At 40.6% G+C, this 72,089-nt stretch overlaps 1 long non-coding RNA gene and 1 pseudogene across 1 annotated transcript; both read left to right on the top strand.

Moving 5' to 3' along the window:
* The first annotated feature begins 2,595 nt into the window (after positions 1-2,595).
* LOC105465637 (high affinity copper uptake protein 1 pseudogene) lies at positions 2,596-3,414 on the top strand (annotated as a pseudogene).
* A 9,462-nt stretch (positions 3,415-12,876) lies between these two features.
* On the top strand, positions 12,877-51,409 carry LOC112423868 (uncharacterized). Its single transcript, XR_003014433.2, has 4 exons — positions 12,877-14,184; positions 15,010-15,130; positions 38,209-38,279; positions 51,241-51,409. It is a non-coding gene; the product is annotated as an uncharacterized lncRNA (long non-coding RNA).
* The last annotated feature ends 20,680 nt before the right edge of the window (positions 51,410-72,089 follow it).

Here is a 72,089-nt window from a genome sequence, read left to right as displayed (position 1 = left end):
TCCCAAATTATTTTTCAAAGGCACAGGTTCTTTGGTTCGAAAATCCGAATTTATTTTTACACCTTTAGTTTACAGATTCAAGAAGCTCAAGACTTCTTAACGATAAGATATACTGCACAAACCACTTAGATTTATCTAAAACCACATAAAACCCATGTCTTAAGAAATGATGAAGAGCATTAAAACTTGAAATGCATATTTCTCCCAATTTCTAGAATCACATTTTGCATTACATAATATTACATCATCCACTATGCCATATGTAAGACAGCATTGTCAACCAGTCTGTCTAACCATACTGAGCGGTCTGTGAAACAAATCAGCTGAATATGATGTTGCCCTGGGCAGGAACACCCTGACTCACCAGGAAAAGATTGGCTGCGTATCTGTCAACAATGGGCTCCAGCCCTCACTCTCTGATCTGTTTGGTATTCAGAAAATTCTCTCTGAGTGCCTCATCTCTGTGGTCTGTAGGAGTTAATGTGCCAGAAAAGGAGAGCAAATTCATTTTCAGTATATTAATGAGATCAGACTCAAGGACAATTGAACAAGACTTCCCCCCGCCTTTTTTTGTTTGTTTGTTTTTTTCAGACAGAGTCTTGCTCTGTCACCCAGGCTGGAGTGCAGTGGTGTGATCTCGGCTTACTGCAACCTCTGCCTTCCAGGTTCAGGCGATTCTCCTGCCTCAGTCTCCCGAGCAGCTGGGACTACAGGCCCGCATGCCACCATGCCCAGTTAATTTTTGTATTTTTAGTAGAGACAGGGTTTTACCATATTGGCCAGGCTGGTCTCAAACTCCTGACCTCGTGATTCACATACCTTGGCCTCCCAAAGTGCTGGAATTACGGGCATGAGCCATCGTGCCCAGACCAAGATTCCTATTTTTAAAACCTGAAAAAATTGTCATGAATGAAATGCAGATAGAATCTGTAAGTCACTTGCTACATTAAGATACTCAGGCAAAGGGAGTTATTCCTATACATTATGATGTGTGCCTCCAAGCTTGTTTCATAAATAAATATCTTAAAAATGTACTTATTTACCTGCTGCATCATTAACTCATTCATTCATTCAAAACATGTCCATTAGGCATCTCCCATTTTAAGTCATTTTTATGCTGGGTAGTTTAAGGGGTTTTAAGATAAATAGCAGAAGTGTTGAGAGAAGACAAATACCCAAATAACTGAAATGCAAAATGGAGCAGTGTAAGTGCTGAGTAAGGGGAAAAACAAAGAATTATCAGGATTTAAAACAGGGTAAAATTAAACAGAGCACCAAATGAAGTAAATTAGGAAATATTTTATGAAAGATGAAGAAGGTGATTTTAGCCTTGAAGGATGGTAGTCATTTCTGGCAAAGCACCAATATAAGCATAAGTCTGTTGGTGGGAAAGTTCACGGTACAGCACAGCTTTGTTGATGGGAAGAGTGTGGGAGATTGGGATAGAATAATGGACGCAGCACAGATCAGAGGAGAAACCAGAGAGGCCATATTGAAATTAAACGTTAAACTCAACTGGAAAGCAATTGCCTGTGCACACTGCGGCCAGTGTGGTCTGCAAGTCAGAAGCTCTCTGCTCTATTCTGGCATCCTCTGTGTTTTCTGAGGCTTCTTTCACCTCTCTGGGCCTCAGTGTCCATACATGTACAATGAAAATACTACTCTGCCGACTTCATGAAGTTATTATAATGATTAGATAATGTAGATTATTACTGATTTTCAATGTTGGGTGGCAGAGGAGTTGGTTAGAGCTATGCTATTTAACTTTTCAGAGCTCAGAACATAAGTAATTTTTAATGTAAAACAGCCTTCAAAATTCTCTTTAAATAATATTGCTAGACCCACAGAGACATAAATCAAAAACAAGTTAATCATATATAATGGCAATGATGATAAAATTGCTTTTTTATGAGCTTTTTAATATAGATGCTATTAAGATTCCAATTCAAAGGAAACTAAAAATTAGAGAGGGGAAGTCGTTTTCTACAGTTACGGGCTGGGAAGTAGCAGAGCTAAGTCTATAAACTCAAGCAGCCAGACTTAAGCTGAAATGCTTAACACAGGCTAAACTGCTCTAAAATAAAGCAAGAATGCTATGATCTTGCATATGGTTTTAATAAAAGAAAAAATACATACTTTTGTGAATATTACCCAAGTATTATTAATCCGAAAAGATAATTTTTAATTCTCTTTTATTTAAAAAGGTACACAAAAGAAAAAATATTTAATATTAACATTATGAATCAGTGAATTGAATTTAAAATGGGATACTATTTTTAGTTAATATTTTAGCAGATGCCTTAAAACATTGTTCATGTATTTTTTTTTCAGTTTATAAATTAAGACATGTTCATCATAGAAAACTGAAAAAATATTGAACAGCATAAAGGCAATAAAACAACCCACAATGTCATCATTAGCATTTTATTAAATGTCTTTCCAATCTTTATAAATATGCTACACTATTAAGAATTACGAATGTTGGGGGTGGGAAATCCTCAGCCTCAGTGGCGGTCATGGACACGTTGAGCTGGGTAGAAGTGGAGGGGCCATTTGAGGAGTCGGGAGGGGGTGACAGGCTAAGATTTCGAGAGAGAGGCGCTAGTGGCTGGACTCAACCTGGGAAGAATCTTCTGCTGACTCTCAACTTTTCCTGGAAAAAATGAATCATTCCCATCATATGAGGATGAGCTATATGGGCTCCAATAGTACCATGCAGCCTTCTTACCATCACCCAACCACTTCAGCCTCACACTCCGATGATGGAGGAGACAGCAACATGAAGATGATGATGCCTATTACCTTCTACTTTGGCTTTAAGAATGTAGAATTACTGTTTTCTGGTTTGGTGATCAATACAGCTGGAGAAATGGCTGGAGTTTTTGTGGCAGTGTTTTTACTAGCAATGTTCTATGAAGGACTCAAGATAGCCCGAGACAGCCTGGCCTGCTGTGTAAGTCACAAGTCAGCATTCGCTACAATTCCATGCCTGTCCCAGGACCAAATGGAACCATCCTTATGGAGACACACAAAACTGTTAGGCAGCAGATGCTGAGCTTTCCTCACCTCCTACAAACAGTGCTGCACATCATCCAGGTGGTCATAAGCTACTTCCTCATGCTCATCTTCATGACCTACAACGGGTACCTCTGCCTTGCAGTAACAGTAGGGGCTGGTACAGGATACTTCCTCTTCAGCTGGAAGAAGGCAGTGGTAGTAGACATCACAGAGCATTGCCATTGATGTCAGACTCTATGGTGTGGCCTTATTGATTGCATTGGGAAGCTGTTCAACACTTGAAGACATGATTCCTGCTCCAATCATCCCTTCTTCCTCCTCTTTGTGCACATACACACACACACCACACACCTGCTCAATAGAGATTTAGTTTATAGTCTCTGAGCTAAAGTAGTAAGCTCCCAAATTGTTTTTGCTAGTAAGCTGAGATTCCCATTTCTCTGAAGGAGAAGCCCGCATGAGATGTCTTTTCCTTCTCCATCATCTTACAGCCAAGTTATATGTTCTTGTCTAATCCATGCAGCTTTTTGTTCATTGACTTGATCATCTGCTTCCTTTTTGAATGTTTAACAGATAGTAAGTAAATTTGGTATTTTTTCCCCCCTGGGTCAGTGATTGAAAGGGGTTAACTTCAGCCAGGATTGATGGCAGCTGAAGGAAATTCTTGCCCAACTAAACCCAGAACTCAAACTTAACATTAGAAAATAAGGTCCAGGGCCGGGCGCAGTGGCCCACGCCTGTAATCTCAGCACTCTGGGGGCCCAAGGCAGGCTCGATCACCTGAGGACAAGAGTTCGAGACTAGCCTGGCCAACATGGTGAAACCCCGTCTCTACTAAAAATACAAAAATTAGCTGGGCGTGGTGGTGGGCACCTGTAATCCCAGCCATTCAGAAGACTGAGGCAGGAGGATCACTTGAACCTAGGAGGCGGATGTTGCAGTGAGCCAAGATGGTGCCACTGCACTCCAGCCTGGGCGACAAGAGTGAAACTCCGTCTCAAAAAAAAAGAAAAAAAAATTAGAAGGTACAGCTTTTGGATTCAATGAGTGGTAAATACATTGTGCCTTTCTCTTGATGTGATGCATTATACCAAAATCTTCGTAGCGTGCAGAGGGGTGGTTTGAAACTAAACACAGGCTTAGAGCTTGCAGTGTATTCTTGGATGGCTGACTCATCGACTTGCATTCCCACTTAACACTTTGATTAGCATGAACTTGCCAATCAAAAAATGACAATCAATTTGAGAAAATAGAAATAGATATTATTAGGCCTAGTGCGGCGGCTCAGCCTGTAATCCCAGCACTTTGGGAGGCCGAGGTGGGCAGATCACGAGGTCACGAGACTGAGACCAGTCTGACTAACATGATGAAACCCTGCCTCTACTAAAAACACAAAAATTAGCCGGGCATGGTGGCGCATGCCTGTAATCCCAGCTACTCTCTTGAGGCAGGAGAATTGCTTGAACCCGGGAAGCGGAGATTGCAGTGAGCCGAGATCGCACCACTGCACTCCAGCCTGGTGACAGAGCGAGACTTCATCTCAAAAAAAAAAAGGAAAAAGAAATAGATATTTTTAAATAATACCATTCGCAGTTTACTTTGACTTGATACCTTGGTTTGTCCCAGCTGAAGTGAAGCAAAAGAATTTGAATTATTTTTCTCACTATTGTTTTCGCATGTCTGCCTCTGAAACAGTGATTTTCAAGCTTTAGCGTGCATCAACATCACCTGTAGGGCTTGTTAAAATACTAATTGCTGGGCCTCAATGCAAAAGCCCCCAAAGTGGCACTTCTGAGTTCCTGCTGATGCTACAAGGGACCACACTTTGAGAATCTCTGCTTTAAACTAAGAAAATATGAGCTGGTGGATTGGCTGCCTGGTATTGGGCATGGAAATTTGAATTGCTGATTGGTAGATGGTGTGTCTGGACTTAACTCATACAGTAAATACTGTTGATCAATACCTAATCATTCCACATTTATTGAGCTCCACCTGTGTGTATGTGTACCCAAGCACACATGCGTGAAGGGCTATAGCCAAAGTATTTTTACTAGCCTGTATGAAGTCACTAGTCCTTATTTTTAAAGGTCTATGACTTCTTGGAAGTAGTTTGATTGTTGAGAGAGACCTTTGATCTGCAGTGTAAATCTACCAGTCACGGGCCAGAAGGGCAAAAGCCCAGCTCTCTCTTTGGAAAGACTCAGGGTGTGGTTTGCTGATGGCCAGATTTTCCTCAGGCTCCAACAACTGTGTTCATACCAAGCAGATCCTCATCCTCCATGTAAGCATCTTTGTTATTAGTGAGGGTTTAATTACTTTACAAGTGGCCAAAACCCCTATTCTCAATGAAGAACCACATTGGATTTTTATTCTGTTCAGTTGTAGTCTACACTGAAGTCTTATTCCCAGTTCAAACTACTTCTTTAAATTGATTCGTCTTGTGCTGGTCTGTTAAACCCTGCCCTCCTTGGTGCTAGATCCAGTTGTGCCTCAGGGCAGAGGAAATAAAACACAGCTATCCTGTTGGCCTTTGTACTTTCTCCATGGGTGCCAGTTAAATATTGGAGAGCAAGGAATGTGTACTTGTATGACTTTGAACCAAGAGAGGGTTATGAGCCTACTGGATTGAGGTTAAAATCCAAGAACCAACATTTAGAGCTTTGTGCTTTTCTCTCATTCCATCACCTTGCAATGATGATACTTAACATGAGCAGAGTGAATGACAGGTACTGACAAAGTCCAACACAAAGATATAATACAGCCTGTTGTCTCAAGCCAAGGAATCATAAAACCATAAGAAATAAATAGAAATCAATAGTTAGTAGTGACACTGGTGCTCTCTAGAAATCTCAGCATGAACTGCTACAGAATACCCTCCCAGCAACAGAACCTTATCAGTAAGGCCAGCTAGACACAATGGCTCACGCCTGTAATCCCAACACTTTGGGAGGCCAAGGTGGGAGGATGGCTTGTGTCCAAAAGGGACCAGCCTGGGCAACATAGTGAGATCCCATCTCTATAAAAAATCAAAAATTAGCTGGGTGTGGTGCTGCACACCTGTAGTCCTGGCTACTTGGGAGGCTGAGGCAGGAGGATTGCTTTAGTCCAGGAGGTCGAGGCTGCAGTGAGCCATGATTGCGCCATTGCACTCAGCTCAGGTGATAGAGCAAGACCCTGTCTCAGAAAAAAAAAAAAAAAAAAGAAAAGAAAATTCAAGGCCAGTTAAGACTAAGTGCTATGACTTTGAAATTCACAGAAATAAATAAATAGCAGTTTAGGTTAGGTCTGCAGGTATTCAGGATAGAGATACAGGTATTCAGGATAGAGATAATCCCCTGAAAAATGGGAATTTCAGAGATTCTTAGACTGGCTGCCAAAAGATGAAGCCAGTGAAGGAGAAAAAGCTTAAATTCCATCTCGAGCCCTTGGACTGTGATAATACAATGATTTCATTAACTTTTCATTTCTGTATACCTGTTCACTTGGAATTTAATGCTTGACTTCTTTGTTCGTTTTGGATCTAAACTTCTCTTTTCCTCCTTCCCCATTCACATCTTTTAGAAGACTGCATCACCATTTCTTTAGCCTCCTTACTCTGCTGTCCTTTCCCTTTTCTTTCAGTGTTTTTGATCTTACGTCTACTGTTTTAAATCTCCGTAGGCCTCCTGATGCATTGGACAGTGGTATGCTGTGGATATAAATACCAACCAGAAATTGGCATTTATAAATCTGTTAGAGACTTTAAGCATGCTTCAAGAGGCAGTTGCGCCACTGGAATTTCTATAAGGCTGGTACCCTTCCCAAAGTTACAGAATCTTAGGTGCTGTCTCTAGTCTGTGATGGAGGAACTCCCAGCATCCCCATTGCCCATAAATGGAATCCTCACTGTATCCACTAGGAGATTAGAAATCAAAGTTTCTTCACTACTTCTATGGTAGGGTTGTCTGAAATTCCCTTTTAGGCTGTGGGTACTGGTCTTGGGTGCTAGTCATAAGGGGTTCTTTATAAGGAGCAGGTGGAGGGGAGTACACTTTCATGTCATTCAATTTTGATCCTGCCCTCTCCAGCTACTCCTTCAAAAGATACAAAGTCTGGGCCTGGCGCAGTGGCTCACACACTTTGGGATGCTGAGTGGGGGTGGATCACCTGAGGTTGGGAGTTTGAGACCAGCCTGGTAAAACCCCGCCTCTACTAAAAACACAATAATTAGCCGGGTGTGGTGGCACATGCCTGTAATCCCAGTTACTCTGGAGGCTGAGGCAGGAGAACCGCTTGAACCTGGCAGGTGGAGGTTGCAGGGAGCCAAGATGGCACCACTGCACTCCATCCTGGGCGACAAGAGCAAAACTCCATCTCAAAAAAAAAAAACCCCAAAAAAGTGCATTTGATATAATGCCTTAGTTACTGGGGTCTACAATTAATGTTGACTGTTTTAGATTGTAAGCTTCTGGAGAGCACTATTGCTGTAGCAGGAATGTTTTAACAGTATCATATGAAAAAGAACAAAATAAATATTTTGATTTTGTGATTAAAAAAGAATTTAAAATGTTTACATTTGAAGTTATTTTTCTCAGCAACAGAATTTTCACTCACTGCTAATTTTTCCCACTTTACTATATTTAAGAAGATATGATTTGTATTATATATTTATATATTACACAAATTTACATAGTCAGATACCATCTAACACTAGTCAGAATGGCTGTTACTAAAATGTCAAAAGATAGCAGATGCTGGCCAGGTGCGGTGGCTCACGCCTGTAATCCCAGCACCTGGGGAGGCTGAGGTGGGCAGATCACAAGGTCAGGAGATCGAGACCATCCTGGCTAACACGGTGAAACCCTGTCTCCACTAAAAAATACAAAAAATACAAAAAATTAGCCAGGCATGGTGGCGGGCGCCTGTAGTCCCAGCTACTCGGGAGGCTGAGGCAGGAGAATGGTGTGAACTTGGAAGGAGGAGCTTGCAGTGAGCCTAGATTGCACCACTGCACTCCAGCCTGGGCAACGGAGTGAGGTTCTGTTTCAAAAAAAAAAAAAAAAAAGATAGCAGATGCTGGCAAGGTTGTGGAGAAAAAGAAATGCTTGTACACTGTTGGTAGGAGTGTGAATTAGTTCAGCCATTATGGAAGACAGTGTGGCAATTCTTCAAAGACCTAAAAACAGAAATACCATTCAACTCAGCAACCCCATTACTGGGTATATACCCAAAGAAATAGAAATAATTCTATTAGAAAAACACATGCACATATATGTTCACTGAAGCACTATTCACAATACCAAAGAGATAGAATCAACCCAAATGCCCATCAGTGATAGAACGGATAAAGAAAAAGTGGTACATATACACCATGGAATACTATGCACCCATAAAAAAGAACAAGATCAGTCGGGTGTGGTGGCTTATGCCTGGGGACATGGATGGAGCTGGAGGTCATTATCTTAAACTAACACAGGAACAGAAAACCAAATATTACATGTTCTCACTCATAAGTGGGCATTGAACAATGAGAACACATGGACACAGGGAGGGGAATATCACAAACGGGGCTTGCTGGGGAGTGGGGGCAAGGGGAGGGATAGCATTAGGACAAACACCTAATGCATGTGGGGCTTAATACCTAATGCATGCAGGGCCCATAATCCTTAGCAAACTAATGCAGGAACAGAAAACCAAATACCATATGTTCTCACTTATAAGTGGGAGCTAAATGATGAGAATACATGGACACATAGAGGGGAACAATACACACTGGCACCTTTCGGAGGGTGGAGGATGGGAGGAGGGAGAGGATCAGGAAAAATAACTAACGCATACTAGGCTTAAAATCTGGGTGATGAATACTCTATACAACAGAGTTTACCTATGTAACAAACCTGCACTTGTACCCTTGAACTTGAAAGTTAAAAAATTATACAATCATATTTACATATGATTATATATAAAATAATGATATAGCAATTATATATATTTTACATTAAAAATGTACAAATCTTCAGAGTACAGCTCAATGAATGTTTATATACACCCATGTAACCACCATGCAGATCAAGAAATAAAATATTTCTAGCACCCCAGAAGGCTCACTTGTGTCCCTTTCCAGCCAATGCCATCCCCATCTAGGATGATTGTTGATTTTCTCTCTATCACCACTGACTAATTTTGTCTGCTTTGAACTTCTTATAAGGCATACATTATATATTTCTGGGTCTGTTTTTTTTTTAAAGCCACATTGGTACATATCTCAGTAGTTTGTTCATTTTCACTTCTATGTAGTTTTCCACTGTATGAAAATAATACAATGTATTCATCCATTCTAGGGTATTGAGTTGTTTCTAGTTTGGCTTTTGTTTAAAAAAAAGAAGCTATGAACATTCTTGTACCTGCCTTTTGGGTGTACATAAGCACTTATTTCTCTTGGGTATATACTGAAAAGTAGAATTGTTGGATGATAACGTATACATACATTTAGCTTTAGTATTAGGTTGGTGCAAAAGTAATTACAGGTTGTGCCGTTGAAAGTAATGGTGGCCGGGTGCGGTGGTTCATGTGGGTAATCTCAACAGTTTGGGAGGCTGAGGTGGGTGGATCACAAGGTCAGGAGATCAAGACCATCCTGGCTAACATGGTGAAACCCCGTCTCCCCTAAAAATACAAAAAATTAGCCGGTCGTGGTGTTGGGCACCTGTAGTCCCAGCTACTCGGGAGGCTGAGGCAGGAGAATGGCGTGAACCTGGGAGGCGGATCTTTCTGTGAGCTGAGGTCACACCACTGCACTCCAGCCTGGGCGACAGAGCGAGACTCCATCTCAAAAAATAAAAATAAAAAAGTAATGGCAATTACTTTTGCACCAACGTAATAGTTATTGTCAAGCAGTATTCCAAAGTGGGTTTACAATTTATAGTCTCACCAGCAATTTGTGAGAATTCCAGTTATTCAACATATTTACCAGCACGTGCATTGTCAGTCCTTTTAATTTTAGTTGTCTGCCACAGGTATAGCAGTATCTCACTGAGGTTGTAATTTGATTTCCTTTATGACTAATAATGATGGTAATATGTCTATTGGTCATTTGGATACCCTTTTTGGATACAGTAAAGTGCCTGTTAAAGTGTAGTTCTGTTTGTTTGTTTGTTTGTTTCAGAGTCTCATTCTGTTGCCCAGGATGGAGTGCAGTGAGCTGAGATCAGGTGACCTCCTGAGCTCAGTGATGTGCACTTACCTCCTGGGCTCAAGTGATCCTCCCACCCCGGCCTCCCAAGTGGCTGGGATTACAAGTGCGCACCACCATGCAAGGCTAATTTTTGTATTTTTGTAAAGACAGGGTTTCACTATTTTATGCAGGTAGGTCTCAAACTCCTGGGCTCAAGTGATCTTCCCACCTCAGCCTCCCAAAGTGCTGAGATTACAGTTGTGGGCCACCATGCCCAGCCTTTCTTATCAAAAATTAGGCAGAAATCTGGATACAAGCCTTTTATTGGATATATCTATTGTAAATATCTCTTCCCAGTCTTTCACTCTTTTTTTTTTTTTTTTTTGAGAAGCAGTCTCACTCTGTCACCCAGGCTGGAGTGCAGTGGCACAATCTCGGCTCACTGCAAGCTCCACCTCCCGGGTTCACGTTATTCCCCTGCCTCAGCCTCCTGAGTAGCTGGGACTACAGGCGCCTGCCACCACACCCAGCTAATTTTTTGTATTTTTTGGTAGAGACGGGGTTTCACCATATTAGCCAGGATGGTCTTAATCTCCTGACCTCGTGATCCGCCCGCCTCGGCCCCCAGAGTGCTGGGATTACAGGCGTGAGCCACCGAGCCCGGCCCCCAGTCTTTCACTCTTAGTGATGTCTTTTAATTAAACTACTGGCTTTTTACATAACAAAAAATTAACTGTTCTCTTTACTGGTAGAAATAATGAATTCAATGAATCATCACTTTTAATTTTGTTTGACATCAAACTACTAAAATATAGCTTTATTTTACATATGTTTGCAGAATATTAATAAAGAGAATAGCACAGACTGGAGTTTAAGAGACATTGATTTAGAACACCATGCTAATGAAATTGATCTTATTGGGCAAAGTTAGCACCCCTTCACCCAGGTTGGGAACTGACAAGTAAATGCAGGTCCTTTATGAGAGTGAATGTGGTTCAGCCTAAATCCACTACAACTTAACCGAAAATGCAAAAAGGAATTCTTGGATAAAAAAAGTCATTATCAGAGACTCCTTTTTAATTTTAATTTTTATTTTATTTTATTTTATTTATTTATTTTTTGAGATGGAGTCTCGCTCTGTCACCCAGGCTGGAGTGCAATGGCGTGATCTCCGCTCACTGCAAGCTCTGCCTCCCAGGTTCACACCATTCTTCTGCCTCAGCCTCCCGAGTAGCTGGGACTACAGGTGCCCACCACCATGACCGGCTAATTTTTTGTATTTTTAGTAGAGACAGGGTTTCACTACGTTAGCCAGGATGGTCTCCATCTCCTGACCTTGTGATCCGCCCGCCTCGGCCTCCCAAAGTGCTGGGATTACAGTCTCTGTGCCCAGCCCAGAGACTCCTTCTTATCTGAGTTTTCATTACTCAAATTCCTCTAGAATATGATTATACAGGAATATTTGCCATTAAATGAAAGTATTCGCTGATGAACTGAATACCCATAAAATTTTTCCCCTTTCAAACAACCTTCTCTGCTTAGCTTGAATGACTATCCCTGATCATAAGTCAAAACTTTTTCAGCCTAACTCTTACTACTTATAGAATATTGTAAACATCTGACAACACAAGTCAGATAGATGGTAAAGTGGAGTTGTAATTCTTGCAAAAGATGCAGAATTTCATGAAATTGATGAAAATAATGTTGGAGAACTGCTCCAATGTCAAGTATAGTCACGTGTCAATGACTAGGTGAAAACTGAAGAAGAAAAAATAGACAAGGAATCATATAAATTAACACTAAAGAAGAGTAATGGGTAAAGATGATGATACCAGAGATACTTCCAAAATGTACCAGCTTAAATGTCAAAGAATTGTTTAAATCCCTTTGGAAAACTGATAAAAACCGTTGACTAAAAAAAAGTTTTTGGTATAATGATCCCCTTCGGTGGTTTTACACAAAGGGTTGTATGAGCTGAACAAAGTCGCACTCTGCCATCCTATAATTTTGTCCAAGAAAATGTGTCCTCTTCATGCCAAATCAACTCCTCAACATTCTTCAGACTAAGAATTAATGCATAGTTGCAAATAACCGTATACATTTTGTTAACTTTAAGATAATTATTTTTATTATTTACCTTGAAATGTGCTCTTGATCGTAAGAGGATTAATTAACTTTTGCCCTTTCCTGGTATCGTTTATTCTTGGATAGTGAGTGCATCTTATAATTCTGTTTTCTATGAAGAACTTTAGAGATGGAAATTATTTGTTGTATTCACACTTGTATGAGGCATTTTGTAAAGAAGTTCTTTACTTTGCAGACAGATAGCATAGTAGAAGCACAGGGCAGACAAATGATCTGCAAAGGTCACACTAACGGTGTTTACATTTATGTTTGTCCCCAGAGCCTACTCTCTTTAGGTCTGAATGCCTCCTAGGTCCTCAAAAGCAGAGGCAGCCAGAAACTCAGCATTATTCTTTCTAATCCTCAGTCCTGTGAATGAGAAAATGACGTCTTACTTTTATAAAGTACTACCAATATTGCTTCATGTCTGCATAGGGTACACACCAGTGGCAAAGCACCTTCACAAACATATCATTTGGTCTTCTCTTATCCCCCCAGGAAGTGGTGAAGAAGCAGGCAAGTGGGAATCTGAGGCTCGGAAAGCTAAAATAGCTTGTCTGAGGACCCACAGCTCAAAAACAGCAGTGTTGTGCCTGAAACTAACACTTTTAGACTGTGGTGCAGAGTTCTGTTCTCTGCACCTCTCTGTTTTTTGGCATGAAAATAAAGCAGGGGAAGTTAGCAAAGAAATTCATTAACAGAGTTAACATTTAAATAAAGTCTCGATCAAATACCTGGCCTTCATACTGCAACATTTCCAGGTGAGTAGCTTTGGTGTTTCTCTTCTGACAGTGGCGTTCACAATACATACAAGAGGGAGCTTGGAGATCACAAATTTCTTTACCTTGGAGGCTGAAGAAGGTCCTGGCTTATGAACTCCCTGTTCGTAAGAAAACCAGCAAAAAGGCCTTTCAGATTCTCCGTCCTATATAGTGTGCTATTCAGGGAGCCGATAGAGGGCAGTTACTGAACACAGATCCCGTGAAAATTAACAGCTTCCAAACCGATTTCTTTCCATTGGCTTTGTCAGTTTTACTTTCTATTTCTTGGGAAATAGTTCTATTTCTATTAGATTTCTATTTCCTTTTGTTTCTATTTCTTGGGATTATGTCAGGGGAAGATTATAGCAGCAACATAGCCAGGATTTATAAAGTCTGTTTACCATTTCTCAGAGAACTCTAGATTCTCCAAGCTTACAAGATTCTTCAAGCCTACAAGATTCTTCAAGCCTACAAGATTCTCTAGATTCTTCAAGCCTACAAGATTTATTCTAATAAGCCCTGAAGTTAATCAGATTCATCTCATCCCTGCCCTCTCACCCCTCTTCTGTCACCAATACACATGTCCTCTTGCTCCTGATAATAACACAAAAATAACATGGCTAAATTTTGGACTGAACAATTGCCAGGCAAGAGAAAGCAAAAAATCCTTCGGTCTTGCACAGCTAATGAGGGTAAGCAGCAACTGGAAATAAAACAAATACACATTATGAGTTCAGCCAGATCTCAAGTTAGTTTTTTCACTTTTGCTTTTGTTTTCTTTTCCCTGCTCTATTAATGAGTTAATCAATTAAGATTTTCTTTCCTTGCATGGAAAGATTTTTGGCTTTGTTTTTAGATTAAGAAAGCTTTTCCCAGTTTCTTAGTTAATTATGAACATGCACTATCACATCATCTTGGACTCAATTCAAAAACTTATCTAAAACATGTAGTTACTGGGAAATTCCAGATTAATTTCCTGCTAGTTTTGTTTTGTTAACTATTGTGTTAAACACTTAACGGAGCAGCTCCTAGATGACTAAATCTGCTCAGCTGAATTCAAATGCCCTCATGCTTCCCTGAATGGACACACACACACACAGTCTCTTCACCTGAGGAATAAAGTGTAGGGTGAGGACCGGATTCTCACCTAAGAGAACAAAATAGTAAAGACACTTCCACAGCCTTAAGAATACAGACATGTTGGGCGGGGTGCAGTGGCTCACGCCTGTAATCCCAGCTCTTTGGGAGGCCGAGGCAGGTGGATCACCTGAGGTCAGAAGTTCAAGACCAGCCTGGTCAACATGGTGAAACCCCATCTCTACTAAATACACAAAAATTAGCCAGACATGGTGGCAGGTGCCTGTAATCCCAGCTACTCAGGAGGCTGAGGCAGCAGAATTGCTTGAACTCGGGAGGTGGAGGTTGCAGTGAGCCAAGATCATGCCATTGAGCTCCAGCCTGGGCAACAAGAGTGAAACTTTGTCTCAAAAAAAAAAGGGATACAGACATGTCTTCTTGAGTTCTGGATGAGAAAGAAAAAAGAGAATACAGATATGAAAGCTAGTATATATTGATGTATAGATGAATATATATGCATTATATATTGGTATTTATCTTGATAGCTTATTGTTTTAATAATAATAATTCTTTTCCTATGGAGAACTCAAAATGTATTGAGTTCCTGTCTGCATTGCCTCGGGAGGGAGGGAAGGTCGGAAAGAGAGAGAATAGGAGAAACGAAAGTTCACTTCAGGTCCTAGGTCACATGGTGAATTTGGCAGAGCTTGACCGGGAACGCCTGCCTTTGTTAGACATTGAGACTTGTAGGAAAACACTCCAAACAAAGGCCTTAAGACAAATCTGCCAGTTGAGGCTCTAGTGTTTAAGGAAATCCACTGAGATATTTAGTAGACAGAACTTGATAATTTCTTTCCTTTCATATTTTCATTTTAGATCTTCAGAACTTTTATTCAGGGGAAAAAGGCCCAGGTAGCTGCTGCTGTTCAGCATAAGGCTAATCTGACCTTCTATAATAAGAGTTCAAGTCCCAGAAATCCCTGGTCCTCCATCAGAGGTAACAGTAGCAGCTGAACCCAAGAAAAGGAGTATGAATGATTAACTTTTCCTTTATCTCACCTCAGAGAGTGGGGGCTGGGCGCAGTGGCTCACACCTGTAATCCCATCACTTTGGGAGGCTGAGGCAGATGGACCACCTGATGTCAGGAGTTCGAGACCGGCTTGGCCAATGTAGTGAAATTCCATCTCTGCTAAAAATAAAAAAATTAGCCAGGCATAGTGGCATGTGCCTGTAATCCCAGCTACTCTGGAGGCTGAGGCAGGAGAATCACTTGAACCCGGGAGGTGGAGGTTGCAGTGAGCTGAGATCATGCCATTGCACTCTGGGCAACAAGAGTGAAACTCCATCTCAAAATAAAAAAGAAAGAAAAACAAAAAGAAAATGAGGGAAAAAATATTTCACTTTAATGCTTTGCCTGCCCTGTCAAGATGTAGTTCATTCAGCTTTGTGGGGAAAAATTCACAATTAAAAGGATTTAGCTCTGTGTGACAGCTGATATTCTTAACCCCAAAGGTATTTCTGAGGAATCATAATTTCAAAGGAAAAAGTGCATTGAGGACAATAAATATGCTTATTTTCATTTGTAAAGAAGGAAAGTAGAATAAGTTTTCATATTTGTTTTTAAGAATATGAATTCTACTCTGTTCTTTGCAGTGTTTTCTATCTTCTAGCAAACACATTAAAGGGGTATTTATTTTTCTTACGCTCAACTAGAAGCAGCAGTGTGTACTACTCTCACAGAGAGAATAGATGGGGCAAGTACATACTGCACTTTCAACCGAAACATTCAGATACACGCATTGGAATTCATCAAGAAAACAACTTGACCCATGGAGAAGGGAGAAAAGCAAGGCAGGACAGCCGCCCACCCAGGAGCAACATGGAGCCAGGGGAGCCTCCCCATCCAGGGAAGCAGTGAGTGAATGAGCAACTGCGGACCAATGCTTCTCCCAGGGATCGTTGCTACTCTTGGGGCAGGAGATCCCCTCATGAACCCCCTCCACTAGGGCCTTCAGTCTCACACACAGAGCTATGGGGAGTCTTAGCTCAGGTGCACACGGAGCCCCGGGAGCCTTAGATATCCTGGCATCCTGGCTTCCTGGCACAAGTAACTGCTACTCCAGAAAAGTGGGAGGTTAGACCCCCATACATACTCCTATGAAAAGGGCTGAATCCAAGGAGCTGAGCAGCGAAGATCTGCAGGCCACACCTCCATAGCACTTCAGAAGCCACAGACTAAGACCCATTGGCTTAGAACTCCAGCCAGCTACTGGTAGCAGCGTTACACATCCCTGAGAGGGAGCTTTCAGAGGAAGGGGTAGGCGGCCATCTTCACTGTTTCACAGCTTCAGCCCTTGTTGCTTTCAGGCTTTAGAGAGTGCAAGGTGACCAGTCAGTGACTGGAGTGGACCCCCAGCACAACACAGCTGCCCTATGGAAAAGTGGCCAGACTGCTTTTTTACACAAGTCTCCAAACCTGCTTCTCCTCACTGGGTGAGTCCTCCTGTCCTGGGTCTCCACCCACCCCCTGCCAGGGATATTGAGCCAGTAGCAGCTCAACAACTCTCTGGGACAGCACTCCCAGTGTGTGTGGGGGTGGGAGGATGAGAGGGTGGGTGTTCTGATCTTTGCTGTCTTGCAGCCCTCGCCCTTACTATCTCCAGGTTCTGAAAAGTCCTCCCTGAGTACCAGGGGCTGGTCTGGACAGCCGGCACAGAGCACCCACCTTAGAAAAGTGGCCAGACTGTTCCCCACACAAGTCCCAGTCCTCACTTCTCCTCACTGGGTAGGGTTGCCCAACCGGGCACTCCAGCACAACCACCCTGTTTCCGCCTGACCACTTCAATCAGAGGCACCCCCGCATTTCTTCGAAGAGGAAATCCCAGAGTGAACCCACAAACCCTCTCACTGCAGTTGCAGTGCTACTGCCCTAACAGCCCTCAGGCTGGGGAAGGAACAAAGGTCCTAGTCACTACACTGGCACCTTTAGCACACCACAGCCACCATACGGAAAGGAGTTCAGTTTCTCTTTCCTGGGAACCCCCACCCCCTACTCCTTACCAGGCAGGGCCTCTGGTTCGTGACCACGGAACAGTCACCCCACCCACAGCTAAGCATACCCACAGGTAGTGTCCTGAGGGGAAAAGCTCTCAGAGGCATATGATGGTCCCTCTGCCACTGCCACAGCAGCAGTTCTAACCCTGCTCCCCTCAGTCTGGGGAAGAAACAAAGGGCCCGAGGGTTATACCTATGCTTATAGCACACCACAGTGACCACATGGAGAGGAGACCAGTGTCTCCTCTCAGTGAGCCCTTGAACCCCTGCTCCCCAACAAGTGGAGGCTCCAACTCACACCAGCAATGCAGCCACCCACCTCACTGGTTGAACATTCCCAAAGCAGTGACTCTGCATTTCTTGGGGTTGGAGCCCCCAGAGGCAACCAAAAGCCTCTCTGCCACTGCCTCTGTAGTGGTACTACCCCTACTACCTTTAGACTAATTAAACGGCAAAGAACCTTAGTGCATCATCCACACCGCCAATGCACTGCAGTTAACCCAAGGAGAAGAGACCAGTCCATCTCCCACGGGTCCCGCCCACCCCTGCTGCTTGTCACCAGGCAGGGAACCCCCAGTTTGGACCCACAGCACAGTTCCCCCATCTTGGGTCGATCACACTCAGCAATTGCTGACCTGCATCTCTGTGGGGTGGAGTCCCCAGGAGACAAGTAAAAGACCCTCAGTCACAACCACTGCTAAGGTCCTTCCCTTTGCTGCCTGCAAGCTGGGGAGGAAACATAAACCCTGAGATCTCCCCAGAGCTGTGGTGGGCAGCCTAGGAGTGCCAAGCTGCAATCTATAGCCAGCACTCAAGTGGGAGAGGAGTCCACACTTTCAGAGCATTGAGAGAGAGCCAAGCTGCAACCATGAGGAAATACAGGGGAGTCACATGACTGGAAAAGAGCCTACCTACTGACCACTACACAAAACCCCTCATCTCCTTCTCTCCTCCTTAAAGCCTCTCAGTTTTGAATCTTATGTCATCAAATTGTATCACCCACTGACCTTCATGAAGCACCTAAGCACCACCTACTGGGTCACACCCCACAGCTTCAATACCAAAAATATCTCACTAACATACCTACCCTGTAAAACCAAACATAAGAAGTCAGCCACAAATAAAGACCCTGCACAAAGCCTCAGCCCTATGAAAATATTCAGGAAAAAAGTCTTCTGACTGTAGTCAATCTACACTGCAGTTAAAGGAACACCCATACACAAAGATGAGAAATAACCAATGTAAGAACTCTGGCAACTCAAATGGCCAGTGTCTTATGTCCTCCAAACAACAGCACCAGTTCTCCAATGAGGGTTCTTAAACAGGCTGAGTTGGCCGAAATGACAAATAGAATTCAGAGTATAGATAGGAATGAAGATCATTGAGATTTAGGACAACAGCAAAACACAATCCAAGGAAACTAAGAATCATGATAAAATGATAAAGGAGCTGACAGGCAAAATTGCCAGTATTAAAAAGAAACCTAACAGATTGTATAGAGCTGAAAAGCACACTGCAAGAATTTCACAATGCAATTGCAAGTATTAACAGTGGAATAGACCAAACTGGGGAAAGAATCTCAGAACTTGAAGACTGGCTCTCTGAAACAAGACAGCCAGACAAAAATTTTTAAAAAAGAATGAAAATGAATGAACAGAACCTCCAGGAAATATGGGATTACGTAAGGAGGCCAAATCTATAAATCACTGGCATCACTGAAAGAGATGGGGAGAAAGAAAACCACTTGGAAAACACATTTTAGCATATCACTCCTGAAAACTCCCCTCACCTTGCCAGAGAGGCCAACAGTCAAATTCAGGAAATACAGAGAACCTGTACAATATCCTACTCAAGAAGATCATCCTCAGGTCATATAATTGTTAGATTTTCCAAATTTGAAATGAAAGAATGTTAAAGGCAGCTAGAGAGAAAGGGCAGGTCATCTAAAAGGGAACCCCATCAGGCTAACAGTAGACTTCTCAGCAGAAACTCTACAAGCCAGAAGAGATTGGGGGCTGATATTCAACATTCTTAAAGAAAAACATATTTAACCAAGGATTTCATATCCAGCCAAACTAAGCTTCTTAAGTGTATTAGTTCATTCTCATACTGCTAGGATACTACCTGAGACTGGGTAATTTATAAAGAAAGCAGTTTAATTGGCTCATACTTATGCATGGCTAAGAGGCCTCAAGAAACTTAAAATCATGGCGGAGGGTGAAGGGGAAGCAAGGCACATCTTACATGGCAGCAGGAGAGAGAGAGAGTGTGTGCAGGGGAAACTGCCACTTTTAAAACATCAGATCTCATGAGAACTCCCTCACTATTATGAGAACAGCATTGGTGGGAGGGTAACTGCCCCCATGATCCAATCACCTCCCACCAGGTCCCTCCCTTGATATGTGGAGATTACAATTCGAGATAAGATTTGGGTAGGGACACAGAATCAAACTATATTAATAAGCAAAGGAGAAATAGCCAAATAAGCAAATGCCTAGGAAGTTCAGACCCGCCTTACAACAGATCCTGAAAGGAACATTAAATATGGAAAGGAAAGACTATTACCAGTCAATACAAAAACACGTTTAGGTACACAGACCAGTGACACTATAAATCAACCACACAAGCAAGTCAGCATAATAACCAGCTAACAACACAATGATAGGATTAAATCCAATGTATCAATACTAACCTTGAATATTAATGGGATAAATACCCCACTTAAAAGGCACAAAGGATGGGCATGGTGGCTTATGCCTGTAATCTCAGCACTTTGGAAGGCCAAGGCAGGTGGATCACCTGAGGTCAGGAGTTTGAGACCAGCCTGGCCAACATGAGGAAACCCTGCCTTTACTAAAAATACAAAAAATTAGCCAGGCATGGTGGCAGGTGCCTGTAATCCCAGCTACTTGGGAGGCTGAGGCGGGAGAATTGCTTGAACCTGGGAGGCAGAGGTTGCAGTGTGCTGAGATCGCACTATTGCACTCCAGCCTGGGCAACAAGAATGAAACTCTGTCTCAAAAATAAATAAATAAGTAAAAATAAAAAATGAAAGGCACAGAGTGGCAAACTGGATAAAAAAGCAATACTCAGTGGTATGTTGTCTTCAAGAGACTCATCTCACATGTAGTGACACAAATAGGCTCGAAACAAAGAGATGGAGGAAAATCTACCAAGCAAATGGAAATCAGGAAAAAGCAGTGGTTGCAATCATAGTTCCAGACAAAAAAGACTTTAAACCAACAAAGATTAAAAAAAAAAAAAAGGCAAAGAATGATGTTACATAGTGATTAAGGTTTTATTTCAACAGGAAGACCTAACTTTCCTAAATATACACACACCCAATGCAGGAGCACCCAAATTTATAAAGCAAGTTCTTAGAGACCTTCAAAGAAACTTAGACTCCCAGACAAGAATAGTGGGAGAGTTTAGCACTCTACTGACAGTATGAGACAGACACTGAAGCAGAAAATTAACAAAGATATTCAGGACCCGAACTCAACATTGGGCCAAATGAATTTTGTAGATCTCTACAGAACTTTCCACCCCAAAACAACAGAATATCCATCTTCTCATCACCACAGGGCACATACTCTAAAATCAACCACATATAGTATTGGAAGCCCTGGCCAGAGAAGTCAGACAAGGGAAAGCAATAAAGGGCATCCAAATAGGAAGAGAGGAAGTCAAACTATTCTTGTTTGCAGATGACATGATTCTATATAGAAAACCCCAACATCTCAACCCAAAAGCTCCGTGAGCTGACAAACAACTTTAGCAAAATCTCAGGATATAAAATCAACATACAAAAATCACTAGAATCACTAGCATTCCTATACACCAACAACAGGCAACTGGAGAGTCAAATCAGGAATGCAATCCCGTTCACAACTGACACAAAAATAATAAAATACCTAGGAATACAGCTAAGCAGGAAGGTGAGAGATCTCTATGATGATAATTACAAAACACTGCTCAAGGATATCAGAGATGACACTGACAAATGGAAAAACATTCCATGCTCATGGACAGGAAGAATCAGTATCATTAAAATGGTCATACTGCCCAAAGCAATTTATAGATTCAATACTATTCCTATCAATCTACCAATGATATTCTTCACAAAACTAAAAAAAAAAAACAAAAAAAAAAACAAAACTATTTTTAAATTTATATGGAACCGAAAATGAGCCTGAATAGCCAAGGCAATCCTAAGCAAAAAGAACAAAGCTGGTGACATCACATTACCTGATTTCAAACTACACACTACAGGGCTACAGCAACCAAAACAGCATGGTACTGGTGCAAACAGAGACTCATAGACTATTGGAAAAGAATAGAGCCCAGAAATGAGGCTAATATCTACAACCATCTTCGATAAAGCTGACAAAACAAGCAATGGGGATAAACTATTCAATAAATGGTTCTGGGATAACTGGCTAGCCATATGCAGAGGATTAAAACTGGACCCCTTCCTTAAACTATATACAAAATCAACTCAAGATGGATTAAAGGTTTAAATGTAAAATTCAAAACTATAAAAATCCTGGAAGACAACCTAGGAAATGCCATCCTGGATGCAGGAATGGGCAAAAATTTCATGACAAAGACAGCAAAAGCAATTGCAACAAAAGCAAAAATGGACAAATATGTTCTAATTAAACTTAAGGACTTCTGCACAGCAAAATAAACTATCAACAGAGTAAACAGACAACATACAGAACAGGAGAAAATTTTTGCCAACTATGCATCTATCAAAGGTCTAATATCCAGCATTTATAAGGAACTTAACCAATTTATAAGAAAAAACTACCTCATTAAAAAGTGGGCAAAACATGAACAGACACGTCTCAAAGAATATATACGTGCAACCAACAGGCATATGAAAAAAAAGCTCAATATCACTGATCATTAAAGAAATGCAAATCAGAACCACAATGAGACACCATCTCACACCAGTCAGAATGGCTATTACTAAAATGTGAAAAAATAACAGATGCTGGCAAGGTTGTGAGAAAAGGGAATGCCAATACACTGTTGGTGGGAGTGTAAATTAGAGCAACCATTGTGGAAAGCAGTGTGGTGATTCCTCGAAGAGCTAAAAACAGAACTGCCATTTGACCCAGCAATTCCATTATTGGATATATACCCAAAGGAATGTAAATTGTTCTATCACAAAGACACATGCATGCACATGTTAATTGTAGCATTATTCACAGTAGCAAAGACATGGAATCAACCTAAATGCCTATCAATGGTAGATTGAATAAAGAAAAGGTGGTACATATACACTTGGAACACTATGCAGTCATAAAAAAGAATGAGATCATGTCCTTTGCAGGAACATGGATGATGCTAGAGCCCATATCCTTAGCAAACTAATGCAGGAACAGAAAACCAAGTACCACATGTTCTCACTTATAAGTGGGAGCTAAATAATGAGAACACATGGACACAAAGAAGGGAACAACAGACACTGGAGACTACTTGAGGGTGGAGGGTGAGAGGAGGAAGAGGATCCAAAAAAATAACTATTGGGTACTATGCTTAGTACCTAGATGATGAAGCAATCCATCCAACAGAACCCCATGACAAGAGTTTACTTATATACCAAACCTGCACACATACCCATCAACCTAAGGTTATTATAAAAAAAAGAGAGGCTGGGTGCCATGGCTCACACCTGTAATCCCAGCACTTTGAGAGGCCAAGGCAGGTGGATCACAAGGTCAGGAGTTCGAGACCAACCTGGCCAAGATGGTGAAACCCCGTCTCTACTAAAAATACAAAAATTAGACGGGTGTGGTGGCTGGCGCCTGTAATCCCAGCTACTCAGGAGACTCAGGAGGCTGAGGCAGAAGAATCGCTTGAACCCAGGAGGGGAGGTTGCAGTGAGCCGAGATCGGGCCACTGCACTTTAGCTCAGGTGACAGAGCAAGACTCCTTCTAAAACAACAACAACAAAAAAAAAAAAAAAAAAAAAAGAAAAGAAAAGAAAAGAAAAAACAAAAAAGAAAAGAAAGAAAAAATAAGAGGCAAGAAATAACTACTGGCCTATGTGAAGGGGTTCTAGAAGAAATGAAATAAATCTAAGCAGGCAATAGCATTAGAAGTAGAATATTATTTTCCATTATTTCTCTGCTCTGTGTTATACAGAGAATTGTGAGCAAATACCCTTAAAGATGAAGAAATGACATGAATAGATGGCAGTGGTAGGTTTAGGTTTATGGGCAAAGTGGCTACATAATCTTGGAACCAAAGAGAAATCTCGTGAGTGGAGCCAATGACTTTTAAAAATTATCTCCAGGCCAGGAACGGTGGCTCACACCTGTAATCCCAGGACTTTGGGAGGCCGAGGCAGGCAGATCACCTGAGGTCAGAAGTTCAAGACCAGCCTGGTCAAAATGGCGAAACCCCATCTCTACTAAAAATACAAAAAATTAACTGGGCATGGTGTCTCGTGCCTGTAGTCCCAGCTACCCAGGAGGCTGAGACATGAGAATCACTTGAACCCAGGAGGCAGAGGTTGCAGTGAGCCATGATATTGCCACTACAGCCTGGGCAACAGAGCGAGACTCCATCTCAAAAAAACCAGAAGAAAACAAAAAAAAATTTTAAAAATTACCTTCAGGTTTTATAAGGAATCAGAATATAAAAGGACGTGAAGGGAAGTCCTTCAATAACCCCAAGTGATGACAATGGATGAAACACAGAGAAGGCAGAGCTAGAAAAGTTCCCACCCAATCTCCAAGTGCATCTGTTAACATCAATAAACACAAATTCATATGAGAATTTTCCTTACTGTTTTAAATCTATATTACTGAAAAGTTAAAGGACACCACTGCATAGTGGCTGATCTCTGATTTTTAGAATGATGGGGAATAAGTCAAGAGGGATGTAATATGTACTCTGAGTTTTAAATTTTGATTAAATTGATATCACCAGATTCCTATGTTCATGAAAAACTCCACAGTAAAGGTGAATACTCAAAAATTTCCTCAAGTTACTAAAAGTTATCATCAATAAAATTCTTAACAGAGAAAAACAAGCAAACTAGCAAAAAAGAACAACAAAAAATAACTTCTAGAATGTATTTATACTGGAGTAAGCAAATAGAGAGAGACTTAAACCTGGGTGTGCCTAGATTAACTGGTAAAATCTGCTTTAAATATTCCTGGCATAGTCTGAAAAGGATTGATGTACTTAAGGTCCAAATCTCAGAAAGAAAAAAAAAAAATGCCAGTAACACTGTTTAATGCTGGGTTCCATCATACCTTCCTCATGTTTAAATAAAACAAGTTCAGGAGTTAGAGAACAGCCTGCAATGCTGCAATGCTTTTTTTCCATTGTATGTGTATTTATTTATGTGTTCCTATGAGTGTTTGCATGCTTATGTGCTTGACTTTCTTATCAAATTTGAGATGTGCCTGATTTCCCAGAAGTAGCTATGTTCTAAAGTGACCTTAAGTTTTTTCTTTTAAACGTAGTGCTTTCACTTTTGTTTCTCCTTATTCCAAATGGAATCATAAAAATTTAGTTTGAAGGATAGTAACTTCTTATTTTACAGATCCAGAAAATTAGGACTAGTGGCTTGCTCGAGCCCTCCTGAGTTCCACACAGAGCTCTTTTTGCAAAACTTTATTCTGGATTTAAATGTTAGGTAAAATTCCATACTCTTCTATTATTTGATTAAAGTTATAACTACACTTGAAGCCATCTGGGAGTCAGTTATATTAAGATTATTGTCCACAAACAAAAAATATATTCAAAGAACAACTTAGACCAGTGTCCCCCTACCAATTAGATATGATATTCAAAATATTTCGTAACTGGCAGGGCATAGTCACAGACGCATTGACTCAGACAGCAGCTGTCAACACCTGGTCTATTGAAGCATGCAAACTGGAGAAATAACAACCCTTTTTCCAGCCCCTCCCAGAAGATTCAGAGTTCGGTGAAATGAATCAGAAATGAATACTTAAAGGATTTGACAAAATTACAAAGGAAAAAGGATATATACTTGAAAGTAAGTTATCTAATAGTCTATTAACTAGGAAATAACTACCAGCACTTAAATACAGAGTCAGTCTAACATAACTATATCAGCCAGAGCAGATACCCAGCACAAAATTACTCAGGCAAAAGAAAAAATTTATTGATTTGTGCAATCCAAAAGTCCCAGGAGTGCCTTCTGGTAGAGTGTAATCCAGATGATCAAGAGATAAAATCAGGACTGGGTGCGGTGGCTCATGCCTGTAATCCTAGTAATTTGAGAGGCCAGGACAGGCAGGTCACTCGAGGCCAGGAGTGTCAGACCAGCCTGGCCATCATGGCAGAACTCCGTCTCTAGTGAAAATTAGCTGGGTGTGGTGTTGTGCGCCTGCTCAGGAGGCTGAGGCAGGAGAATCGCTTGAACCCCCAGAAGGAGGAGGTTGCAGTGAGCCAAGATTGCACCACTGCATTCCTTCCAGCCTGTGCAATAGAGCAACATTCTGTCTCAAAAAAAAAAAAAAAAAAAAAAAAAAAAGATAAAATCAGGAATATCTCGGTGTTGGCTTCATTCTCAGCAGATTTTTCCTAAATAGGAGTAAGATTGCCATTATAGTCCAGGATTATAGTCTACCATGTTAGCAGAGAAGGAGAAAGGAAGTGATCTTTTCTGACTCTAACAAATCTTCCAGAGCTGACTCTTTCTCACTGGATTAATTTGGGTTACCTGCCATTCCTAAGCCAATAATGCTTCTGCCTGGACCTGGGGATAGAATCAGTTTCACTGAAATTTCATGAATGAAATAGGGGAAAGGTGGTTCCCTCAAAGATAAATCTAAGTGTGAATACCAAAAAGGAGAATGGATACTGGATAGACCTAAACTATAGATATCTACTAAGTGCGTCTCTCAGCAGCCCAACTTTCACATTCTTCTTTTTCCTCATATAAACAATCATCAGAATTCTCCCCACTAACACAATTCACGCATCAGCATACAACCAAAAATACACAGAGTTTCTCTTCTAGGAAGGGAGATAGCCTCAAGTTGCACCAGTTCTTGCATACAAGTTCCAGGATCTCTGGGAGATGCACATTTCTCTCTAGACTTTATGTTAATGGCATCTGGACTAAATGACATATTTATTCATCCTCTGTACTCCCAGTCTAAAATAATGGAGGGGAAACATCATAACTACAATAAAAATTCCTTTTGCAAATAGGAAAATGGGGAAACAAAATACAAAGGACACTGCTTTGCTGCATCGATAATGGCTGCTAAATGAGGATAGCAATTATATCCTGCCAAGACAGTAGAGCAAGTTTCTAAATCAACCAACTTGGCTTTCCCCAGTCCTGCAAGCTAACTATTGATCTTAGCTAATATGGGCACCAGTGAGAACTCATTTTCTGAGGGATGCATATATTAGTCTGTTTCCTGTTGGTATAAACTCTAAGGGTTGGGATTTGCAACAGGGGCTGTATTTTTGCAGATTTTTTTTTTCTGTTTTTCTTTTCTTTTCTTTCTTTTTTTTTTTTTTTTTGAGACAGAGTCTTGCTCTGTCGCCCAGGCTGGAGTGCAGAGGCGAGATCTTGGCTCACTGCAAGCTCCGCCTCTCAGGTTCACATCATTCTGGTTCTTGCTTTCTTAAGTAATAGGCTTGGAATTTATCCAGGAATACATCTCTTTTAAAGTTTATTAGCCTCTGTTGATTTATGTTTGTTCAGTTCCACAGGTCTGATTAGTTATGACTCTTGCATTAAGAGCTTAATCTGAGGGATTGTCATGTGCCAACAAGTTTCAGTGCTTTGTCTATTCTGTAAGTTTTCAGCATTCAACCTGGAGAGGGCATCTTGGCAGTGCAAACCTGTAGCCTGGATTGGAGAACAGTTCTCCTTTCCCCTACCCCACATTATACTTCATGGAATGATTTTAACAATGGTGGTAGTTGTCAACTTTGTCAATAAATAGAGTCCCAAAGGATATGTTGGAGACCGAGAGACTGAAGAATCAAACATCCCCAGATCTCAATCTTGTATCTAACCACGTTTTTACCGATTTGATTCCTCTTACTTTAGCTTGGTGCGAAGAATACAGGTTTCAACCACATTGGATTTCTGGACACAGGCAAGATGTATCTTTCTTACAAAAGCTTTAATTTTTTTCCCTTACCACTAGCCTTTCAGGTAGGCCACACTGGAGAGATGTTTGTCATTGATAAGACTTTACCAATGTTTGCAGAAAGTGGTCAACACATAATATCCTGATATTTCCCCACTAAATACCCCCAAATCAGGCCTTGGCATAAGGATATGGTCTGATTTTATTTAAAAACAAGCTGGGAAAAATACCTGCAAAAGATATATTTGATAAAGAGCTGTTATCTAAAATTTACAAAGAACTCTTAAAACTCAAAAATAAGGAAACAAATAACTAAATAAAATAGGCAAAAGACCTCAACAGATACCTCATCAAATAAGATATGCACATATCAAATACACATATGAAAAGATATTAAACACTGTATGTCATTAAGGAATTGCAACCTAAAACAGCAATGAGATGCTACTGCATGCCTATTAGAATGGCCCAAATCCAAAACACTAATGACACGAAATGCTGGCAAGATTGTGGAGCAATGTTGGTGGGAAGTCAAAATCATACAGACATTTTGAAAGACAGTACAATAGAGTGAATACTCACGTCTCCCTAAAATTCATATGTTGAAATCCTAACCCCCATGATGATGGTAAGGAGTGGGATCTTTGGGAGTGAATAGATCATGAGAGCAGGGCCCTCATGACTGAAATTAGCAGCCTTGTTAAAAAAAAAAAAAAAAAAAAAGGACCCAAGAGCTGGCAAGTTCTTTCTGCCATATTAGGACACAGCTAGAAGACACCATCTATGAACCAGAAAGCAGCTTCTCACCCAATACCAAATCTGCCACTGCTTTGATCTTAGACTTCTCAGCCTCCAGAACTGTGAGAAATAAATTTCTGTTACTTGTTAGCTACCCAGTTTATAGTATTTTGTTATAGCAGCTCAAACAGACTAAGAGAGACAATTTGGCAGTTTCTTATAAGTCTAAACATGCTCTTACTATGTGAGTCAGCAATCATATCCTTGGAATTTGCCCAAAGGACTTGAAAACTCACGTCCACACAAAAAGCTGCATATGGATGTTTACAGCAGCCTTATTCGTAACTGTGAAAACTTGGAAGCAACCAAGATTTTCTTCAGTAGACAAGAGGATAAGAAAAGTGTGGTACATCCAGACAATTGAATATTATCCATCACTAAACTCAAATGAGTTATCAAGCCATGTAAAGACATGGAGGAAATTTAAATGCATATTACCAAGTGAAAGAAGCCAATCTGAAAATGCTACATACTGCATGATTCCAATTATAGGCCATTCTGGAAAAGGCAAAACTAGGGAAACAGTAAAAAGATGAGTAGTTTCCAGGAGTTAGTGGGGAGACAGAGATAAACAGGCAAAGCACAGGGGGTATTTAGTGCATTGAAACTATTTTGTACGATACTACAATGGTGGATACATGTCATTAGGCATTTATCAAAATCCATACGATGAACAACACCAAAAGTGAAGCCTAACGTAAACTATGGACTTTGGGTGATAATGATTCATTATAACCCAGAATGTGCCACTCTGGTGTGGCATGTTGATAGTGGGAGAGGCTAAGCAGTTGTAGGGGCAGGGAATATATGGGCACTCTATTTCCTGCTCAATTTTTCTGTGACCCCAAAACTGAACCTAAAAAATAAGGTCTACTAAACAACAACAACAAGAGGTGACAGTTTAGTTGACTGTTTTGCTATCACCTATCAAGGATCTTCCCTTCTCAGCCAGGATAGGAAAGTTTCCACCCTACTGTGATACATCTTGTCTTGTACAAATCCAATTTAGGGTTTGTTCCATGTAAAACTTCATTTCCATAGACTAATTTCTACAGTAGACTTCTTGAGTCATTCAGAAACCTAACTCAAACTGGCTCAACTGAATGTGAGAATGTATCAGTTTATGTAACTAAAAAGTCTAGGGACTAAGAATAAGGCTGCATTCAGGCATAATTAAATCCAGATACTTAAAAGATGCAGTCATAAATCAATCTCCTTTCTCTCTCGGTCTCTCAGTCTTCCACTCCATCTCCCACCCCCATGTTGACTTCATTCTCATGAGACCTCTCTCCATGTAGTGACATATGGGTATCAGAATCTCTAGACTCACATTCTGCCACTTAAGTCATACTTAGAAACAATAATCCTCTTTCTCAGAAAAATTCAAGCTGCTACCTCGATTGATAAACTACGGCTGCTTGTTCATGGCTAACACAACTTTAGTCCATTGTTTCCAAAGGTATATTCACATGTCACTAGTGCTGCCTTAGATGATCTGGTAGTAAGCACACATTTATTATAATACATGCCAGGGGCTAGAGGGGAGGGAGGGATAAATAGGCAGAACATGGAGGATATTTAGGAAAGTGAAATTATTCTGAATGATATTACATTGGTGAATGCATGTCATTTTACATTTGTCACATGTATAATTCTGCGTAAATTTTTGTGTATAATAAAAAATAAGTAGTGCCTCAAAATTTTTTTTCTTTTGCTTGGGATGAGGCTGAAATAGGAAGGAAAGTAGTATTCATTTTATAGGATTAGGGTGAGTTTCAGGTATGGTGATCAGGCATGTTCATGATCATTTTGTACCTTTACTAATCTGAATTATCCAACAAGACTTAACCTGTTCCACATAGTTGAAGTGTTGTACAGGCAGAAAAAATCTAGTCACTGTTGTATACTGAGGGGAAAATCTTAGGTTAAGGCCCTCAAAGACTCTGGAAAAATTCATTTCATATGGAAATTCATAAGGTAATTTTTGAAAGGAAGTCAATATATCACAAATGGTATAAGCCCTTGAATGTAACTTTGAAAATCTTTACCCTACTTAGGAAAAAAAAAGTCTCATTTTAGTATAAAGTAAAATGAACTGCATAACTGTCCTCTCTATGGTTAAATTCCTTGTCCACCAACATTATATAACTGACTTTTGTTTCTTCTGATTTGTTTTCAGGCAGTTAATTTTCAAGAGGAAGAGCTTCCTTCCTAGATTTGATTCAAATTCTATTCCAGGAACAAACAGAAGCTTTAAGTTTCTTTTCATAGTTTCTTTTAAGGCGCCACTTTTGTTTTTCTGTGGTATCATCATGAGAAATACCTCAAAGAGGAAGAAGATTGTTATAAGGTATTGCATTTCTATACTTGAGAGAGTTTTTAAGTTCTTCAGATAAATATGGTATGTGGTTGTAAGGTAATTGTCACTTACTTGCAATAATACAAATTTCTGAATTTCTGTTATTTGTTTGCTACACAGTTTATAGTATTTTGTTATAGCAGGCCAAACAGACTAAGAGAAACAATAAGAAGATTCTGGGAACATGATAGAGTAGGAAGAATCAGGAATCTCTGTCCTGACCTACCCAACTAATGCATTGGCAGACTATGACTTAACTGTCTTGGAAGTCTGGAGTAATCCAAGGCTTGCAATTTCTAGAGGAAGGTTTAGGTTGTGTATTAGTTCATTCTTATGCTGCTATGAAGAAATATCTGAGACTGGATGATTTATGAAGGAAAGAGGTTTAATTGACACACAATTCCACATGAGTGGGGAGGCCTCAGGAAACTTACAATCATGGTAGAGGACGAAGGGGAAGCAAGGACCTTCTTCACATGGAAGCAAGAGAGAGAAGAGTGAAGGAAGAACTTCCAAACACTTATAAAACCATCAGATCTTGCGAGAACTCACTATCGTGAGAACAGCATGGGAGAAACTGCCCCCATGATCCAATCACTTCCCTCCCTTGACATGTGATGATTACAGGTGCTTCCCTCAAGGTGTGGGGATTACAGTTTGAGATGAGATTTGGTGGGGACACACAGTCAAACTGTATCATTCCACCTCTGGCCCCTCCCAAATCTCATGTTTTTTCACATTTCAAAACCAATCATGCCTTCCCAACAGTCCCTCAAAGTCTTAATTCATTTCAGCATTAACTCAAAAGTCCACAGTCCAAAGTCTCATCTGAGACAAGGCAAGTTCCTTCCACCTATGAGGCTGTAAAATTGAAAGCAAGTTAGTTACTTCCTAAATACAATGGGAGGACAGGCCTTGGGTAAATGCTTCCATTCCAAATGGGAGAAATGGACTAAAACGAAGGAGTGACAGGCCCCATGCAAGTCTGAAATCCAGCAGGGCAGTCCTTAAATCTTGAAGCTCCAAAATGATCTTTTTTGACTCCATATCTCATACCCAGGGCACACTGATGCAAAGGGTGGGCTCCCATGGCCTTGAGTGGCTCCTTCATGGGTTGGCATTGAGTGCCTATGGCTTTTCTAGTTGCATGATGCAAGATGTAGGTGAATCTACCATTTTTGGGTCTGGAGGATAGTGGCCCTCTTCTCAAAGTTCCCCTAGGCAGTGCCCTAGTGGAGATTCTGTGTGGGGGCTCCTACTCCACATTTCCCTTCCACACTGCCCTAGCAGAGGTTTTCTATGAGGGCTCTGCCCCTGTAGCAGACCTCTGCCTGACCACCCAGGCATTTCTATACTTCCTTTAAAATCTAGGCAGAGGTTCCCAAACCCCAATTCTTGACTTCTGTGCACCCACAGGCCTAACACTACAGGGAGGTCACCAAGGTTTGGGGCTTGTACCCTCTGAAGCCACAGCCTGAGCTGTACATTGGTTTCTTTTAGCTATGGCTGGAGCTAAAGTGACTGGGATGCATGGTACCAAGTCCCAAAGCAGCACACAGCAGTGGGGGCCTGGGTCTGGCCCAATAAATCATTTTTAATCTCCTAGGCCACTAGGCCTGTGATTGGAGGAGCTGCTGCCAAGGTCTCTGACATGCTCTGGAGATATTTTCCCCATTGTCTTCATGATTAACATTAGGCTCCTCATTACTTATGCTAATTTTTGCAGCCAGTTTGAATTTCTCCCCCAGAAAATGGGGTTTTCTTTTCTACTGCATGCTCAGGCTGTAATTTTTCTAAACTTTTATGCTCTGCTTCCCTTTTAAACAATAGTACCAATTTCAGGTCATCTCTCTCAAGTTCAAAGTTCCACAGAACTCTAGGGCAGGAGCAAAATGCCACCAGTCTCTTTGCTAAAGCATAGCAAGAGTGACTTTTCTCCATTTCTCAGTAAGTTATTAATCTCCATCTGAGACCACCTCTGCCTGGACTTCACTGTCTAGCGGGGGAACCTGTCCCCAGTATTTCAACATAGGTTCTTTCTGTTTTCCCTAAGTGTTGGCTGACTGAGAAATAAAGACAGACAGTACAAAGAGAGGAATTTTACAGCTGGGCCACCAGGGGTGACATCACATATTGGTAGGACTGTGATGCCCACCTGAGCCTCAAAAGCAGCAAGTTTTTATTAAGGATTTCAAAAGGGGAGGGGGTGTATGAACAGGGATTAGGTACAAAGATCACATGCTTCAAAGGGCAAAAAGCAGAACTACTAATAAGGGTCTAACAAAGATCACAAGGCAAAGGGCAAAAACAGAACTACTAACAAGAGTCTATGTTCAGCAGTGCACCTATTGTCTTGATAAACATTTTTTTTTTTTTTTGAGACAGAGTGTCACTCTGTCACCCAGGCTGGAATGCAGTGGCGCGATCTCAGCTCACTGCAAGTTCCGCCTTCCAGGTTCATGCCATTCTCCTGCCTCAGCCTCCCAAGTAGCTGGGACTACAGGCGCCCGCCACCACAACCGGCTATTTTTTTGTATTTTTAGTAGAGATGGGGTTTCACCACATTGACTAGGATGGTCTTGATCTCTTGACCTCATGATCCACCCGCCTCAGCCTCCCAAAGTACTTGGATTACAGATGTGAGTCACCATGCCCAGCAGATAAACATCTTAAACAACAGAAAACAGGGTTCAAGATCAGAGAACTGGTCTGACCACAAATTTACCAGGGTGGAGTTTTTTCCCACCCTAGTAAGCCTGAGGGTACTGCAGGAGACCAAGGTGTATCTCAATGCTTATCTCAACCACATAAGACAGTCATTCCCAGAGCAACCATTTATAGACCTCCCCCCAGGAATGCATTCCTTTCCCAGGGTATTAATATTAATATTCCTTGCTAGGAGAAGAATTTAGTAATATCTTCCCTACTTGCATGTCCATTTATAGGCTCTCTGCAAGAATTAAAATATGGCTCTTTTGGCCTGACCCTGCAGGCCGTCAGATCTTATGGTTGTCTTCCCTTGTTCCCTAAAATCGCTGTTATTCTGTTCTTTTTCAAGGTGCACTGATTTCATATTGTTCAAATGCACATGTTTTACAATCAATTTGTACAGTTAACACAATTATCACAGTGGTCCTGAGGTGACATACATCCTCAGCTTATGAAGATAACAGGATTAAGAGATTACAGTAAGACAGGCATAAAAATTATAAAAGTATCATTTGGGAACTGATAAATGTCCATATTGAAATGAAATCTTCACAATTTATGTTCCTGTGCCACAGCTCCAGCCAGTCCCTCTGTTTGGGGTCTCTGACTTTCCGCAACAATTGTCCATCCACATCATTATCAGCATTTTGGTCAAAACCATTCAACAAGTCTCTAGGAAGTTCCAAACTTTCCCACGTCTTCCTGTCTTCTTCTGAGCCCTCCAAATTGTTCCAACCTCTGCCCATTACCCAGTTCCAAAGTTACCTCCACATTTTTCATATTTTTGTAGCAGTACCCCACCACCTTGGTACCAATTAACTGTATTAGTCTGTTTTCACATTGCTATGAAGAAATATCCGAGACTAGGTAATGTATAAAGGGAAGGGGTTTAATTGAATCACTGTTCCACATGGCTGGGGAGGCCTCAGGAAACTTACAATTATGGCGGGTGAGGAAACAGCGAGTTTCTTCACAAGGCAGCAGGAGAGAGAGCACACAGGATAAACTGCCACAGATGTTATGAGAACTCACTTACTATCATGAGAACAGCATGGGGAAAACCACTCCCATGATCCAATCACCTCCCTCCCTTGACACATGGGAATTACAGCTTCCTCCCTCGACACAAATAGGTATTATAATTCAGGATGCAGTTTGGCTGGGGACACAGAGCCAAACAATATCACATTGTAAATTGCAGTTACTTTCAGTCATTGTCAGCTCTAACCATCCCTTATCCCTCAGCTGCTTGGCAGGCAGCTGTGCAGATGATCCTGGAGTAGCTTACACAGAGCTTTGCTCATTCTAATTATTGGAGATCTGTGCTCAAAATTGCTGCTTCTAAACATAGAAGTGCAGAAAAATGAAACCACTGTTGCATGTTCTCCTATTGTTGCCCCCTGCAACCTAACCCTACTTCCCCCACCATCTAGTGACTTCTGGGAAATTTAAAAGGCAAGTGCTTTTTCTTTCCTTTTTTTTTTCATTTTTCTCTTTCCTTTTTTGGAGGGGCCAAACATTAAAGTCTAGGACATATGGAACAAGCTCATACACAATGGAAATTAAGTCACTACATAAACCCAGGGAAAGGGGTACAGACTCAGAAAACACTTAAGAAGACCTTATGTTTGCACCTCAAGCTAATCTTCAGCATACAGATAGCCTACAACCACGCCCCAAAAACCAACCCGAAAACAAGACTCAGGAAGCTCTGGGAAGGGAGAGAATCTGATTTTTAAAGTTACCACATTACTAGACCCAAATGTTCAGTTTTGAACAAAAAAAAATCACGAGGTATATGTATTGGTCCATTTTCATGCTGTTGAAAAAGACATACCCGAGATTGAGCAATTTACAAAAGAAAGAGGTTTCTTGGACTTACAGTTCCAAATGACTGGGGAGGCCTCACAATCATGGCAGAAGGCAACGTGGAGCAAGTCACATCTTACGTGGATGGCAGCAGGCAAAAAAATAACTTGTGCAGGGAAACTCCCATTTTTAAAACCAACAGATCTTGTGAGACCCATTCACTAGCACAAGAACAGCACAGGAAAGACCCACCCCCATGATTCAGTCATCTCCCACCACGTCCCTCTCACAACATGTGGGAGTTATGGGAGCTACAAGAAGAACTTTGGGTGCAGACACAGAGCCAAACCATATCAGTATACAAAGAAACAGTAAAGCATGGACCATTCAAAGGAAAAAAAGAAATCAACAGAAACTTCCTTGAAAAGACCTGATGGCTGGGGAATCTACCAGATATAAAAACAACTGTCTTAAAGATGCTCAGAGAACTAGAGGAAGACGTAGAAAAGGTCAGGAAAACAAAATATAAACAGGATGCATCCCATGACGCTCATCCAAATGAAACCATTTGGTAGGGCACACCCTCAGAATCACGATGGGTGCCTTGTGTACAGGAGGCCAAACTTTATATAAGTATTGTACATTTAGCAGTGGGAACTACAATCTCTGGCCATAGTAAAGGTGCTAGAGGAATCAACAATTAAGTGCATGGCGACTCCCTGTGACAGTGTTATTTCTGAATCTCCCAGGGTCACCTGTCATTCTCGCCCACAACTGGGAATGACAGTGACCTAAGCCCCAGTGTCCAAGAGACTCATAAAAGTTTGTGTAGTACCCTTTTCCCCTACCTCTGAAACTAGGAGTTCAGTTCCCATTGGTGGCCCCAAATCTTGGTCCCATCTTTAGTCTGTCTTCTCCAAAGATGTTAGCTCAAGATATAATGGTGGAAGTGGTTCCTTTTCAAGTAGTTTCTCTCTGGCACCCACCAATGTCTCTGCTGTTTTGTACCCTTCAAGTGTTGGTGGGAACATGCAGGGCAGAGAACCAGTCAGCAAAATCAACCCAGTCAAACAAGCATTCCTCTTGCTGTTCAATTGCTTGAACCAAGCATTTAACATTAAGATCTCAGGATTCAGGCGGGGCTCAGTGGCTCACGCCTGTAATCCCAGCACTTTGGATCTGCTGCACAGATCAACCCCATCACTAGTATTAAGCCCAGCATCCATTAGCTATTCTCCCTGATGCTCTCCCTTCCCCACTCCCTGAGAGGCCCCAGTGTGTGTTGTTCCCTGCCATGTGTCCATGTGTTCACATTGTTCAGCTCCCACTTCAGACCGAGGTGGGCGAATCACAAGGTCAGGAGATCGAGACCATCCTGGCTAACATGGTGAAACCCCGTCTCTACTAAAAATACAAAAAATTAGCCAGGCGTGGTGGTGGGTGCGTGTAGTCCCACCTACTCAGGAGGCTGAGGCAGGAGAATGGCGTGAACCCAGGAGGCGGAACTTGCAGTGAGCCAAGATTGCGCCACTGCACTCCAGCCTGGGCGGCAGAGCGAGACTCCGTGTCAAAAAAAAAAAAAAAAAAAAATCTCAGGATTCATTAGAGAAATGCAAAGCAAAACCACAATGAAATACCATCTCACGCCAGTCAGAATGGTGATTATTAAAAAGTCAAGAAACAACAGATTTGGCAAGGTTGCAGAGAAAAAGGAATGCTTTTACACGGTTGATGGGAGTGTAAATTCGTTCAACAATTTTGAAACTGTGGTGAGTTAGAGGCAAAAATACCAATTGACCCATTATACCAATCCCATTATTGGGTATATACCCAAAGGAATATAAATAATTCTATTAATAGTATAAAGATATATGCACATGTATGTTTATTGCAGCACTATTCACAACAGCAAAGACATAGAATCAACCCAAATGCCCATCAGTGATAGACTGGATAAAGAAAATATGGTGCATATACATCATGGAATACTATGCAGCCATGAAAAGGAATGAGATCATGTCCTTTGCAGGGACATGAACGGAGCTGGAAACCATTGTTCTCAGCAAACTAATGCAGGAACAGAAAACCAAATACCACCTGTTCCCACTTATAAGTGGGTGCTGAACAATGTGAACACATGGACACATGGCAGGGAACAACACACACTGGGGCCTGTCAGGGGGTGGGGAAGGGAGGGCATCAGGGAGAATAGCTAATGGATGCTGGGCTTAATAACTAGGTGATGGGTTGATCTGTGCAGCAAACCACCATGACGCATGTTTACCTGTGTAACAAACCTGCACATCCTGCACATGTACTCCTGAACTTAAAATAAAAGTTGAAGAAGAAAAAAAGAGTATCATGATAACCTTACAAAAAAATTTCAAGATCCATAAATGCTTGAGGGGATGGGTACCGCATCTTACATGATGAGATTATTATGCATTGCATGCCTATATGAAAACATCCCACATACCCCATAAATATGTACACCTACTATGTGTCCACAACAATTAAAATAAAAAATATACAAAACAAAGAAAAAGAGAAAAAAATAAAATAAAAATTTAAAATAAAAACAAAAGATTTCAGGTTCCTCCCTCAGCTCATACTGATCCCTCAGGTGTTCAGTAGGGATCCCATCGGTCTCTTCCTTAGCCACTATGCTTAAGCAGCCACCGTGCTTAAGCAGCCATAGCCACATGACTCTTCCCTTGGGTCCAGGGCAGCCTGGGGCCTTCCTTTTCTGTGGCTCCTTTTATCTTTTGGTGGGCTCCTGATGGTGGTTTGGAGCCCCATTTGCTGTGTGATGAGGGAGTGGCCACCACTCACCACTGTGGCTGTGTTTTTGGCAGGGCCCCACATGGGCACATTATGGTGCAGTTTTTCAACGATGTCGCCCATAGTCATTCATAGAGAGACTAAGAGGGTTAATGGAGCTCAACTGTTGGACACCCTCATTTTATTAAGTTGTGTATTTGCTGTCAAGCAGTGGTATATCGTCTAAATCCCCCTCTGGATTGATAGAGCCATAGGGAGGCTCCCGGGGCTCTCACCAAGTCAATGGCTGCTTGAAAGTCTTTCTAGAATTGTTTCAATTCAGGAAGATCATCAGGTTTCAAGCAGATTGGTTTGTCACCAGTTTTGTCATCTGTGCAATCCTGAGGAGTTGATCTGTTCAATGTGGGCAAAGATCCATTGTAACAATGAATCCCATCCTCCCCCATCTGGTCCAGGCTTCTCCACTCATTACAGGAGAAGAGAGTCTGGGTTGCTCTCTCATCAATCAAGTGGAGAGTCCAGGAAGGTATGAATTTGCTGGGCTGTTGGTCATATTGCTGTTTCTTTTTATCCAGTTCAATCTCAGAGAAACTTCTTATTTTAACTAGGGCAGCATTGGAAATGCTGTCATTAATGCACTGCTAGGTAAAGACTGGGGGTAACTGGTCGGGGGGTGTTTTAGGCCAAGGTGGCCCCAGGCTGGCAGCACAAATGCAGAGAGTCAGTCCAGGAGATTGTCTGGTTTTGGGCTTTCCCACCTCCTTAATTTTTGCCCACATCCATCTAGTTAATTCATCAAGGTTCTCAGGGCTATTCTCACTATCCCATTTACCTCTGTTGGCAGATCAAAGTGTATCTAGGCCTTATTGAGAGCTTCATCATCTCCAATATCTCCAGGAGCCAGCACCACCCCGGATGGGGTCTCACTTCCACTATGCCATGACAAGGTGTCTTCTCAGAGTCCCTACTTACTGTACCAAATCTGTTTCACCCTCCACTGGATGGTCAGGCTGTGTGCAGGGTAGACAACAACATGAATGTGGCCAAGGTTAAAAGTCAGATAAATGCTATCCAGGGAAGAACCAGTGCATGACTAGAGGTCTCTAAGAACAGACAACATGCACATCAGCTCAACTGGTACACTGTTTACTTACAGCAAGAGGAGAAGAGGGAGTGCATGAATCCAGCCCCTTGTGGTGTGTCAGTCTCCATGGCTAATGGATTCACCCTGCAGCCAATGCAGGCACTGTGGCTAACAATTTGTGAACTATTTTAGAGTTGGAATACTAAAGCCACAGATGACCTCAAACTATAGTTTTCTTTGGATTGACCTTGAAATATCTAAGGAAAATAATGGAAAATGCTCTTCTTGCCTAGATGAATTTATTGTGTGTGTGTGTATGTGTGTGTGTTACCTGTGTGTGTAGTTGAGTGAGATAGAGATGAAACTTACTACCAAATACTCAAGACCTCATTAAGAACTTTAAGAAAAAAATCATAAGAAGCCTCCTCAATTACCTGTAAAACCTCTCCGGAAAATGACCTCAAGATTTTACCCTTTGATGTCTCTCCCTACCTTACCCCTTTGACAGGAGTGTAAATTCCCTAGTCAATTAGGCTTCCCTCCTCTTCTGCCCATGAAATCCCCTAGAAGCTCCTTATTCTGAATCCTCATGTGCCTCCCCATTCACTAGGCCAGCAGAGGCCAGGATCCCATCAATCAGGTTGCCTCATAATAAGATTGAGTCCTCGAGGCACTATCTCTAACACCCCAAAAACCTTAGGGGGGGCCCACTCAGTATCAACATCTGGGGTTCAGTATCCAAGATATTTGATCTCCATAGCTGGAAATTGGAAATAGGTCAACATGAAGTAGCTCTGTCCTCAGAGTAAGGATAGATTGCAAAAGGCAGAAGATAAAGCAATTGCTTGTATTTATTTATGTATTTATTTTATTATTGTTTTTAAGAGACAGAGTCTTGCTGTATCACCAAAGCTGAAGTGCAGTGTCCTGATCATAGCTCACTGCAGCCTGAAATTCATGGGCTCAAGAGATCCTCTTTCCTAACTTAGCCTCCTAAAGTGTTAGGATTATAGGCATGAGCCACCATACTGGCCAACTGCTTATATTTGAATGAAAGCATCTGAATCTAGCGGGAAACACTGACACTGAAATTGAAATAAGTATAACTGGTAACAGGCTTTGTCTTTATATGTGAGGTAATCTTTGTTTTATAGATTTAAAAATATTTTCCACAGGAGCTTAAATATAATATTAATATATTTTAAGATTATTGAATAGAAGGCATAATTATTTTGCTAGCTCATGCCTGTAAATCTTACATATGCCATTCATTTAGTTACTGATGAGGGATCAACTGGTGCTTACATGAAACACAAAGAATTGTGGAGATTCCGTAGCTGACTTTTTTTCCCCTCCTATCTCCCATGGGACTTTAGCCCTCCTCTGAAGAAAAACTAGAAGTTTCTAAAACCTGAGAACAGTCATTTGTAAGAATATTACCAACCTCAAATTAAAAAGAAAGAGAGGGCTGGGCACGGTGGGTCACGCCTGTAATCTCAGCACTTTGGGAGGCCGAAGCAGTGGATCACAAGGTCAGGAGATCGAGACCATCCTGGCTAACACAGTGAAACTCCATCTCTACTAAAAATATAAAAAATTAGCTGGGTGGGGCGGCGTGCGCCTGTAGTCCCAGTTACTCAGGAGGCTGAGGCAGGAGAATTGTGTGAACCCAGGAGGCAGAGCTTGCAGTGAGCAGAGATTGCGCCACTGCACTCCAGCCTGGGCGACAGAGTGAGACTCCGTCTCAAAAAAAAAAAAAAAAAAAAAAAAGAAATAGAAACAATCATATATTAGATACTCATTTCTATAGAACACGGAAATGAAGACTTGTAAGTGACTTTAGACCAAAATAAGTTGACTATATATCTATAGTAGAATGCATTCTAAGAACAAAAAGGAAAAAAAAAAAAAAGAAAACTTTGAACTCCATCCTATCATCTCATTGTTTGTACTAATGGTTTTATTTTTTCAGAACTATTTTATTTTTATTGTTATGTAAAACAAATAAGCAATAATGTTTCTTTTGTTAAAAATCAAGATTTTTCAGTATAAGAGAAATGGAAGTACAATTATAGAAAATAAGTAAAAACACAATCATATAACTGAATTAGAAATATTCATATAAACTCATGACACTAAGAGAAAAAATATATATTCTAGAACTATCTACTAAATAGTTTACTAATGATAGAATTGCAGATGGGACACACTGTGTAGGCTTTTTACTCATAATGAGGTTTATAATGCTATCATTCCACAAAAACAAACCAGGGCTTCTTAGAAAAATAGCCAATTCCATGTCTGGGTCTAGGACAGTTCAAGACACATAAGGCAGGTAAGCTTTCAAAGATAACTTTGCAGAAGCCATAATAAAATGTCTCCCAGGAAAGAAAAGCCCAGGACCTGATGGTTTCACTGCTGAATTCTACCAAACATTTTAAGAAGACCTAATACCAATCCTACTCAAACTATTCTGAAAAATAGAGGAGGAAGGAACACTTCTAAACCCATTCTATGAGACCAGTATTACCTTCATTCCAAAACCAGAAAAAAAACACATCAAGAAAAGGAAATTACAAGCCAATATCTCTGATGAACATTGATGCAAAAATCCTCAACAAAATAATAGCAAATTGAATTCAACAATACATTAGAAAGATTATTCATCATCACCAAGTGCAGTTCATCCCAGGGATGCAAGGATGGTTCAATATACACAAATCAATCAATGTAATACATCATATCAACAGAATGAAGGATGAAAACCATATGATCATTTCAATTGATGCTGAAAAAACATTTGATGAAATTCAACATCCCTTCATTATAAAAACCCTCAAAAAATTGTGTATAGAAGGAACATACCTCAACATAATAAAAGCCATATATGATAGACCCTCAGCTAGTATCATTCTGAATAGGGAAAAGGCTTTCGCCTTTCCTCTAAGGTCTGGAACACAACAAGGTTGCCTGCTTTCACCACTGTTATTCAACACAGTACTGGAAGTCCTAGTTAGAGCAATCAGACAGGAGAAAGAAATAAAGGGCATCCAAATTGGAAAGGAAGAACTCAAATTATTCTGTTTGCAGATGATATGATCTTATATTTTCAAAAGCCTAAAGATAACACACACACACAAAAAAAAACTATTAGAACTGATAAATTCAGTAAATTTGCAGGATACAAAAGCAACATATGAAAATCAGTAGCATTTATATATGCCAACAGTGAACAACTTGGAAAAGAAATTTAAAAGGTGATCTCATTGACAATACTCACAAATAAAATTAAATATCTAGAAATTAACTTAACCAAAGAAGTGAAAGATCTCTATAATAAAAACTATAAAATACTAATGAAGAAATAGAAGAAGATACCAAAAAATGAAAAAATGTTCCATGTTCATGGATTGGAAGAATCAACATTATTAAAATGTCCATACTACCCAGAGCAATGTGCAGATTTAATGCAATCCCTATCAAAATACCAATGACATTCTTCACATAAATAGAAAAAAAACTATTCTAAAATTTGTACTAAACCATAAGAGACCCAGAATAACCAAAGCTATCTGTATTAGTTCATTCTTGCACTGCTATAAAGAAAGACCCAAGACTGGGTAATTTAATTGGTTCATGGTTCTGCAGGCTATACAGGAAACATAGAGGCTTCTTGGGAGAGCTCAGGAAACTTTCAGTCATGGTGGAAGGTGAAGAAGAGTCAAACATGTCTTATATGGCTGAAGCAGGAAAAAGTGGGGGAACTGCTACACACTTTTAAACAACCATATTTTGTGAGAACTCATTCACTATCATGTGAACAGCAAGTGGGAAATCTGCCCCCATGATCCACTCACCTCTTGCCATACTTCACCTCCAACAATGGGGATCACAATTCAACCTGAGACTTGGGTGCGGATACAGATTCAAACCATGTCACTCTCCCAAGCAAAAATAACAAAACTGGCGGAATCACAATACCTTACTTGAAATTATACTACAGAGCTACAGTAACCAAAACAGCATGGTATTGGCATAAAAACAGACACATAGATCAATGAAACAGAATCAATAACTCAGAAGCAAATCCACACAGCTACTGTGAACTCATTTTTAACAAAGGTGCCAAGAACATGCACTGGGGAAAAGACAGTTTCTTCAATGAATGGTGCTGGGAAAACTGGATAACCATATGCAGAAGAATGAAACTAGACCCCTATCTCTCACCACATACAAAAATCAATCCAAAATGGATTAAAGACTTAAATCTAAGACCTCAACTATGAAGCTACTACAACAAAACACTGGGGAAAATCTCCATGACATTGGTCTGGGCAAAGATTTCTTGAGCAATACTCCACAAGCATATGCAACCAAAGCAAAAATGAGCAAGTGGTATCACATCAAGTTAAAAAGCTTCTGCACAGTGGCCAGGCACGGTGGCTCACACCTGTAATCCCAGCACTTTTGGAGGCTGACGCAGGTGGATCACGAGGTCAGGAGATCGAGACAATCCTGGCTAATACGGTGTAACTCCGTTTCTACTAAAAAAAAAAAAAAAAAAAAAAAAAAAAAACACACACACACACACAATTAGTTGGGCATGGTGGTGGGCACCTGTAGTCCCAACTATTCTGGAGGCTGAGGCAGGAGAATGGTGTGAAACTGGGAGGCGGAGCTTGCAGTGAGCTGAGATCATGCCATTGCACTCCAGCCTGGGTGACACAGTGAGACTTTGTCTCAAAAAAAAAAAAAAAAAAAAAAAAAAGAAAGAAAGAAAAGAAAAAAAGTCTTCTGCATGGCAAAGGAAACAATGAACAAAGTAAAGAGATAACCTACAGAATGGGAGAGAATATTTGCAAACTACCACTCTGACAAAGGATTAATAACCAGAATACATAAGGAACTCAAACAACTCTATAGGAAAAAACTCCAATAATCCAATCAAAAAATGGCCAAAAGATTTGAATAGGCATTACTTAGAAGATACATGAATAGCAAACAGGAATATGAAAAGGTGCTCAGCATTATTGATCACTAGAGAAATGCAAATCAAAACTACAATGAGATATTATCTCACCCCAGTTAAAATGTCTTGTAGCCAAAAGACAGGCAGTAACAAATGCTCGTGAGGATGTGGAGAAAAGGGAAACCTCATACAATGTTGGTGAGAATGTAAATTAATACAACCACTATGGAGAACACTTTGGAGGTTCCTCAAAAAACTAAATAGAGCTATCATAACATACCATAACAAAAATAGAACAATCCCACTGCTAGGTATATACTCAAAAGAAAGGAAATCAGTATATTGAAGAGATCTCTGAACTCTCATGTTTGTTGCAGCACAGTTCACAATAGTTAAGATTTAGAAGCAGCCTAAGTGTCTATCAACAGATGAATGGGTAAAGAAAATGTAAAGGGAAGTGAAAGATCTATACAGGGATAACTACAAACCACTGCTCAAAGAAATTAGAGATGGAACTGACAGATGGAAAAGGAAGGATAGGAAGAAGCAATATTGTTAAAATGGCCATACTTCCCAAAGCAATTTATAGATTCAATGCTATTCCCATTAAACTACCACTGACATTCTTCACAGAACTAGAAATAACTATTTTAAAATTCATATAAAACCAAAAAAGGCAATCCTAAGCAAAAAGAATAAAGCTGGACACATCATGCTACCTGACTTAAAACTATACTACAGGGCTACAGTAACCAAAACAGTATGATGCTAGTACAAGAACAGACACATAGACCAAGGGAACAGAGTAGAGAACAAAGAAATAAGGCTGCACACCTACAACCATCAGATCTTTGACAAAACTGACAAAACAAGCAATGAGGAAAGGACTCCCTATTCAATAAATGGTGCTGGGGTAACTGGATAGTCATATGCAGAAAATTGAAACTGGGCCCCTTCCTTATACTATATACAAAAATCAACTCAAGATAGATTAAAGATTTAAATGTAAAACCCAAAATTATAAAAACTCTCGAAGACAACCTAGGCAATACCATCCAGGACGTAGGCATGGGAAAAGATTTCATGATGAGGACGCCAAAAACAATTGCAACAACAAAAGCAAAAATGGGCAAATGGGATCTAATTAAACTTAAGAGCTCTGCATAGCAAAAGAAACTGTCAACAGAGTAAACAGTCAACCTACAGAATGAGAGAAAATTTTTGCAAACTATGCATCTGACAAAGGTCTAATATCCAGCATCTATTAGGAACTTAAATTTACAAGGAAAAAAACCCTCATTAACAAGTGGGCAAAGGACATAAACAGACACTTCTCAAAAGAAGACATACATGTGGCCAAAAAGCTATGAAGAAAAACTCAACATCAATGAACATTAGAAAAATGCAATTCAAAACTATAATGAGATACTATCACACACCAGTCAGAATGGCTATTATTAAAAAGTCAAAAAAAATGGATGCTGGCAAGGTTGTGGAAAAAAAGGAATGCTTATACACTGTTAGTGGGAGTATAAATTAGTTCAATCATTGTGGAAGATAGTTTGGTGATTCCTCAAAAACATAAAGTTAGAAATACCACTTGACCCAGCAATTCTATTACTGGGTATATACCCAAAGAAATATAAATTGTTGACTGGGAGTGGTGGCTCACTCCTGTAATTCCAGCAGTTTTGGAGACCGAGGTGGGAGTATCAAATGAGGTTGGGAGTTCAAGACCAGCCTGACCAACATGGAGAAATCCCATCTCTACTAAAAATACAAAATTAGCCGGGCATGGTGGCACATGCCTGTAATCTCAGATATTGGGAGGCTGAGGCAGGAGAATCACTTGAACCTGGGAGGCAGAGGTTGCTGTGAGCCGAGATCACACCATTGCACTCCAACCTGGGCAACAGAATGAGACTCTGTCTCAAAAAAAAATTATAAATTGTTCTATTATAAAGATACATGAATGAGTATATGATCATTGCAGCACCATCCACAATAGCAAAGACGTGGAATCAACCCAAATGCCCTTCAATGATAGACTGAATAAAGAAAATGTGGTACATGTATACAATGGAATACTATGCAGCCATAAAAAGGGATGAACTCATGTCCTTTGCAGGAACATGGATGGAGCTGGAGACCATTATCTTTAGCAAACTAACACAGGAACAGACAACCAAATACTGCATATTCTCACTTATAAATGGAAGCTAAATAAAGACAACACATGGACCCAATAGAGGGGAATGATACACACTGGGGCCTATCAGAAGGTGGAGGGTGGGGGAAGGGAAAGGATCAGGAAAAATAACTAATGGATACTAGACTTAATTCCTGAGTGATGAAATAATCTGTACAACAAATATAACAAACCTGCACATGCTGCACATGTACCCCTGAACTTAAAATAAAAGTTAAAAAGAAAATGTAGTACATATTCATAATAGAGTACTATTCCACCATAAAAAAAGAATGAGATCTTGTCATTTGCAACAGCATGAATGGACTGGAGATTATTATGTTAAGTGAAATAAGCCAGGCACAAAAAGAGAAACATTTCATGTTCTTGCTTACTTGTGGGATCTAAAAATGAAAACAGTTGAACTCACAGACATACAGAGAAGAAGGTTGCTTACCAGAGGCTCCAAAGGTAGTTGGGACTTGGGGGTGGGTGGAGGAGATGAGTATGGTTAATGGGTCCAAAGAAATAGTTAGATTCAATGAATAAGATCTACTCTTTGATAGCACAACAGGACAACTATAGTTAATAGTAACTGTACATTTAAAAATAATGAAAAGAGTGTAATTGGATTGATTATAATACAAAGGATAAATGTTTGAGGGGATGGATACCCCATTCTCCCTGATATGCTTATTACACATTGCATACCAGTATCAAAACATCTCATGTACCCTATAAATATATACACCTAGTGTGTACCCACAAAAATTTAAAAATTAAGAATTTAAAAATATTAAAAATAAAAAGATAAATTTGCATATACGCACCTTAAGAAGGTTTTTAAAAAATTTTTTACACTGACTGGGCTCAGTGGCTCATGCCTGTAATCCCAGCACTTTGGAAGGCCGAGGTGGGCAGATCATGAGGTCAGGCATTCAGACCAGCCTGACCAACATGGTGAAACCCCGTCTCTACTAGAAATATAAAAATTAGCTGGGCATTGTGGCACACGCCTGTAATCCCAGCTACTCAGGAGGCTGAGGCAGAAGAATCGCTTGAACACAGGAGGCGGAGCTTGCAGTGAGCCGAGATTGTGCACTTGCACTCCAGTCTGGGCAACAAGAGCAAAACTCCATCTCAAAAAGAAAAAAGAAAAAAAACTTTACACAATTTCCATCTTACAGAGAAGTTGCAAGATTATTACTAAGAATCCCTGAGTGCTCTCCATCTGGAATTACCCAAACATTAACATTTTACTGCATTGTTTGCTTTTTTTCTTTTCTTTCTCAACACATTTTCTGAGTTCTTTGAGAATAAGTTGCAGGCATGATACCCTTTAGTACTTAAATATTTTAGTATATTCTTTTATATAACCATGCAACAATAATCAAATTAAAACATTAACATTGATCTAATTCTACTATCTGATGTACAGACCTTATTCAGATCTAGCCAATTATTCCAATAATGTCCTTTATAACAAATGAAAGTCTTGGATCAGGTGCTGCATTCAGCCGTCACGGCCTTTTAGTCTCCATTATTCTCAAAGAGTTCCTCAGTCTTACCGTGTTTCATGATATGGACATTTTTGAAGAGTACAGATGAGTCATTTACTAGAATGTCCCTCAATCTGGGGTTGTCAGATCATTATAGATTGAGGTTATACAACCTTTGTCAGGAATATCATTCAAGTATTGTTGTGTTCTGCTCAGTGCAGCATGCTAGGAGGCACATGATGTTGATTCGTCCCTTTGCTGGTGATGCTGACTTCAGCCAATTGTCTAAGGTGGTGTGGTAGAGGTTCACTTCTGTATATTTCTTCTTAACATTTTAATTTGCTTTGTTGGGTCTTACAACGACAACAAAAAACAAATTCATATTTGCTAGGAGCTAAAGGTAAAAAATTAAAAAGCATTCCAGCAGAGATTACATTTGAGAAGTATTGTACGAACTAGAAAAGCATTTAAATGAAAGCAAAAAAATGTTATTTTTAGCAATGATTTTTCTTTTAACATTTCCTAGGAAAAAATGATTTAAGGTGAAAAAGTAAGTCTCTGCTTTTTCATCTGAATTTTGTCAGATAAAATAACCAAGTGAAAAGAGTATCAATCCAAAGCTACATGACCTATATTTCCTCATAAAGAATAGTCTATTTTTCTCAGTCTTGTGATCTCAAATCATTCATTTACACCTTGAAAAAATTACTTATAGTCTCTGAGTTTTAATTTCTCCTTCTATGAGAGAGACAGAGAGAAAGAGAGGGAAAAAAGAGAAAGAGAGAGAGAGGAGAGAGAGGACACTCAGCTTGCAGAATAGTTAAGAAGAATAGATATAAAATACAATGCACTTAGCATAATGCTTAGCGAGGTGAAAAGAAGGCAAATTATTGTGAAAGTGCACCCATCAGTACTTCGTGTGAGTCTCCATGAGGCAGATAGGATAAATATTTATTATTATCTGCATTTTAGGTGTGGCAATCGTCTCCAAGATCACATAAATCAAACCAGGTATGAGGGTGGTACCTGCTTTGGGGTTACCTTTTTATTGTTTTTTCTTCTACATTATGGCTATAACCTTGTGCTTTCTGCCTGAAGAATTCACTTCATATTTAAATGTATACACAGTTTTGTTTACATTTCTCATAGGTTCAACTGAGGTCAAAAAGTGACCATACAAAAGGTAATAACAGCCTCTATTTAATATCAGTTAAATCATCTGTTCTTCCATCTTGTGGGCTGAAAAATAAGTTCCCAATAGCATGAAAAGTGATCTGAGTTTAACTGCAAAACAAAGTCATATATCAGTGCTGTAGGCACCAGCAATAAACATTTCTTTAATTTGAATTCAAGGGCATTCTCACCATCAGACTAGTAGAATCAAAACAACACCGCTTTTCTACCGAGTAACCTTCACTCTGACCAGTGACCATAAAAGCATGTATGATTCATTTCACTGAAAATATATCACCTTGAAAACCTCCCTGGAGAGGCCAGCCAGTTCATTTCTGTGATATTTAGTTTTCTAATTGCACCTTCACTTTGACCAAACTGTTTCTCAGATCTAGATCTTTGCCTTTTGAATACACTTGCCAAAGTATGAAGAAAAACTTATTTTCCTTGGTTGTTTATTCTTTGATTAGGTATTACATAATCCAGAAACCACAGAAAAACAGAACACTGTTAAAGTTAAACAACTTAAGTTGCCTAATAACTTGCAAAAAGCCAAATTAATGGGAAAGAATGCCAATAGGAAGCTCTCAAGGCAGCTTCTATTCCTGGAACTTTCCCAGTCTCAGGAAACCCAGGTGTAGGATAGTAAAACCACTCAGACATAATCACCCTGCCTCTATTCCTCAGATGAGTTCTCTCTCTCTCTCTCTTTCTCTTTCTCTCTCTCCCCAACCCTCCCACTCCACCCTTTTACTCTGTCCTAACTCATTTCCTCACACTTTTTGTGGAAACAAGCTAACATTAATTTCAAAAGTGAAAGCTGGATGACTATGAATCTTAAAACAACTTTTGAGAAAAAAAAAACCTCTTTGTCCTTCTTCTTACATATAAATGCAGGTAATGTTACGGGGTCTTTGTTTGCTTTACTTCTTTAGCAAGACAGGACCATTGTTATTAGGATTCTGCATTAAGCCTTACTGACTTGATGTTCGTCATCAAGGCCAGCTGTGGCTCAATTTATTTTATTTTACTTTTTATTATTTTTTGAGACAGAGTTTTGCTCTTGTCACCCAGGCTGTAGTGCAGTAGTGCGATCTCGGCTCATTGCAACCTCCGCCTTCCGGGTTCAAGAGATTCAGCCTCCCAAGTAGCTGGGATTACAGATGCTCACCACCACGCCCGGCTGATTTTTGTATTTTAATAGACATGAGGTTTCACCGTGTTGGCCAGACTGGTCTGGAACTGCTGACCTCAGGTGATCCACCGGCTTTGGCCTTACAAAGTGCTGAGATTACAGGCGTGAGCCACTGCGCCCAGCCTCAATTTTACAATGGGTAAAGTTTAGCTTCATTTCCTCCTTCTCAAAAATGTTTTCCATTTGCCCCGATGACTCTGAGTTTCAGGTTATGCAGATCTTTTCAGTCAATGGTAAAAACACTTTGACAAACTCACTCATTCATACCAGGTATTGGAGACTTTATACATAAGTGTTCCCAGAGCACTGCCACTTTCAGAGACTATACTGAAATACAATCATGTGCCGCTTAACAATGATGGGGATGTGTTCTGAGAAATGTGTCATCAGGTGATGCTGTCATTGTACAAATACTGGATTGTGCTTTCACAAACCTAGATGTTATAGCCTTCCACATCCAGGCTAGGTGGTATAGCTTATTGCTGCTAGGTTACAAACCTGTACAGCACGTTACTGTACTAAATACTGTAGGCAATTGTAACACAATGGTATGTATACAGTAAAAATACGATATAAAAGATAAAAATGGTATGCTTGTATAGGGCACCGGCCATTAATGGAGCCTGCAGAACTAGAAGTGGCTGTGGGAGAGTGAATGATTGATTGAGTGAATGTGAAGGCCTTAGGACATTGCTCTATACTACTGTAGACATTATAAACACTGTACACTTAGGCTACACTAAATCTACTAAACTTTTTTTTTCTTTTTTTTTTTTTTTTTTTGAGACAAAGTCTTGCTCTGTTGCCCAGGCTGGAGTGCAGTGGCATGATCTCGGCTCACTGCAACCTCCACCTCCTGGGCTCAAGCAATTCTCCTGCCTCAGCCTCCTGAGTAACTGGGATTACAGGTGCGTGCTACCACGCCTGGCTAATTTTTTTATGTTTTTGGTAGGGACGGGGTTTCATCATGTTGGCCAGGCTGGTCTCAATCTCCTGACCTCGTGATCTGCCTGCCTCAGCCTCGCACAGTGCTGGGATTACAGGCCTGAGCCACTGTACCCGGCCACATTTTTTCTTTCTTCAATAATAAATTAACCTTAGTGTACTGTAACATTTTTACTTGAAAAACATTTTATTTTTTTTTAACTTTGTGATTCCTTTGTAATAACACTTAGTCTGAAACACATTGTCTAACTGTACAAACATATTTTCTTTCTTTATATTCTTAGTCTATAAGTTTTTCTCTATTTTTAACAAGTTTTAGTTTTAGTTTTTAAACTTTTTGTTAAAAACGAAGACACAAACACAATTAGCCCAGGTCTACACAGGGTCAGAATCAGCAATAACACTGTCTTCCATCTCTACATCTTACCTCGCAGGGAGATGGGGGCAGTAAGGTGCATGGAGCTGTCATCTCCTATGATAACAACACCTTCTGGAATACCTCCTGAAGGACATGCCAGAGGGTGTTTTACAGTTATCTTTTTAAAAAATACATAAGTAGAAAGAGTACATTCTAAAATAAAAATAAAAGGTATAATATAATAAATACAGTAACAAAGTGACTTATTACTATCAAGCATTGTATGCTGTACATAATTGTATGTGCTATACTTTTATATGACTAACAGTGCAATAGATTTGTTTACACCACCATCACTAAGGGCATGCAAGTAATGTGTTGTGCTACAACATACGACGGCTATGATGCCACTAGGCAATAGAAAAATTTTCAGTTCCATTATAATCTTATGGGACCACCTTCCTAGATGCAGTCTGTCATTGATGGAAACATTGTTACACAGCACATGACTATAGGCAAGTAGTCATAGATTTATAATGTGGGAGGATGTACTAGACATATATTGAAAAAAGCTCTGGAAGGATACCAATACATTAGCAGAGGTTGCTTCTGGGCTTTAGGGTATGCATGGTTTTATATTTTCTCTTTTGCACTTTTCTGTGTCGTATCTAAAATTTCAACAACATAATACATTTACTGTTAGGAAAAATAACTTATTAATTAAAAACAGGATATAGGAAAGAGGGAAATGTTGCCGCTAGCCACGAGGTTAATAACTTATTTTAAAACATGTTAGGAACTATTTATTCATTTGTTTGATTATTCATTCAAGAAATATTTTTGGTTGCCTAATATGTGCTAGGAATTTGGCCATGCTCTGAGGCTAACAGATGAACAAAGCAGTGATTTGTTTGCTCTTCTTTGCATTGGTCGCTATAGGAGGAGGCCAGTAGATGCTATGGCATGAAAATGATTATTGCTGGGCATGGTGGCTCACGCCTGTAATGCCAGCACTTTGGAAGGCCGAGGCGGTGGAACACCTGTGGTCAGGAGTTCAAGAGCAGCCTGGCCAACATGGTGAAACCCGCGTCTCTATTAAAAATACAAAAATCAGTTAGGCGTGATGGGGCACCGCTATAATCCCAGCTACTCGGGAGGCCGAAGGAAGAGTATCACTGCAACCTAGGAGGCAGAAGTTGCAGTGAGACGAGATCACACCACTGCACTCCAGCCTGGGTGACAGAATGAGACTCCATCTCAAAAACAAACAAACAAACAAACAAAAACAAAAAGAAAATAATATCTTTTTATTTTTTGAGACCTAGTTTTGCTCTTGTTGCCCAGGCTGGAATATAGTGGCACAATCTCCACTTACTGCAACCTCTGCCTCCTGGGTTCAAGCAATTCTCCTGCCTCAGCCTTCCGGAGTAGCTGGGATTACAGGCATGCACCACCAGGCCCGGCTAATTTTGTATTTTTAGTAGAGACGGGTGTTTCTCCATGTTGGTCAGGCTGGTCTTGAACTCCTGACTTCAGATCATCCGCTCACCTCGGCCTCCCAAAGTGCTGGGATTACAGGTGTGAGCCACGATGCCCTGCCAGAAAAAAATAATTGTTTATGCTTACTATATAGCAGGCACTTGTATTATTGCTTTCTATCCTCCAACAACCATATGAGATCTGCTTTCTGGTTATTCCCATTAAACAGATGAAGGACGTGAGGATTTCCACTCACATAGCAGGAAATTAGTGAGACTAGACTTCAGAGCATGTGCTCAGAACATTCCATTTGCCCTTAGAGTTAGTATGAGGCAAGCGGAAATCCTAAAGACTAGGCAAACTTATTTCTGAGATAAATAGCATTGCAACAAATCAATACTGCCCCACCAGGCAGCATATAATGGTATATGCTTGTGTATATTAAAGGACAGGGAATGAGAGTAATTTATAAGATTAAAAAACTTGAGACTTCACAGGCATTCCTTGGGTGGTATCCAGACAGTGGATTGGACCTGGCTACTTTACTTGAGCAGTTTTACCCTTGGTAGTTTATTTTCATGCAATTCAACTGACAACCCAAGGCACTGACATTTACAGTTATGCATTGTAGACACTGGTAACTGTCATTACTTCAGGACAAAATGTGGCAAGGTCTGGCCGGGTATGGTGGCGCACGCCTATAATCCCAGCACTTTGGGAGGCCGAGGTGGGCAGATCACGAGGCCAGGAGATTGAGACCATTCTGGTTAACACGGTGAAACCCCGTCTCCACTAAAAATACAAAAAAGTAGCCAGGTGTGGTGGCAGGCGCCTATAGTCCCAACTACTCGAGAGACTGAGGCAGGAGAATGGCGTGAATCTGGGAGGTGGAGGCTGCAGTGAGCCAAGATCGGGCCACTGCACTCCGCCTGGGTGACAGAACGAGACTCGGTCTCAAAAAAAAAAAAAAAAAAAGTGAAAAATGTGGCAAGATCTGCTAACAAGACACTCATATACACAGTTCTCTACTTGTTGAGCTGGTCCTTCTAGATTTTGCCTTGAAGTTAATGTGACCACTTGTAGGGAGCTAGAAAAAAAATGACAAGACTCTTCTGTTATGGCCCCTAGGCAACCACTGTGGCAAGGGACAACTTGTCCATTAGGCACAGTACCTATGGTGCAGAGTATTTTTAGGGACCCATCAAAAGGTTTTAATTTATTTATTTATTTTATTTATTTATTTTTTTTTTATTTTTTTTTTGAGACGGAGTCTCACTCTGTTGCTAGGCCGGAGTGCAGTGGCACAATCTCGGCTCACTGCAACTTCTGCCTCCCGAGTTCAAGCCATTCTCCTGCCTCAGCCTCCCAAGTAGCTGGGATTACAGGTGCGTGCCACCACACCCAGCTAAGTTTTGTATTTTTAGTAGAGACAGGGTTTCACCACTGTTAGCCAGGATGGTCTCGATCTCTTGACCTCGTGATCCACCCGCCTCAGACTTCCAAAATGCTGGGGGGGTTAATTTATTTTAAAATAAAAACTCCTAACCTTTTAAGTTAAATAAAATGTTTTAATATATAAACATTCATTTTTATGCCAACATAGTCATAAAATATTACCTTTTTTTCTTTTTTTTTTAATAGAGGAAGGGGCCTACAAAGCAAAGGTGTCCAGGCCCATCAGAGTCAGAGCAGAGCCCTGGCTGTGGCCCCAGGGAAAGGCAGTTTTTAGTTTGTTTGCGTTCCACCTGCTGGCAGTTTTTAAAGTCTGACTACGATATTTAGAAGACAGAATTCTGCAGAGAGATGGCCTCTTTGGGTTTCCCCACAGCAAAACTAAAACACTTCATGAAAAACACCCTCATAAATTGATCCTCACTTCAAATCACAGGATAGTTGCATAACTTGTGTCCCCAGTGTAGACAGCTGCTTCCGGCTTAGGGAAGCAGCATGACTGTCCGAGAACTCGGAGTAGTTTGGGTGATGCGTGGGATGCACATATTCTCTTACTGTAAAAAGAGAAGCAAACCTATAATGCTGATAATTTGACAGAGTGGGTAGAAAGGGGCAGGCAGGATCTGAGAATCGTTCTGTCAGGGACCAGCAGGTCATCAAAGAAATTGTATGTTAGCATCGATTAGAATAATTGATGCTAACAGTATCTCTGGATGGACTACTCTACTTCATGACTCTCACGAAAATGGGGTAGATGGTGGGGTGTGGTGACTCACGCCTGTAATCCCAGCATTTTGGGAGGCTGAGGCAGATGGATCACCCAAGGTCAGGAGTTCGAGACTAGACTGGCGAAAATAGTGAAACCCAGTCTCTACTAAAAATACAAAAAATTAGCTGGGTGTGGTGGCGTGTGCCTGTAGTCCCAGCTATTTGGGAGGCTGAGGCAGGAGAATTGCTTGAACCCGGGAGACAGAGGTTACAGTGAGCCGAGATCATGCCACTGCACTTCAACCTAGGTGACAGAGAGAGATTCCGTCTCAAAAAAAAAAAAAAAAATGAAGTGGATGTCAAAGTCATCTGGGGAGCATTTACAAGGTGAAGGCATCCACAAGAGTCTAATTCTCCACTCTCCAACCCTCGCCCCATCCAGGGAAGTTTCCATACCTTCCTCTTAAAAATCACTGCCATAGTAAGCTCCCATTACTGATGAAAACATACATTTCTCAACGTGATGAATTGGGGGAAAGATTGATAACTGCTGATGTGGAAGACAAAGGAATATTGAGAGATGGGGAGCCAACACCTCCCTTTTATTTGCCATGTCCAGGTGCTGTAGTGCTTTACATATTTTAACTCATTCAGTCTTCACAGTAATCCTGCAAAGGGGTTATTGTTACTAACTCCATTTTCTAGATAGAGAAACTGAGGCATAGAGAGGTTAGGTAACTTGATTGAGGCCATATAGACAATAAGTGGCAGTGCTGGGAGTCAAGCCCAGAGCCTGGCTCTGGAGTTCATGCTATGACTAGTTACTGAGTGGAGGACTCAATCATCAAAACGACACCCACATATTTCACAATGCCTGTGCACATGAACTAGTCAGTAAATCTGTATATTTTACCAATAACGTCATTTATGTTTTTCCCAATGCTTTGTTTTATAAAACCCTAGGGAAGCATCCTTTCATTATCATTGAATAAGAATTCTGGAATCCTGGGTACACCAAGCCATTTATCTGGAGGTATCTGGCGAAGGACTATTTTGTTAAAAAAAAAAAAAAAAAAAAAAACAAAACAAAAAAAAAAACCTCACTAGCCAAAATATGAAGTAACAAAATTTGTACTTTGAGATGCCACATGTATTAAAACAAGTCTGGATTTATTTATATCTTTAATCATTTTCTCTCGTGTTTCAACATGTTTTTAGTCTCTCTAGTAGGTTGTGAAATTGAGTTCAAATAGATTTCTCAACAGTTGGTTCTGAACATAGGTACTCAGGGGAATATCACGAACTTTCTCTAATTCACCACTCACGTCCAGCATGAAGAGGTATTAGAAAGCTACTGCTTTCTTCTGGTTATTTTCTGGTTTCCTATTTCTCAACTATGAACTTGAGTAGGTCTGTATTGAGACCAATTTCTTCCTTGCTCAGCCATCACTGCCTGCCCTAGGTGCTGCTCCCAAGTTGGCCTTAACCGCTCAACCTTTGTGTACTTTCTCCTTGCCCTTCCCCTAACCCTAATGATGATTTTCCCTCTCAGGGAAGATGCCTGTCCTTTTTGAATGTTTCCTCTGTGAAAGGCATTTCAGCCTTCTGGGAAGCACAAGGAATGCTCTTTGCTAAAGGCATACCTCCCAGTCAACTGTTTAAACTTTATTTAAGGGTGGACAATAAATTGCTTTACATCCATGATTATCTGCCCAATTGCAAATGAAAATGGACCCATGACAAGAGTTGTAGAAGGTCGTGAGAGGAAGCAAAGTCTTTTCTTCTCCAGAGCTATAGTGGTGCAGGAATACTCTGCCAATTCTCCAATTCTCTCTCTTTTTAAACTTTTTTTTTGAGAAGAAGTTTCACTCTTGTTGCCCAGGCTGGAGTGCAATGATGCAATCTCAGCTTATTGCAACCTTTGCCACCTGGGTTCAAGAGATTCTCCTGTCTCAACCTCCTGAGTAGCTGGGATTACAGGCGCATGCCACCATACCCAGCTAATTTTTGTATGTTTAGTAGAGACAGAGCTTAATCATATTGGTCAGGCTGCTCTTAAACTCCTGACCTTAGGTGATCTGCCCACCTTGGACTTCCAAAGTGCTGGGATTACAGGCATGAGCCACCACGCCTGGCCCAATTCTCCTTACTGAGGTTTGTGTATGTAGTATTTGGTCTATTTTTATGATTGCAAAAATAATACAAAATTGCCATAGCTGTTCGGAAAACAAAGAAAGTCACAAAGATGAATATAAAGTAATCTACAGTACCACAGCCAGAGATAATGCATGTTAATCATGTCAATATGTAGATATTAACTGGTATCCACCAAGTCACTAAAAGAACATGTTCTATTCACTGTTTTGTTATATGATTTTTTAAAAAATCTAATTACTGTATATTTTGATTTTTTTTTTTTTTTTTTTTTTTTTTTTGAGACGGAGTCTTGCTCTGTCGCCCAGGCTGGGGTGCAGTGGCCGGATCTCAGCTCACTGCAAGCTCCACCTCCCGGGTTTACGCCATTCTCCTGCCTCAGCCTCCTGAGTAGCTGGGACTACAGGCGCCCGCCACCTCGCCCGGCTAGTTTTTTGTATTTTTTAGTAGAGATGGGGTTTCACCGTGTTAGCCAGGATGGTCTCGATCTCCTGACCTCGTGATCCACCCGTCTCGGCCTCCCAAAGTGCTGGGATTACAGGCTTGAGCCACCGCGCCTGGCCTATTTTGATTTTTTCATATCATTAAGTATTCTATCAATACCACATACCAAACATCATGTCACTTTATTGATGTATCTGGCCCTTAAACTAAATTTAACATATTTAGTGTATATATTTAGGTTGAACTACTTTTAATAGCTATTTTTCTTTTTCTTTTTTTTTAAATTATACTTTAGGTTCTAGGGTACATGTGCACAACGTACAGGTTTGTTACATATGTATACATGTGCCATGTTGGTGTGCGGCACCCATTAACTCGTCATTTACATTAGGTATATCTCCTAATGCTATCTCTCCTCCCTACACCCTCCCCACAATAGGACCCAGTGTGTGATGTTCCCCTTCCTGTGTCCAAGTGATCTCATTGTTCAATTCCCACTTATGAGTGAGAACATGAGGTATTTGGTTTTCTGTTCTTGTGATAGTTTGCTGAGAATGATGGTTTCCAGCTGCATCCATGTCCCTACAAAGGACACAAACTCATCCTTTTTTATGGCTGCATAGTATTCCATGGTGTGTATGTGCCACGTTTTCTTAATCCAGTCTGTCACTGATGGACATTTGAGTTGATTCCAAGTCTTTGCTATTGTGAATAGTGCCATAATAAACATATGTGTGCATGTGTCTTTATAGCAGTATGACTTATAATCCTTTGGGTATATCCCCAGTAATGGGATGGCTGTGTCAAATGGTATTTCTAGTTCTACATCCTTGAGGAATCGCCACACTGTTTTCCACAATGGTTGAACTAGTTTACAGTGCCACCAACAGTGTAAAAGTGTTCCTATTTCTCCACATCCTCTCCAGCACCTGTTGTTTCCTGATTTTTTAATGATTGCCATTCTAACTGGTGTGAGATGATATCTCATTGTGGTTTTGATTTGCATTTCTCTGATGGCGAGTGATGATGAGCATTTTTTCATGTGTCTGTTGGCTGTTTGAATGTCTTCTTTTGAGAAGTGTCTGTTCATATCCTTTGCCCACTTTTTGATGGGGTTGTTTGTTTTCTCTTGTAAATTTGATTGAGTTCTTTATAGGTTCTGGATATTAGCCCTTTGTCAGATGAGTAGATTGCAAAAATTTTCTCCCATTCTGTAGGTTGCCTGTTCACTTTGATGGTAGTTTCTTTTGCTGTGCAGAAGCTCTTTAGTTTAATTAGATCCCATTTGTCAATTTTGGCTTTTGTTGCCATTGCTTTTGGTGTTTTAGACATGAAGTCCTTGCCCATGCCTATGTCCTGAATGGTATTCCATAGGTTTTCTTCTAGGGTTTTTATGGTTTTAGGTCTAACATTTAAGTTTCTAATCCATCTTGAATTAATTTTAGTAATTTCCTTAATCATAATCTTGAATTTCCTTTTGTAAGGAAAGGATCCAGTTTCAGCTTTCTACTTATGGCTAGGCAATTTTCCCAGCACCATTTATTAAATAGGGAATCCTTTCCCCATTTCTTGTTTTTCTCAGGTTTGTCAAAGATCAGATGGCTGTAGATGTGTGGTATTATTTCTGAGGGCTCTGTTCTGTTCCATTGGTCTATATCTCTGTTTTGGTACCAGTACCATGCTGTTTTGGTTACTATAGCCTTGTAGTATAGTTTGAAGTCAGGTAGCATGATGCCTCCAGGTTTGTTCTTTTGGCTTAGGATTGTCTTGGCAATGCAGGTTCATTTTTGGTTCCATAGGAACTTTAAAGCAGTTTTTTCCAATGGTTTGTAGTTCTCCTTGAACAGATCCTTTACATCCCTTGTAAGCTGGATTCCTAGGTATTTTATTCTCTTTGAAGCTATTGTGAAGGGGAATTCATTCATGATTTGGCTCTCTGTCTGTTACCGGTATATAAGAATGCTTGTGATTTTTGCACATTGATTTTGTATCCTGAGACTTTGCTGAAGTTGCTTATCAGCTTAAGGAGATTTTGGGCTGAGATAATGGGGTTTTCTAAATATACAATCATGTCATCTGCAAACAGGGACAATTTGACTTCTTCTTTTCCTAACTGAATACCCTTGATTTCTTTCTCTTGCCTGATTGCCCTAGCCAGAACTTCCAACACTATGTTGAATAGGAGTGGTGAGAGAGGGCATCCCTGTCTTGTGCCAGTTTTCAAAGGGAATGCTTCCAGTTTTTGCCCATTCAGTATGATATTTGCTATGGGTTTGTCATAAATAGCTCTTATTATTTTGAGATGCCGTTCCATCAATACCGAATTTATTGAGAGTTTTTAGCATAAAGTGCTGTTGAATTTTGTCAAAGGCCTTTTCTGCATCTATTGAGATAATCACCTGGTTTTTGTCTTTGGTTCTGTTTATATGCTGGATTACGTTTAGTGATTTGCATATGTTGAACCAGCCTTGCATTCCAGGGATGAAGTCCACTTGATCATGGTGGATAAGCTTTTTGATGTGCTGCTGGATTCAGTTTGTCAGTATTTTATTGAGGATTTTTGCATCAATGTTCATCAGGGATATTGGTCTAAAATTCTCTCTTTTTGTTGTTGTATCTCTCTCAGGCTTTGGTATCAGGATGATGTTGGCCTCATAAAATGAGTTAGGGGGGATTCTCTTTTTTTCTATTGATTGGAATAGTTTCAGAAAGAACGGTACCAACTCCTCCTTGTACCTCTGGTAGAATTCGGCTGTGAATCCGTCTGGTCCTGGACTTTTTTTGGTTGGTAGGCTATTAATTATTGCCTCAATTTCAGAGCCTGCTATTGGTCTATTCAGGGATTCAACTTCTTCCTGGTTTAGTCTTGGAAGAGTGTAAGTGTCCAGGAAATTATCCATTTCTTCTAGGTTTTCTAGTTTACTTGCATAGAGGTGTTTATAGTATTCTCTGATGGTAGTTTGTATTTCTGTGGGGTTGGTGGTGATATCCCCTTTATCATTTGTTATTGCATCTATTTGATTCTTCTCTCTTTTCTTCTTTATTAGTCTTGTTAGTGGTCTATCAATTTTGTTGATCTTTTCAAAAAACCAGCTCCTGGATTCATTGATTTTTTTGGAGGATTTTTTGTGTCTCTATCTCCTTCAGTTCTGCTCTCATCTTAGTTATTTCTTGCCTTCTGCTAGCTTTTGAATGTGTTTGCTCTTGCTTCTCTAGTTCTTTTAATTGTGATGTTAAGGTGTCAATTTAGATCTTTCCTGCCTTCTCTTGTGGGCATTTAGTGCTATAAATTTCCCTCTACACACTGCTTTAAATGTGTCCCAGAGATTCTGGTATGTTGTATCTTTGTTCTCATTGGTTTCAAAGAACATCTTTATTTCTGCCTTCATTTCGTTATGGATCCAGTAGTCATTCAGGAGCAGGTTGTTCAGTTTCCATGTAGTTGAGTGGTTTTGATTGAGTTTCTTCATCCTGAGTTCTAGTTTAATTGCACTGTGGTCTGAGAGACAGTTTGTTATAATTTCTGTTCTTTTACACTTGCTGAGGAATGCTTTACTTTCAACTATGTGATCAATTTTGGAATAAGTGCGATGTGGTGCTGAGAAGAATGTATATTCTGTTGATTTGGGGTGGAGAGTTCTGTAGATGTCTATTAGGTCCACTTGGTGCAGAGTTGAGTTCAATTCCTGGATATCCTTGTTAACTTTCTCTCTCGTTGATCTGTCTAATGTAGACAGTGGGGTGCTAAAAGTCTCCCATTATTATTGTATGGGAGTCTAAGTCTCTTTGTAAGTCTCTAAGGACTTGCTTTATGAATCTGGGTGCTCTTGTATTGGGTGCATATATATTTAGGATAGTTAGCTCTTCCTGATGAATTGATCCCTTTACCATTATGTAATGGCCTTCTTTGTCTCTTTTGATCTTTGATGGTTTAAAGTCTGTTTTATCAGAGACTAGGATTGCAACCCCTGCTTTTTTTAATTTTCCATTTGCTTGGTAGATCTTTCTGAATCCCTTTATTTTGAGCCTATGTGTGTCTCTGCATGTGAGATGGGTCTCCTGAGTACAGCAAATGGATGGGTCTTGACTCTTTATCCAATTTGCCAGTCTGTGTCTTTTAATTGGACCATTTTGTCCATTTACATTTAAGGTTAATATTGTTATGTGTAAACTTGATCCTGTCATTATGGTATTAGCCGGTTATTTTGCTTGCTAGTTCATGCAGTTTCTTCCTGGCATCAATGGACTTTGCATTTTGACATGTTTTTGCAATGGCTGGGACCTGTTGTTCCTTTGCATGTTTAGTGCTTCCTTCAGGATCTCTTGTAGGGCAGGCCTGGTGGTGACAAAATCTCTAAGCATTTGCTTATCTGTAAAGGATTTTATTTCTCCTTCACTTATGAAACTTAGTTTGACTGGATTTGAAATTCTGGGATGAAAATTCTTTTCTTTAAGGATGTTGAATATTGGCCCCCACTCTCTTCTAGCTTGGAGAGTTTCTGCCAAGAGATCTGCTGTTAGTCTGATGGGCTTCCCTTCGTGTGTAACCTGACCTTTCTCTCTGGCTGACCTTAACATTTTTTCCTTCATTTCAACTTTGGTGAATCTGACAATTATGTGTCTTGGAGTTGCTCTTCTCGAGGAGTATCGTTGTCGCGTTCTCTGTATTTCCTGAATTTGAATGTTTGCCTGCCCTACTAGGTTGGGGAAGTTCTCCTGGATGATTTCCTGCAGAGTGTTTTCCAACTTGGTTCCATTTTCCCCTCACTTTCAGACACACCAATCAGACGTAGATTTAGTCTTTTCACATAATCCCATACCTCTTGGAGGCTTTGTTCATTTCTTTTTACTCTTTTTTCTCCACGCTTCTCTTCTCGCTTCATTTCATTCATTTGAACTTCAATTGCTGATACTCTTTTTTCCAGTTGATCGAGTCAGTTACTGAAGCTTGTGCATTTGTCACGTGGTTCTCGTGTTATGGTTTTCATCTCTATCAGTTCTTTTAAGGTCTTCTCTGCATTGATTATTCTAGTTATCCATTCATCCATTCCTTTTTCAAGGTTTTTAGTTCCTTTGCGCTGGTTATGTAGTTCCTCCTTTAGCTCTAAGAAGTTTGATCGACTGAAGCCTTCTTCTCTCAACTCGTCAAAGTCATTCTCCGTCCAGCTTTGTTCTGTTGCTGGTGATGAGCTGCTTTCCTTTGGAGGGAGAGATGCGCTCCAATTTTTTGAATTTCCAGCTTTTCTGCACTGCTTTTTCCCCATCTTTGTGGTTTTATCTGCCTTTGGTCTTTGATGATGGTGATGTACTGATGGGGTTTTGGTGTGGGTGTCCTTTCTGTTTGTTAGTTTTCCTTCTAACAGTCAGGACCCTCAGCTGTAGGTCTGTTGGAATTTGCTTGAGGTCCACTCCAGACACTGTTTGCCTGGGTATCAGCAGCGGAGGCTGCAGAAGATAGAATATTGCTGAACAACGAGTGCTGCTGTCTGAGTCTTGCTCTGGAAGCTTTGTCTCAGGGGTGTACCCTGCTGTGTGAGGTGTGAGGTGTAGGTCTGCACCTCAGTTGAAAATGCAGAAATCGCCAGTCTTCTGTGTCACTCATGCTGGGAGCTGGAGGCTGGAACTGTTCCTATTTGGCCATCTTGGGCACGCCCCTCATAGCTATTTTTCTAGGTAAAAGTAGTTGAATATGACTAATTTCAGTGTTTCAACTTGGTGTTTTTCTATTACTAGGTTCTTAGGTTATTTCCAAATTTTATTTTATAAACATTGATGCACTGAACATTTTCCCCATAAATCTCTTTGCAAAACTGTGATTATTTTCTTAGAATACTTTCCTAGCAGTGGAATTGCTGGGCCAAGGTGGATGAATATTTTTATGGCTTTTGATACAAAATGCCAACTTTTCTTCTAGATAATGTTGATTTATAATCTCTTTGGTATCTTCTCTGTTGTTTTTTTTTAAAGACTCAATTGTTCTGTTTAGTTAAACTTTGTATTAAATACCATGAAATCATGTGACTATTGGTTATCTTTCAGCACAGTCTTCCATTTTATACTTTATCAAACAATATTTTTATGTGCCCAGAGCCCTCATAAATCCTTATTTAATGTAGATTTGACAATAAATCTTGCTTAAATCCAATCACCATGTAGAGTGGTAATGCAGTAAAGGAGAGGGAGACATGGTGTGGGTACATGTGTGCACGTAGATGAGTGTGTGTATAAGTATATGTTAGGGAACTCTGATAGTCACTCTTCTACAGGTAACAATTGATTGGGTGAAAAGGAAAAATGTTATCTATCTGTTTATCTATTTTTTGAGATGGAGTCTCACTCTGTCACCCATGCTGCAGTGCAGTGGGGCGATCTTGGCTCATTGCAACCTCTGCCTCCCAGGTTCATGCCATTCTCTTGCCTCAGCCTCCCAAGTAGCTGGGATTACAGGTGCCCGCCACCATGCCCGGCTAATTTTTGTATTTTTAGCAGAGACGGGGTTTCACCGTGTTGGTCAGGTCAGCCTCAAACTCCTGACCTCAAGTGATCAACCTCCCTCGGCCTCCCAAAGTGCTGGAATTATAGACGTGAGCCACCGAGGCTGGACTGTTACTTTAGTCTCAGATTAAACTACCAAACTTTGAAAGAAAAGCTTGCAATAGGAGATTTACAACCTGATAGAAAACATATGCTGACAATTTGCATGTACCTTAAATGGACAATATGCACATTATTGAGCTATTATACATTATTGGGGTTATTAAGTCTTATTAAGAAATTACAGCCAACATAATCCTTCTCTTTTCCTAGAATAAGTAATATAATGGATTTTTTAAAAAATAAAAATACATTTAAAAGATCTCTGTACCTCTTCCCTACCAAGTTGTGCATTTGGAAATATGAAATTACATACAAGTGACAGCTCTGATGATCAAAGCAGGAGCAGAATTTACAACTTAAAATTTCATAAAACAACACTGAAATAATAGTTTTCAAATCAGCGAGCATTTTTAAAAACTACACTTGTAAGATTGGTTCTCTTATGCAAGTGCTAGTGAGAGCATGAATTAGTAAAACCTTTCTGAAAACAACCTGACAATATGCTTTAATAAACTTAAAATTTTTTTATCTTTTAACTTAGTAGTTCCACTAAAGTAAAAGGGCAATTAGTTATGGAGGAAAAGATTTGCGAACAAGTAAAACATTCACAATCATTGTAGTATCATTTGGAAGCAATCCAGATGTTGTTATAGGAATGGATTAAAAAGTCATATTGTATGATAGAATATGATGTGGTCATAAAAATGCTATCTCTAATGAGTTTTCTTTTATAAAATGGAAAATGAAATTGTTAGGTAGGTAAAGCAGCATATATAATACATATATATAATGCATATATTGTATATACATAAATATTTTCTCACATTATCAATTCCTAATCATAAGTTTGTTAATATAGACTTGAATGAATAGAAAAAAATCTTATAGGAAATATACCAAAAATTCCAAACACAAAAAAAATCTGTGGGGAGTGTGATTGTTGATAATTATTGCTTTTGGTTTTACATTTTTCTGCCTGTTCTGATTCCCCTAAATTGAAGACATATTAACTTTTATAAAATGCAAGTTGTTGTGAAAGGAAAAAAAGAAGAATGAAAGGAGGGAGGAAAGAAGGAAGGAAGAATGAGAGAGACAGAGCAAAAGAATGAGGAGAAAGAAAGAAGGAAAAATGGATTTCATAATGTTTTGGAAGTAAATTCTCCTGTCTGATAAAGAAAATACTATTCTGGAAAAGAAGAAAACAAGAACATTTTGACTGGACTGCTGAATGTCTGTACAGATATGATTATTTCCATTTTTCAAACTGTTTCATAGCAGGAGAAAGAGAGGCAGGAGACTGACAGAATGAGACCTAGTAGGTCACCCTAGGTGGACTTGGCCCATGGAGCTCACAAACAAAAGATAATGGAGGTAAATAAGGTGCCAGGGTTGTTTAGTAACCTCAATAACTGTGGAAATCAGCTACCTGGGACATAGGTCAAGTCCCTGTGTCTCTCTCAGTGAGGCCCTTACCTAACCGTTCAGGTTATGTGAATGCTTGTCACATGGATTCGTTTGACGCTTGGCTTACTCTCTGTTAGCCTGGTATTGGTCTTTCTAGGGGCCATGGTTTATATCTTTCTGTGTCTGTTACCTCGTGCTATGCACCATGCCACATGTTTGATTAATGCTAACAAAAGGGTATATATAAGCTTGAGTTCTGGGTTGCAAAAGTAGAAACTGACTTGAGATAACTTAATAAGAGAAGGAATTATTGGAAGAGCCTTGGGCTGCTGACAGAATTGGAAGGAAAACCAGAGATCCAGACTCAGCAGTATACAATGGAAGCTTAGGAGGGCTGATATGGTTTGGATGTTTGTCTCCTTCAAATCTCAGGCTGAAACATAACCCCAGTGCTGGAGGTGGGGCCTGGTGGGAGGTATGGAATCATGGGGGTGGATCCCTCATGAATGGTTTAGCACCATCCCCTTAGCGATGAGTGAGTTCTTGCTCTGAGTTCAGGTGAGATCTGGTTGTTTAAAAGAATGTGGCACCTCCCCCTTCTCTCTCTTGCTCCTGCTCTCGCCCTGTGATTTGCTGGTTCCCTCTTCACCTTCCGTCATGATTGTAAGCTTCCTGAGGCCCTCACGAGAGGCAGATTCTGGCACTCTGCCTCATTAGCAGAGTGCAGAACCATGAGCCAATTAAACCTCTTTTCTTTGTAAATTACCCAGCGTCAGGTATTTCTTTGTAGCAATGCAAGAACTGACTAACAAATACAAGAACTGAGCCCTTGTCACAGGAATGGCCTAGCAGAACATCATCATGACTGCTGTTACCATGCTCACCTCCTGCCAGCCAACTCTGTTCTCACTGTTGCTGCGCTGAAGAACTCTTCCAGCCCTGGACGCTGAGATCTTGCTTCTGTGGCTGCAGCTACAGTGACTGATAGCTGACTGATTCTATCTTAAGAGTCCAGAACTGGTAGGGGCATCTGCTCAGCCACTCTAGCTGTTACGGGCAGAGGGAATGTAATGTCCATCTTTCTTGGCTTCTGTAGCAGGAGTTGAAAACTGACCTCTCACTAATGTTGGAAATCTCCTCAATTAAGAAGGGCGTTTGGATGGTGGGCAACCAAAATGTCAAATATTCATTATGAACAGTGTTGATGATGAAACACAGACCACAACTTTTACTTTTGGGAATAGTATTGTCTGATTTAACATGGTTTTAAAAACACAGGCCAAGGTTTGGTGTCTGGATCATCAGAGTGTTAGGAAGATACTGGAGAGAGAACATCCTCCTGATGGGCAGAGCTCCAGTACTGCACATGATCATGAACTTTGTGTGAAAACAAAGGTGGTGTGAATTAAGGATATACTCTGACTGCCTGAGAATATGAAGTGGCTTAGCTGGTTACAGGGAACCTGGAAGAAGCAAGATTGTAAAGTCAAGATTAAAGAGGTCCAGGAAAGGGGCATGTGGATGGACCTGAGGGAGGATGAGGATTTTTCTGTCATGTGTTAATGCCCCCAAGAGAGCACCCCTCACAGAAGGGGCACTAAATAAGCATGTGGGTAGGAGGGCTCAGCCTGCAAATGTCCATCAGCAGTGGCCTCAGCCACCCCAGTGCTTGCTCACTGGGCTCAGAATGGAGTAGCCATGGTGATAGAGAGGGAGGTTATGCATGTGCTCAGCTGCACGGGCTCTCTTTTGACAAGGCTGACTGCTGCTGAATGTCCATCCTGTCAGCACACAGATGAATGCTGAGCCCTTGGCATGTCACCATTCCTCAAACAGGCCCACCAGCCACTTGGTCACAAGTTGATTAGATCAGATCCCTTCCACTCTAGAAAGGACGATGTTTCTTCCTGACTGGGTAATGATTTGCCTTTCTTGCCTATAGTATCTCTGTGAGAACCACCACCCAAAGGCTCATCTATCAACCTGGGATCACATATAATATTGCCTCAGACCAAGGGACCCTTTCTATAGCCCAGGAGATGAGTTGGTGGAAACACCACAGTGAGATCCACTAACCCTATCACATACTGCACCATCCATGAGATGCTGACCACTACCAGAGTAATAGAATAATTTCTCGAAATTGCGGCTGTGGCACCAGCTTGGAGGTAACACCACATGGTGATGGGCATTAGACTTCAAGATGCAGTACTGCCTTAAACCAATGGCCAGTGTATGATGCTGAACTCAATAGGCAGAGTACAGAGTCTGGGAAACAACAGGCAGAGGTAGGAGAAGCCCCACTTAACATCACTTTCAATGATCCTTTGGGGAATTTATACTTCTATCCCTGCAACTTTACTCTCTGTGGAGCTGAATATTCTGGTTCCCAAAAGGGTGTCAATTATACTATGCACACAGTAAGATATCATTAAATTTAAGGCTAGAGCTGTCCCCTGGTAATTTTAGGTTGCTTGTGTCGATAGACCAACAGGCACAAAAGGAGTCAGCATACTATTAGGACTAACTGTGTCTGATGATCACAAGAAGGTAGATCTGAGATCTTGCTTCTGTGGCTGCAGCTACAGTGACTGATAGCTGACTGATTCTATCTTAAGAGTCCAGAAATGGTAGGGGCATCTGCTCAGCCACTCTAGCTATTATGGGCAGAGGCAATGTAATATCCCGTAATGGGATAGAGAGGAACATGTTAGGCTCTCAGGTGATCCACTGGGGCATATATTAGCACTCCCATACTCAGTTTTAGCTGTAGATGGGCAAATACAGCAACCACAGCCTGTTTAGGTCATGGTAACCAGTGGCTCAGACCACTCCATGGATGAAGGCCAGGGTGACTGAACTAGGCAAGTTAAGTAGACCAGCATAAATACACATAGTAACCTAAAACAAGTGGAGGAAGAGGAGGAAAATGAAGAGGAGGAGGAGGAAGAAGGGGAAGAGGAGGATTGAGCATCAGTTCCCACCCCAGGACCAACTTCAGCAGCAGGGACTATAATTCATCCTGCCAAATCTTTTTCTTGTAAATGTCCCCAGAAACTGGGTCTAACAGGAACCCTGAAGAATATATGCCTAGATAGAGTGAACTTAGTCTAAGAAGCAAGTGGATCTGACCAGTACATGAGGAGGATACAGTGGGTGCTATTGATGCCTCACACAGATACCCTCTACTGAGAGGGTCTAAGTCATGACCCAGTCGTTGTGTTGGCTGCTCCTTCTCCAGAGAACTGCCTTTGATCAGCAAGAACTACCTCAAGAATTTATGCCCTCCCTCCACCCCCGACCTTGCCACACACATGAGCAGGAATGACTGACTAACCTAGTAGTGCAAAAGCCAGCCCCAGTGTGCGATAACAATAAGGTACAATTCATGCTCCAGAGCTGCCCAGGGGATGGGGCTGAAGCTAGGCTCCAACTGAGGCATAATCCTTGCTTAGCTTTCTCCCTGCTCCTTAGAGCACACTCTCAATAAATCACTTGCCCAAGAATCCCCATCTCACAGTCTGCTTCTAGGGGATCCCAAACAGTCACAATTAAATATTTTATATACAAATATTTTCTTCTTAATTTCAAGGAGTTGGATGTCTCTGGTGACATTTTAATTGTACTCCTGTAAAAAGATTCTTTTCACCAATTAAAACTGATATATTTGGGCCATTTTTCTCTAGTTTCTAAGGATTCCCAGGGTGCGATTTGTGAAAAGCAAGTGTCTCAAAATAATCTAGGACTCAGAAGGGAAAAAAAAAGGTAAAATTGTGTTAAATGATTTGAGAAGTACTGAATTAAACATCTTACTCTTGAAAATTCACCATGCATATTAGCCATTAAAGACTGTGAGGCAGTGCTGCCAGTGGTTAAATGCCTCTGGGAGAGCTGTGTTCAAATCCTAGCTCAACCATAAGCCATTAATTAGGACCATCATTTAACTTTGTTTCTAAGTTTCCGATACACAAAATAGATTAGCACATGCCTCACCATCATAATACAAGAATTAAATGATAGAATGCATAAAAAGCATTTAGCACAGTGCCAAGCACATAGTATATGCCATAAAACATAACAAGAAGGCTGGGCGCAGTGGCTCACAGCTGTAATCCCAGCACTTTGGGAGGCTGAGGCGAGCGGATCACCTAAGGTCAGGAATTCGAGACCAGCCTGACCAACATAAAGAAACCCCATCTCTACTAAAAATACAAAATTAGCCAGGCAAGGTGGCACATGCCTGTAATCTCAGCTACTTGGGAGGCTGAGGCAGGACAATAGTTTGAACCCAGAGGCAGGGGTTGCAGTGAGCTGAGATCACGCCATTGCACACCAGCCTGGGCAACAAGAACAAAATTCCGTCTCAAAAAAAAAAAAAAAAGAAAATAAATAAAAATAAGTGCCTTGGGTTGAGTGAAGAGGCAAAGAACTGCTTAATTTTCTTCACCACAGAATCCTTTTTCTTTTTTTTCTTTTGAAATGGAGTCTGGCTCTGTTGCCCAGGCTGGAGTGCAGTGACATGATCTCAGCTCACTGCAACCTCTGCCTCCTGGAGAACCCTTTTTCTTACACACACACACACACACACACACACAAATACACACAGAAAAACCCTGAGATGCATTTTATAAACTGCTGATTTAGTGAAATTGGACCATCCTTACTCATCACAAATATTATCTGAAGCAGTTGAGCTGTGTAAACATTTAAACAAGATAAGTTCAGGCAAAGGCCCCTAATGACAATCCAGAGCTCTCTGCATTAAAAAAGAAAGAAAGGAAGAAAAAAAGAAGAAGAATCATTAATTTAATTCTAAGAAAATAAGTATGTGCCTTGAGCATATTTTCCAAATCAACATTTACTTTTTACCTTGACTGCATGATGTTCTAGCCAAAATACTCTTGACATTTGTTTAGTTAATAACAGGTTATGTGTCAAAACTTGAAAATAATTATCCTCCTGTGTCTCAGGGAGGATACGGTCTGGGTTACCCCACTTTTCCTGCATTCACTGCACTCCTGAGAGGAATCCTAAGGGGGCACAGAGGGGCAAAGGGTAAGAGGCTCTGCTCTCAAAGGAAGAGTTTGGCTGAGGGGTCAATCTCAGGAAAGCCAGAAGCTGGAGCCAAAAGTGCTCAGGTTAAGGAAATCATGCTTTGCTCAGTATGCACAAGAGGCTTCCGACAGAATATTTTTATTGAGTGCAGACAATAAAACATCCAGAAAAATAATGAGACATTTTCAGAAAAAGAGATTCAAGAGGTATTGTATTAGTTTGCTAGGGCTGCCCTAACAGACTGCCGTAACAGTCTTCAATAATAAAAATGTATTTTCTCACAGTTCTGAAGGCTAGAAGCCCAAGATCAAGGTGCTGGCGGGGTTGGTTTCTGGTGAGGCCTCTCTTCCTAGCTTGCAGACGGTTGGCTTCTTGCTCTGTCCTCACATGGCCTATTCTCTGTACATGCCCTTGGTGTCTCTTCCTCTTTTATAAGAATGCTAGTCATATTGGATTAGGGCCCATCCTTATGACTTTATCTGACCTTCATTACCTCTTTAAAGACCCTATCTCCAAATACAGTCACATTCTGAGATACTGGGGGTTAGGGCTTCAACATATGAATTGAGGAGAAACACAATTTAGTCTATAACAGGTATTAATATACATCAAACATGTTTTTTGACAAACGGGCGTAAGATCTATCTCCTGAAAATATTTATTAGCCTTGGAGTCAAGACAGTCTTAAGACAATGCTTTCACATCTTGTACCTTTGCATATTTACTTCTATGGCATCCGGCAAGGCAAATTCTTCCTCTTCCCAATCCTAGGACAATGCTATCTGCATTGGGAATCATCACTTTAAAATCATTTAATCAGCCGGGCATGGTGGCTCACGCCTGTAATCCCAGCACTTTGGAAGGCCGAGGTGGGTGGATCACGAGGTCAGGAGATGGAGACCATCCTGGCTAAAATGGTGAAACCCCATCCCTACTAAAAATACAAAAAATTAGCTGGGCATGGTGGCACATGCCTGTAATCCCAGCTACTCAGGAGGCTGAGGCAGGAGAATTGCTTGAACCCAGGAGGCAGAGGTTGCAGTGAGCCGAGATTGTGCTGCTGCACTCCAGCCTGGTGACAGAGACTCCGTCTCAAAATAAATAAATGAATAAATAAAATCATTTCATCATTTAGGAGACAGTACATCTCCTCTCCCACAGAGTCTTCCCTCAGATGCTACATGGGCCACATCTATACACTTCTGTATGGGAGAATAGCCAACTCGGAGTCTGGAAACCAAAATTCTAGTCATAGTTTTATCTCTAACTAGTCAGGTGATCCTAGGAAAGTTATATCACCTCTTTAGGGCAAGGCAACATTTGGCCTGTAGACTTCACCTCTGGAAACAAGTTCCATTTCATTATTATTTTTCACTGACAGTCAAAACGTGCCCAAAGGGCAGGGAGCAGTGGCTCACGCCTGTAATCCCAGCACTTTGGGAGGCTGAGGCAGGAGAATCACTTGAACCCAGGAAGTGGAGGTTGCAGTGAGCCAAGATCAGGCCACTACACTCTAGCCTGGGCAAGAGAGAGAGACTCCGTCTTTAAAAAAAAAAAAAAAAGTTCCCAAAGATAACGTGCTTCATTATTTTCACACAGTTATTTTGTAACCAAATCTAACATTCAGAGGTC

This window comes from Macaca nemestrina, chromosome 2, assembly GCF_043159975.1.
Source record: "Macaca nemestrina isolate mMacNem1 chromosome 2, mMacNem.hap1, whole genome shotgun sequence".
Lineage (NCBI taxonomy): Eukaryota > Metazoa > Chordata > Mammalia > Primates > Cercopithecidae > Macaca > Macaca nemestrina.
Note: the sequence above shows the minus strand (reverse complement) of the source record. Positions and strands in the feature narration are given on the sequence as shown.